This window comes from Myzus persicae, unplaced genomic scaffold (assembly GCF_001856785.1).
Source record: "Myzus persicae strain clone G006 unplaced genomic scaffold, MPER_G0061.0, whole genome shotgun sequence".
NCBI classification, from domain to species: Eukaryota; Metazoa; Arthropoda; class Insecta; order Hemiptera; family Aphididae; genus Myzus; species Myzus persicae.
In genome coordinates, this window is record NW_019103986.1 from 120,288 (window position 1) to 192,376 (window position 72,089).

Genomic DNA, 72,089 nt, shown 5'->3' on the forward strand with positions numbered 1-72,089 from the left:
GTCGGATCTGAACTCCTGGATTTGTAGACCAATAAAAAAAGTCAACAGACACATACAACATTTGGTATTATGTTGTGTGAAATTTGATGTACCAAGATTGAATCCGAGGGGGGGGGATATATATTCTAACAAATATATTAATGTTCAATGACATTTTAAATTGGGGTAAACATACACTTGGTTATTCTCCCCAACCCCTGAAGAAATTTCTAGCTACGCCCTTGTGATCACAGGTAGGTGATATGTTGATATGTCCAGTATAATCATTGTAATTTATTATATAGGTGCCTCAATTAACACGTTCTCGGTCAACTACTGCTATAGCAGTATAATTTATTAAAATTATTAAATTAATGTGATTGGTCCTACTGGTAGCAGTAATTTAAAAAACGTATGAAACCAGGTATTACAGCTCATACAGTACTATTTTTAATGGTTTTTAAACGAAACAATAGATAAGACTGACCCATTACGTTTTATACTCATATTATATTTGGGCACGTAACAATATCACACAATAATATTATTTCAAACATGAGATGTCCTATTTTTATACTTTCTGGTGGAATTATATAGGATATAATTTACTATATACAATATACATATTACCTATTGGCTATGGTTAACATTGTATGACATTTTTACTTTATACAATTATAACTTATAAGTAGATATACTTAATGTCTTAGATAAACATTTTAGTATTCAAAAAATTGATTACTATAGGCAATAATCGAAATAATACATTTTTCTGAAGACACAACACATACTTTTAAGTTGTATTATTTTAACATAACGATTACAAATTGATGATAAACAATATGATGTGACAAAGTCACAATTTTCAGAAATTTTAATTGTAGTTAGAATAATATTTACCATATTAAAAATTAAAGTATGGAGAATGTTTGTTTCTATTTTCGTAATAAAAATTACACATTATCAACTTAGAAATTTTTCATATTTCTTATAATTTTTTTAATTATTTTATTTAATACACTATTTAATAAAATGAGCGATGAATGTTTAAAGCTCATAGTTGATTGTTTTTTAATAATATTTTTACTAGAAAAATATTATTTTAGGTTGACATATATTTCATCAATTGCACATAATTTTCCTTCATTCACTTATAGGAACCCACGATTAAAATAAAATTACTCACGATTTTTAAAGCACCTTCTTACTAAAAAAAAACAATAATATATTAAATTGAAACAAGTCTGAAAAAAGGGGTTAAGGATTATTATTGTTAAAATTAGCTAATGTGATATACAATAATATAATAAGACGCGGTGGCAAGAGAGAAGGTAGCTAGGGGTAATAATTAATAATATTAAAAAATTATTAAATAGTAATTACTAAAATTCATTAAGTTTTATTTTTAAATTTAGTTTCTAAACGGAGCGATGAATGTATTAGTTTTACGATGATATGTGATTTATTATTTCTTAAATGTTATGTGCATACACTTTGTATAGTAGGTAAGGAAATGCATTGATATTCCATTTCGAGTTTAGTTTCTGGTAAAATTATCAGTAATTTTTAAATAGACAGAAAAAATAAAAATAAGACAAGGAGAAAATGGAAATTCATTCGCTAAACAATTTTTCGACAAAATAAAAATATTTATTCATTGTAATTCAAAAATAAATAACTGTAGAGACTTGACAATAAGTGATAACAATTCATTAAGAGATGCATTATAACTTTTTATGCTATTTATACACATTTTAAATAATTAATTTTTTTAGTTTATTTTTGATATATAATAAGTATATTAAATAATATATAATACATAAATGTATTACCATAGTATGACAAACATTTTGTTTGTGTGTAAAAAAGCTTGACAATTTAATTCTAGATTTCTCGTAATATATGAACTATACAAAATTTGAAAATACTTAATTTTTTATATGCATTTAAAGTTCACATTCTTACAAAATAAGACTTGTTTTTACATAATGAACACACCGTCTCTGCGTAGAATCGTTTGTCATTGAATTCAAATTTAATACACCCATTACAGTGACCTACTAGCTATTCAATGAGGAGGTATACTCGACAGTCGACACCTACTAACTACATGGTATTTTCCAGATTTTTTATTTTAATTGATTGGCAAGGGGATTTCGTGATCAATGTATTAAATCATTACTTTACAACAGCGTTTCAAACAATTTTCTTCCACCAGACCCCATAGAGTATAGTAAAAATGATTGAGAACCACGAAATAAAAATAACCTAACTTAACAATAATAATTCACGGACCTCCTTAGGTATACAATGTATACTATATCCATGCTAACCCCTAGGGTAGGTGGACCACAGTTTGGGAAACGCTGCTTTCCTACATTATCAGCTTACGTATATCGATTTTTTTTAGATAAGTGTTGTATGTTCACTTGTTACTATAATATCGTTTTTTTCGGACGGTCCCGCGTCCGTTTCGGTAAAAAATTTAATATTTACGGTACTGTCGTAAATAAACGGTATCTGTTTAATTGTAGTACCTAGTATACTAACTTCTTCGAATGAATTCGATTAGTCATCTCGGCGTGATTCATTATGGCTTTAATTAATAAGAATTATTTGTTCCGACTTCGAGGTGGCGTATTACAACACGATAGTTGATAATGAACTTCAATTGGTCGTTAACCGTGTGCTGGATGTGCGATGATGGCCAATATATTATTGTGTTTAATAGATAACTATTATAGGGGACGTACACATTTTGTTGTGACACAAACTTAACATTTGTAAAGGTCGCTGGTCATTAAATACTGAGGACATATGATTAAGTACCTACATCTAAGGGTTATGATTAAATTGTAATGTGCGTGTAAAATACGATTTTTCTGAGAAGAATCAAAATCTGGCTTTGGCATAGTTACATACGATCATACGAATACAGATGTCCCGACGATTGAATTTGAGCCTAGGTTTTATTTAAATAATAAATCGTCGACGGTTTTTAGTATTCAAAATGTGCATTGATCCAAGTACACTTATTATGATAACGTTACTCCAATATCTATCAAGATCAAGATAATATACTTACTTTAATTAAAAATAAAATATATATGTCATATGTGTGTATAGAAATAAAATTGTTCTTTAACTTTTGCTCTATGCTGCATAGTGCTATATTATGTGGATATAAAAAATAAAAATTGATCTTGTATTTTTATGTAATACAATCAGTCTCTACATTTATTTGTCCAACAAAATATGAGGGGAACATGATATACTACGGCCATAAATTCTTCATTATTTGACTTATATACACATAAAATGTAAATGTTACCCCACAATAGGTAAACTATGGAACGCATATAAGTTGCTAGTAAATTATAAAAAAATTTATTATAGGATACCTTCCCAAAAGCCGTCCGTCGAATGTCAATTATACGATACGACCTAAATATATGTACCTTTTTATATTTAGTAGTAGACTAATAGATCATAATTTATTTAATAGTAGCTATATAAAAAAAATATTGATTATAATTTATGGGTTTTTTATTTTTTGTACAGATATAATTATGCATTTACCATTTAATGTGTTATATTATATTATTGACTTGATTGGCGGTCACAAATGAATGTCTAGACTAAGTGTTACATAATATGATATTGGTAATTTCTTTATAAACTTTTTCGTCCAGAATCGATAACTGTCGATAATCATAAATTACTTACAGAAGCTATTTACAATTAGACAAGTTAGAAACCAGATTTCGAGCTGATGACGAAGGAAATAATTCGAAAAAAAGGATACTTAATATTTATTATTGTCTTATTTGTATGATAAATTGTTTTGTTCTTGAAAAAAAAGTTAGTTTCAATTCATATGATAATTATTTTATGACATGGATTATTCGTTTTTTTCAGGCTTTGGTAAAAATCTAAGGTATTCTTTCTAGAAACATGGATATAATTTCGAAACAAGTCAATTACTGACTAAATTTGAACAAATGTACAGGTAATAGGTACATACACCTACTCTGATGTCAACTAGTTCTAGTAGCTAGGAAAGTAGAGAAATGTCTATAAATGATTTTATAATTTAATATACATGAAATAGGTAGCCAGGTGTTCAGGTATGTGCGTAGGATTATTGTGTTCAGTTTTGATATACTGGAAATAAAACAGAATACAATTACTTAATAGTTGTAGTAAGTTTAGTTGCCTATTTGTAAATTAATTAAAAATAATAGCACTCCCGTTACAAGCACACAAAATATAATATATGAAGGTTAAATAAGACAGAATTATGATGGATTTACAGTTTACGAACCTGTAATTTATATTCCCTAAAATCTACCTAACTAAATCGTTGAACTAATCAAACATTTTATTTTATTCCACTATACATAAATACATAATATTATTTATTAACATATTTTATTTCAATTTATTTTTAGAAATAAACTGCAATAAATATATCTATTATAGTTAAAATAATATATTGTGCACTGTAGGTTACGGAATGCTGAACATATTATACGTATTAGAAAATTGTATTGTTTTTTTTGTTTTGTTATTTTAGAACGTAATAATAATATGTTGATTTATTTTTAATTTTTTTATGCCCACGCGGGTCATAGCGTATTCGTATAGAAAACATATTATTATATTGTAACATATTACATCAATTAAAGTAAAGTGATTATAAAAATACAGTCTTCCAATTCCTGTCACCATATTAATAACTATATATATAATATACGATGTTAGTATTTTAAATAATAATTTTGATTAGGTACCTTAATAGTTAATTTTACTTTTAATCGAGTTAACCATGTTTATATTTGTATTATTTATTATGTACGCTTTGGAATACTCTGTTCACATTTTCAAATAAAATAATGTCGGTTTTTTCATTTTATTTTTATTCAGTTTATCGGTTTCAGAGAGATTTCTATATTTGTGGTGTTAAGACTTTAAGAGTCGTATCAGCTACTGCATATATTTTCAATTGTATTCGTCAATGTGTGTACGCCTTACACAACTCATTCCTCATCTGTACAAACATCAATTTATTTTTATTTTTTATTTCCAACAAAACGTTTCATCTTACTTAAATTATCGCACAATATAGGTAATAGGTATAGATATTAGATGGTCCTTTTAAATGTCACGAAAAACTACTTAGGAGTGCAGAGCTCACATGTGTTCGAAGTAGTGCATCATACGTAACACGGCGATCTTCACTGGTTTTATTATAATATGTATATTATATGGGAATCGTCACACAGGTGACCGATTTGGTAGGTAATTACCATTTTGAATGGAACCACCTTTGTGAAGCAGTTAAGAAAACAAATGCGTATGATATATTATTATTTATTTATTCTTATGCGGCGTCGTCGTGGGTCGTTGAATAATTTTAGTACGATATTTTAAGTTTCGTGTCGTAGGACGGATTATGCACTGATATTTTTGATATAACGTCACATTTTTCGTCATAGGTAATGATAAGAATAATATGAATAATGCCTATGGGCTATGACCGATAAAATTAATTTCTAGTGCGTACGCCTCTCATTCAATTAATTATCTGATAGTTTGTTAAATTATTTATTTCATGTATATGTATACTGTAAAGTGTATATAACGTACTAGAATATATATAATTCTATATAATAGTAACAGTAAACTTTCATTATTATCTATACAAACTACCTATATGTTGTGTTTAATATACATAAATAAAACTGTAGGTATAGGTAATACGAAAATAAAATAACTTTATGTTGTTTTTTAATGTGAATAAGAAAATGTTTATCATTTCACTTGGCCATTTTTTGCATGACGGAGATGATACGTCATGACAATATTGTAATGTATGCTATATTATACAACGTGCGAATATTTTTATTATGTTTTAGAATAAATAATATTATGGAGTGGTGTAGTGACAGTCTTGAGGGAGGAGGAGGTGATCACTGATCAAGCAACAAAAAATAATACTTAAATTATACAGGTAATAAAAATATTGTCCAATTTAAAAAAAAATGTTCTATTGGTGTAAAAAGACATGGTAAATCAAATATATTCCTATTGTTTAGAAATATTGAAATATGCACCCATGAACTGAAAAAATTGCACCACAATGATATAATAGTTGAAGAACTTTAGGTAATATAATAAATAATAATATATATAATATTATAATCTACATAATATTTGAACTTTGAAGGCGTCAACATTTGATGTTTTTTTTAAAAAGTTTTGACACATTTTACACTGTTCATTGGCAACCCAGCGTTAGAAGTAAATAATAATCGATAATCATAGATAGAACACAATATACAGGATAATATTGTCATATTATCCTGTATATTGTATACCGTGTTAGTAAACGGTGGTCATATGGCTCAGAGTTATAATTATTATGATTATATAGCCGCTACATGCCGGTATCTGCAGTCATCAAAATGAAAATATTTGGTCAACACGTGGCTAATAATCGTTGCTCAGTTTTCAAATAATCGAATGTTAGGATACTATCGTTGAATTATTATACTTGATACATTTATAAACTGCGTAATTATATTCTGAATTCAGTACAACGTAAATAATATATTATAATATTCCATGTTAAAGACGCTCGACTTGCACAAGGTCAATGGTCACATACACCGACATATAAAAATACGAAATCCATTCAGCAATCAGCAGTGATTACAAATTACAATATCTACTGCGTCTATAGGTAATCGTAATGATAACAATTTCAATTCCACTTGCAGTTCATATATTTATATGTAGGTTTATAAAGTCATAAGAAATAAAAATGATTTAGGCGAACAAATATAGCATATGGCGGGGGAAAACGTGCCTATTTTCACGCCCCCTTCTATTTTGAAAATTTTAATTTACAACCATGCTGATCGTTTGCACACTGGATTATTTGTGAGGGAATAAGCTTGAAATCTCATTGTTGGACTCAAGTCTTAAACCACGCTTCGTCGCTGTGGCGTGATCCGACTAGAAATCTGCAACCGGCAGCAGACCAGTCGACCATCAGTCTACCATCTACCACTTCAAAGAAATTGCTGGAACTACAAGAGTATAGGTACAAGTCCGACGTCGGTATGGTCGAATATGAAAACAAAATGTACGAAAATTATGATAACCACAATAATGTTATTAAACTTGCAATAACATAACGACAACTGTACGATACGACCATCCGTCGCGGGTCGCTAAGTTCTATCTGGACCGGTAGGCGGGGCATGGTTAAGTCTAAACGGACGCGGTATCGGGAGGCGATTCGCCAGTCACGGCCGCGTCAGTGATCCGACGACGATCGGAGCCGGTGTTTAGCGTCAACCGCGGGGAACACTTTCTGCGTTTTATGATATTAAATTAATAATATTATCATCGTTTTCTAGCCGGTCGCGCCGTCGGTTCTGCCTTGAAAACACAGTCCGAACCAGTCGGCACACGACTGTTGTCATAATACATAACTTCTCTCGTAAAACAATATTATTATCGTTAACGCGCGACCGTTCGCTGACGGTCGACTGATGAGTAAATCGCCGGCGACGAACAGCTCGCGATAACCACTCTGTTTCGCGCACAAGGTAGTAGTAACAATAACATTACCGTATACCAATAGATAATATTATAATATAACATTGTGTGTGTTAAAATAATATCAACGTAGGTATACTACAGTATTAATTATGTGATCTTCGATGGTGACCCAGATATGTTTTCGAAATTGATTCGTGTTTTTCGGTGTGGACGTGTGGCTAATATATCTATATATAGTATTTTGTAGATAGTAAAATTTTACTAGAAGGTAGCTAGATAATATTATAATAATTATATGTATTAAAGGAGTGGTGACATTTTATAGTTTGTGCAATTAATGTAACCGTGCATAGGTTATTGATTAAACAATTTGATACTTTTTTAAGTTACTGTCTGTATGTAATGGCCATTGGGTATAACATGCTTGATAATGAATCTTACGTAGTACCTATATAATATTAGATTAGGATTATCATATTTTATTTAGGAGTGACTGCGTGTTATTTAAGATCTGTTCGTCAACAATTTTAATTTTTATAAATTTACATTGTTTTGGACGATAATTTAGTATTTAATTATAATACATTGTGTTTACTTTGTAGTTTCAGTTTCCGACCCTGAACAATTCATATTATGTGACCTTATTATCTCTCTCGAGTATACCTACAGTTTACTAAATCTATTTTCAAGATTATCTCCTTGACCGTGTACATATTGTACACTCGGTTGTACATCGTATTATTTCCGTGTCGGTATAAAATGTGACCTAATCACAAATTGTTTATTTCACACGACACGACTTTTGACTATTAATTAAGTTGTTTTATGTACCTATTCAATAATATTTATATAACCGGTTTATCGTGATGAACAGAGGTACACTTGCATACCTTCTAGTTATTGCAGTGAACAATATATTATTAGTTTATTACAATATTACCTACCTATATACTTAGTACTCGTACCTATGTATTATAGATTAATTTTATTAACCGTGTAACGTGCAATACTTGAAAATTTAAGATTACTCTAGTGTTTTTACTTTTTTAAAACATTTTAATGTTTAGTTTTTTTTAATCTCGACATAATTTGTCAAGTTTTCAAAAATTAACTATATTATGTAATACTCTACTGTTAATTATTCTACAATGATCGTAAGTATAATTATACTGTACCGATACATTTAGCATATCATACATAGGTATAACTTAATTTAGATAACTGTATACAAAATAATTATAAAATCCCTTATATAAAACGACCTAACTGTCTGCAGAGTTTTTAATAAAAAAAAACTGTTTTTTTTCTTTCGAATCGTTGCTAATAATTAATATATTGAATACTACTGTACTAGTATACAACACGTACATCTGATTATGAATGTTGTATTAGTTTTTGAATTAAAAAGATTAAATGTATAGAAATATTTTCACTAGAATAATGTTTATCCGGTTATTATAAAATAATTCCATTGTAAGCGTGTATATTTTTAACAAAAACTGACGTAGGTACCTTATATAAAACGAAACTAAACGGGTATCGTGTATGCTTAATTATTGTGTTCTTCGACTTTTCAAGAAGAATTAACTCAAAACAAGTAGGTAGGCATGTACTTTACATACAAATATTGTAATACACACGTTTGACTCGAACAGTACGTTTTCGTTTCACACCTGTATATGCAGTTTGTATTGTTACCCAAGACTTATCATAACTAGAATAATTAGTTTATATGAGTAGGTACCTACCATCTGTCTACTTCGATTTAAATATTAATATTTTAATTAAATTAATTGAATAATTCTCGATGGCGGCATATAATTAAAGAAGTTTTGGTTAAATGGTTTTTTTTTACTGTGTATGTGGTTTTTTTTATGTAGATTTTTAACAATACAAGTTTAAGACCATATTTAAATGCTCTTCTTGAACTTGAATCACATGATACTGGTTTTTAAAGCGATTTTTTTGGATTATAGCTTGATAATATCTCGGATAATTTTTCTAGAAATAAAAAAAGTGAATATTTTATTAAGTTTTCAAGTGCCAGCCTTCCTGTAACAAACACATATACCTATAGTTATAATGACTTATTGAATTATAATTTGTTTTTTTTTATTCGAAATTCGACCCTACAACTGGAAAATGTTCAATTGCATTAAATCCATAATAGCTATAGGTTAGGTTAGGATAAACTGGCCCTATATACTGATATAACCATCATCCGACTAGGGGGAGAGGGAACTTATCTGTGCGGCGTAAGATACTTCTTTACGACCACAGTCAGCGACGCCTCTCGGTATCCGGAAACGATTGCGTTTTAGAACCGGAATAGAGAAATCCATTGCTTTACTCGTAGTCTATTGATGGCGAAGGCGTTGCGCCCGTTTATCCGCCGCTAAATTTGACTCGGATTTCGCGTGTGTCAAACGTTTTACGGATTACGTCACTATTGTGCCTGTACAAGCGTATATTATACTCTTACGGTCTTGCAAATTAATGATCGTATTCAACCGGACAGCGGTTATATACTAGTATGTGAGTGTGTGTGTGTGTGTGTGTGTGTGTGTGTGTATTATATTATTTAGGTATATATATATACTGAGTGAAAAAAACAAACAAAACTAGGTAAATCCACTAAGGCGCTGTTTGTTATTCCGCGGCAGCCGCCCGCTCGAAAAGCCTATAGACATACACGTCGAATAAATTACGTTCGTAAAAATAACAATAAATGTCTTATGTCCGACAGTATACACCTATTGTATGACCGTGAATTTAAATGTACGCGCCCATATACACACTCGCACACACGACTCACACGACCGGGGTCTAGTTTATAATAATATACGTTATATGTGTAAAATGTGTTTAATTGGATATACGTCATGTACATAATATAAAATGTATAGGTTACAGCTTATAGGTTGTTGGTAAACGCAAACAGCAATATAGTTTAATATACTCGCATTCTTGTGGACACACGTGCATATAGTCGTTGCAGGCGATAACAAATAACAATATTATCAATAGTCGTTCGAAGTACATGGCAAAACTGCAGCTTATGCACTCGTAGAGGTTCACGAATCACGATATGAGGAGATTATAAGTATAATAAGTAGGTATATTTTAATCCATGATAATAATATGGTATAACATGTACCATAAAAAATACGGCATGTATATGATATATATATTTATAAGTAAAAAAACAAAATTGATTCTTGTTTCGGAAATATCTATAAAATTTATTTCTCCAAAGTTTTTTTTTTTTTGGTGGGGGGGGGTCTCCCCATCTTCAAAGTTATCCTAGTCATGCCCAAATGCATATTTGGCATAAACATCTGTTTACATGATAACGCATATATATATAGTTCAGGGGACGTGAATCGATGGTTTATATAATATTTGTCAAAAGTACGAAAGAATTAGTTAATTTTTTTGATGAGTGCTAAGTTCAACCCAGTTTTGATTAACTATTGATTTTTATAAGAATAAATTGTGCTAAATGTAGTGGTAGTGAGACCATGAATTCGCAATCTGATAAAAATGCTTATAATGCATGCATAGAAAAAAGTCAAAAAAAGTTAACATAGGAATAATATATCCTTTTAAATGCGCCATAATTTCTTTCAAAATCATTTTGAATCGCAGAATACAAAAAAGACCAGCAGTAGAATTTAGACACTTGTATCTATACCACTCCGAAATATCATAAATTATTATGGCCAAAATAGATGTGACATTTTTATATTTGGGAGAACCGTCTTCAGAGGTAGATCGAATGATATTATCTTTTGTGCTGGATTAGCCACACTTTCTTTTTGTCATTTTTCTTGAAAAATACCATACTAGTCCTTTTAAAAAATAATACGTGGCTTAGTGTAATTCTGAGTATAGGCTTATAATTCATTTTATTGCTCCATTAGGCGTTTTAAAAATAAAAATATACATCACTGTGTTGTAAAACCAATTGCTGCTCTTTCGCTCTGTTCAAACCCTATAAATTAGTGAGTTTCTTATCAACTAGATACCTACATAGGAAACGATGAATAACACGTTATTTTTGAATTTTTTGTATTGATCAAAATTTAACGATTTAAATATTATACATGCATTATTATAATATATGTAATAACTAAATTATAAAAATATTCAAAAAGGTTAAGTAATATCAAATGGAGTTGCGTTATAAAATTAATATAAACTCCCTAAACATTGGTGTGGGTTAAATTAATAATAACATTGATAATGTTAAGTAATGATTAAAATTAATTGCAGCTTGAGAATTTTCTTGGTTAGGTTATTTTCACAGTGGACGGCACAAAAACCTATTTTTTATATAAAACACCGTTCATTTATTTGAACGCATATTACACACGTTAATGCAATAATACGTAACATGTAAAAATACTTATTATTATTTCGATTAAAATTTAATTTTAGTATTTTAAATAATATCATTATATTATTCATTTTTAATTCATATTAATATTTTTACATAATATCATATTTATTTTGAATAATATGCATATACATCTAATACATATTTCTGTATTGACTGTTCAAAAATAAAAAGGGGGACTAGAGTTGCAGTTGCACTCAGCTGCATTCAGCCCCCCTAAATAAATCCCTAGTAACAGTATAGTTTGTATGGAGTAATAACGCTATGTAACTATAGTTATAACTTATAACTACCTATATGTCTATAAATATATACGAAGCGAAACTCAGGCGAAAGTTAAATAATGATACGCATATACCCAGGGAAAAGTAGTTAACCCATCGGTCGAACCATCGCAGTCATTTTTTGAACATGTCAAAATTGTCGATCCATAAAATTCTATGAATCAAATATTATTATATCACATTTCTGTATAATATACAGTTGAAATATCGATAAATTAGCAACGACCAGCACGACAATAACCATGTGAATTGTGCATTATAATACAAACACGTACAATATATACATTGTACCTACCAATTTGAGTATACGACTATCGGACTATAACCAACATATATTCATCAAGTCCTTCTTTGAACTGATGGTGATTATGGTTCATGTGCAGCGTGGACTGAGAAGAGTGAAGACGTAAACCTTTATCGTTAGAGGTATTCGCATTCCGTATTTTTATGACAAACTGTCCACTTTGTTATAAATATTAAAAAATATTTTGTTATTATATTATATTCGTATACAACAATTATACTGCACATTGGAAATTAAACGAATAATTAACGACACTATGACCACGTCTTATATTATATAATGCAACAGCATATTGATCAGAATACTTAAGAATTTATTATTTACTTTTAACCGAGTTTACCTAACCTAACCGCGCTTTTAACTAAAACGCAATGAAGTTTATGATTATCTATGCTATATATTTTCGGGGTTTTTTTTTATCCTAATTATAATATTTCACTGGTGTGCAGAATATTGTTTTGCGTTTGACGTTCAGCCGTAACAAAGATTTTTATTATAATTACGTTTCACCATTTCGAATACGATTTATGTTTTTACTAAATGTTTCAATCTCTAGAGTTTCGTTGGCCATAGGCGAAGTAGAAGAGCGGAGCTCAGTTTAATATTTTTAAAATTCAGACTTAAATAAAAAAAATTAAGTAAAATGCATAATTAATTGATTAAAATAGGTACAAAATCAATAAAAGCACACGTTGGTTATCGATGGATGATAACTTACTCATTTGATTGATGCCCGATCTTAAATTTTTTTCTAAAAATATTCCAATTACTTCTAGTTATTATTTAGATTAGTATGTACAAAATTAGAAAAGGCAATTAATGCACCAGTGACCAGTTGTAGACTTCCCATATCCAAACCACAGTTGATTGTTTGAAGAAAAAAAAATAATTTATTAAGTCAAGTCTAATAATCTTTTCTTTAAATACTATTCAAACTTGTTGGGAATACACTACAGAGGTCTGTAATTATTGCGTTGTTTTTTATGCAAAGGCTTAGTAGATTTCTTAACACATTAAGGGAAGAACCCAGTAAATTTACCTACTAGATATAGTATAGATGATAGATTAAAAAGAGACTGAGTGAGGTAATGAATTATTACTTATTAGCGTTAGTCATTTTAAACACTTTATTCATTATTGGATAAATTAAGTTCATAAAAAGTTGTCGACTCTTTGATTATTTATAAAATGCTATAATTTCTTCAGGTGAACAGGAATATAAAAATATTAAATTAAGAACTGAAAAAATAACTTTCATTTAAATTTTTGTAATATTTACACAAAATCCAGTTCCAATTATTTTACCAATCAGAAATACTTTTCCCTAGGTACATTATAAAAATAATAACTTAATTCATTGGCGATCTCCTTTTCAACATACAAGATGATAGAATCATAATTTTCAACACAATTTATATTCCAATCGTTAATAATTTTTTTTCTGATAGTAGCTATATTAATTATTAAACTTAGTTAAGCTATAACTATTATATTCTTATGTCGTCATGCCGAGTAAATCAAACAAGATAAAACATCAATAAATGCTTCCAATGAATCAACATTCAAACTAATTTTATAATAATGGGTGAATTTGCACTTTGATTTTTGGAATAATATATTATTATTATTATGTTTTGTTAAGTTATTTTACTGTCTTATACATATGTGTTGTCCTATGGTAGATAAGATTCATTTTATTTTTTTCATCGGCCTCATTATTTTGTGAATGATAATTTATATATTTATATGAATATAATATATTGAAGGTTCGCTTAATACACACGCTTTACACATGAAATATTTTTTTTTAGAATTTCTAAATTGTAATATTAAAAAAAATAAAAATTTTAAAATTAATGATAATAATATAATAATACGCGTAACTTTTATTGTTGAGGGTAATAAGTTATTACTAATAACTAAGTAATTTGTTTTCTTTTCAACGAGTTCCTATTAATATTTTTTTTCATAATAGTTAATATTATATTTTCCTAAAAGTAAAAATGAATAGTTTATATTGAGGAATATTTTATAATCAAACAGAGATAAATAATAGGAGTGCACTAAATTCCAAAATAAATACTTCAAATTTTTCACAAAAAAATACTTAATAAACTCATTAAATTTTTATAGGAATGCACATATTGTTGTACTTAGGTATACCTACTACATAAGTTAGGTTCTTGGTATATTTTCAGTTTAATTTAAACATTTTTAACACTTTTATGCATACTGTATTAATGCGGTCATGATGGTTCAAATGGTTCCTTCAGTTTGGATCAAAATTAACGCCTTTAAAAGTAATAAATCGGTACCTATATACATCATACATGCTATAATATATACATACTTATACTAACTCGCCTGCATAGGTTGTCGATATCAGTTTGTTTGAGATTTAGATTTTTTTTTCAAAGCCATCTAACCTTTTTTAATGTACCTACCTACGCGGCTGAGTTTCAAAAATAATTCTTAGTTCACAACGTGCTCATGCACTTTTAAGCGTGTAGGTATATAATAAGCATTTGTATAATATACATATATAGGACACATAGGTAGATGTTAGTCGTAGGTACATGAATTATAAATGAACTAATTAGTTCGCATTAGAGTATTAGATGATTACGACACGCCATATTCGATATGTATCGTTTAACCTGCAAAATTTGGCCAATTGTAACAGTCTTACTGACGTGGTTTTTAGCGTAGCTACGTATAATATTATGTGTTCGCTTAACGAGTCTCGTATAGTGTATAGTTGGTTTTGGTTACCAACCTCTAACCTAAACTATCTACAATATGTACATAGACCCATAGAAAATATTATGGTAATAACGTGCATTTGATGATTTTATAATATTTATCGAACAATTACTTTGTATTTAGTTGAATAATCATATAGTTACATCTCCTCCCCCGTCCATATAATATTAACAATACTAAAATACCTATAACTGCAGTAGTGCATATAATACATGGTTTCAGAACAAATTTCTATTTATTCAACATTGTTTTAGTGCGATAAGGTAGGTATACCCACCACAAGTGTAGCCCAATTCAATTTATTACAAAAATAACGTGTTAAGTAATATTTATAATTTAAATTAAAATAATTATTGTTGTAATATATGTCGCATTTGGTCCTGGGAGACTGGCATATTGCAAAATCTACGATATAATTATACGCATGTCATGTTTTGCATAGTATACATATTTTATGGTTTGTCATAGTTAAAGTTATTTTATATTAATAAAAATTGATACGATTAATCGAAACCAGATGTAAATTGTAAAAACAATTACCCTCTGCGTCAATAGTAAAGTTTCGAGTACTTTAAAATTATTTTTGTCATCCGTAAAATACATATTATATCGTTATAAAGAGAACGGCAAACTCGCTGTCTATGCATTTTCATTGAGTAGGTTTTCACTGTAATGGATGAATTACATTTAAATTGTATGTTAAATATTTATACTTACACACAAAAAACTATTTTAAGCGGAGAAGTGTGGTTCTATTTCTAAGGATACCATATAATTTATTTAATTACTGCAAGTCATTTTATTTTTTAATTGGTATTTTGAAATATGTCATAACATAAAATTTGTCATGACACATTTTTAACAAAAACATCACATTTTATATTATAACATAACAATATTATACAATAGTATAATAACAATTTTCCCCAATAGATTTCAATTATATTATTGTTATTCAAAAAATTTCACTGTTAGGACTTAAGTAGGTAGCTACATGATTACTTTCTGCTAAGTTTTACGCGTTGGGGATATTAAAGTGAATAATAATGATTATGCATAGTTAAATAATAAATGTCCTAATATAATATTTACTATTTTTATTTTTATAAATGCAATGTTTTTGGAAAAAATCATTCGACCTACCGTATTCCTAATAGTAAAAACAAACATAGTAAAATATACAAAAACCAAAATAGGGCAAATATTTGAAATTGTTTTTTAACGTTATTGTCAGTATACATAATATAGTTAAAGTCGTTATGTTAGTATATGGCCAGCCTGTCGCTGTATATTTCAAGTATCAATCAATCTTATAAACGTTAAAAATGTATCTTAAAACATTGTTAAAAAATAATTCATCTTTATTTTCGACTAGGCCATCATATTATGTAGGATTAATTTGAATTTTTTTTCACTTATGAATTTTTGCTTTCTGTAGTAATTATGGTGCAGCGGCAGCAAGTGTGTGGAAGTGATCGAAAGCAATCGCTAAACCAACGTGATCCGCTGTTTTCCGTTCGGATCTTTAACGTCGCCGTAGTGTAATGATGGCACGAGCGTACGTGACCGTATGGATTGTAGCATGGGCGGCAGCCTCCATCGTCGGTGCGAAGGTGATGAAATGCTGTCCCAGGGACATGATATTGGCGATTGACACGTTCTCGTGCACGGGCTTCGTCACCGACGACCAGAACCAGCGCGAGTCGTACGCTTTTTCGTCTTCGGACGACTCGGTCGCGACCACAGCACCAGAAGAAGTGGCGTTGTCCGTCTCTAATAGCAGCTCTATACCATGGTCGGTAATGATTTAAATACGTATACGAAATATTTTTATCACGTCTTGTGTGAATAGTAAACATTGAATTAAGTGGATTTTCAATTTTTAACACGAAGATTTTGTGTCGATTTTTGTGCTAAATAAACTAACCATTTTCCAGACCATCTATTCGTTTAATAGTTAACAATGTCGAGGTAAACAAGATGTAAAAAGGTGTAACTTAAAATTCTCACATAGGCCTCTCAATCTGCATCAGCAGCCGTATATATACCATAGTCAATAAAACTTAAATACGTATAAGAAATATTTTAATCTTGTGTTGTGTACTTTGGTAAGCTGCAGTAATCATTAACGTTAGTGGATTTTAAGGGTCAGGTTTTGAAGTCAACAATTTTGGGGGAACAGAATGTTAAAAAATATGTTTCTTCCGTATTTCCGGATAGGTACTCGGTATTGCTGTATAATAATATTCGAATATTCTGTATTTCTAATTCACTTGACTATATTGAGAACTGAAATCTCACGTCCGATTTCTATGCCTCAACAGGTGGATACCGCCCTACATGGAGTTCCTGCAGGCATCAAATCTGTCGGAGCAGTTCGAACCGGACGGCGGGTCGTTTGACTCGGACGGCGACATGCCTTGCGAAATGGGCTCCCGGGAGATGACCGTCATCGACGACGACGTGGCCGTGCTGGACGACGGGCGTCTGGTCATGTTCGGACAGGAAAACCGGTCGGCCGGCGCGTACGAGCGTCTGACGTTCTCCAGCGCCGAGTACTGCATCGACCGCGTGTCACTGGTAGACGCCATCACGCCGAACAACAATCACAGCCACAAGACGACCACCTCGACCACTACCACGACCACGACCACGACCACGACCACGACCACGACCACGACCACCGCCGCTACGATGACGACGGCCAAGGACAACTCGTCGGCCCCCGCTGAAACGCCATCCAACTACACGTACGTGGCGCTGGTGTGCCGGCCGTGCTCGAGGATGACGTGCGTGCCGAAATGCTGTGGTAAGGGCCTCATGCTCGCGTTTCAGAAGCACAACAAGAGCGACGTCATCGGGTGCCGAAAAGTGCAGTCCGTGGACAACGCCACCGCCGCGATACACCTGCAACTTGCCGACGGCACAGAACTGCGGCGTGAGTGTCTCCCAAGTCGTTAGTCGTATACTATATCATTATAATATTGATTATTGGTGTGGTAGTGGTACAGTTTGAGTATTTTGGTGGTGGTGACTATATAATAACGACAATATTAGTATTATAATATTATAATACCTACATTCATTGTATACGTACGTAATATTATTTTTATTATACAAACGAAATACCTGAAAGGTTGTAAATAGCTGCTTTTGTCATGCATATATAAATAATATTATGTACCTATATTGTAGATATTTTAGTACGGTAGAACCATGTAAAATAAGGTTATATTTATTCTTCATGAGTAGAACCTATTGATTATCCCGCATCCGAACCTTCGTGGTACACGAACCCTCTGCTATTACGAATTATAAATTTAAAATTTTTGACGTACCGAACGACAATTATACGCGTTGTGGTGCTCGTCATGCAATAGTGTAGAACAGCGGTTCTCAAACTTTTTTTTTAGCGTACCACTCTTGTGTATAATTAATCTGTCGCGTACCACTTATGTCTATTTTCATGTGACCATGTTCTGTTTGAACACAATTTAAAATATTCATTTATGTACTCTCCGTTCTATCACTTTGTGGCCTTTCGAGTACCGTCATGTAGTCTTCCGCGTACCACTAGTGGTACGCGTACCATAGTTTGCTAACCACTGGTGTAGAATATATAATAACTTCATATTAATAATAATAATTATAATAAATATCGTATAATGTTATGCATGTTTTCTGGTGATATGTATGAATACATTTAACATTAAGCATATAATAATATAATAATATAATTAGTATATATTATATATATACAAATAAATAAAATAAAATATAATATATCAATATATGTATTAACATATTATAATATATTGTAATAAAAATGTCCAGTATCCTGGGTTTTCTTATTAGTTATTAGTTTTGAATGTTTTGATAACCGAGGATCTACTGTAGGTAGCTTGTAATAATTTGCATGAAAATAAAAATATGATGTAATCTGTACCACTGCAGGTAACCGATAACAGTGTTTGTAATTTGCACCAAAATTAGTATGTGTATTGTACATGTATTTGATTATCAAATGTTTATTTTATTATTATTCGGTATCCTCGTTGACCCACAGTGGTATAAAATAAAATGTTAGGAGGCCAATACTATTATGTTGTTTTTTTTTTACCAATAATTTATCTTTAAAATATTCTGATTTAAAAGAATTAATTTATTAATATACACTCTAACACTCGTTTCATAGACCTGTTTTTATAAAACATCTACATTACTTGATTTGTTTTACTAATTCAATTAATTTAGGTATCTAATATCTATTGTGTATAGGAAATTCTTATGTTTTTATATTCTGCTATTTTAATCATATTTTCACCTATAATTATGCAATTGTTATAATATTATATAATATGTATCTCATATATCATATTATTGTTACAAGGCATCTTTTAAATTAATACTGAGGTACCGTAAAACGGTGTAAATAGGTAAGTGAAATAATCACTTAGAATCTATGAACGGAATATTCTGTGTATTTAGCTTCTCATATATCAATACATTATACTACACTATTGAAAGAATATCGATTAGAATTTTAATGTAAATATCAAATATCAATTTCTATATCTTACTCCTCGAAATAGTGAAAATTACATTCCTCTTTTTTGGTGCAAATTACATAGTATGTTATATACCTCTATTGAGGGTTAATTTTGGTTCAAATTAACTACACCTTCTCCTGTACATGCCCAAAAGTCCTACACCACCCAAAACATCATTATGACACTTGACACATAAATATATTTAAACATGGTTTTTTTCCTGTAACTATTACAAATTTTATTTTAATGACATACATTATTATCTATACACTTGTAGATAAATTTTCAAAAAGTTGCATTTCGATGTATTGATTTGCCACTGAAATAATTATTGAGTGATACGGGACCCTTAGAACACACTGTAAACATAACATTTGGATAGTACTAAGTATAGGTACATAGTATATGCGGTCTACAAAATTTATATCATATTTATTCTACTCTCGCCCCCCCCCCCCCAAAATAAACATAAAAAAAACATAAAACTCGTGGACTGAGTTAGCAACAAGTCGCCTGCACCTTTAAATAAAAAAAATCAACTATTTTAGAATTTTTGATTGTTTAATAAGTTCTTGATAATTTGGACAAAATTAGATATTTAATCGAAGAATAACAATTTTAGTTATTTTGTTGTAATTTATGTTTAGTATTCATGGGTACTTGAAACTTTTAAAGTATATATTATTTTATTTTATTCTCAAAATAACATTTTAATTTGAGATATTTTCAGTAAAAATTAATTTAACCTCTTGTATTACATATAGTTAATAAATTACTTTAATAGTAACAATATCATAAAATATAGGTAATAATAAATAAAACCTTCTAAAAAGAGTTAAAATATTCTAAGTCTTTTATCATGTATAGAAATCGTATTGTGTATGGAAAATAATAATTTAAGTACCTTAGTATGGAAAGTTTCAATTTTCTACGATTAATATTTTTTTAATGCAACAAAATAATAAAAAATGTTTAAGGATAAATCGTTAATTTATATTTAAATATCCATTATTGTTCAAATATATACTTTATAGACATGTCAAACTCAAAGTATCAGGTGGGCCAAATATATTGAAAAATTTACTATTTGGGCTGCACATAAAAATTTAGAGAAAAAATAAATATTTTGTACAAATTTTTCAATTTTATTCTTTATGTTTACGAATACAGCAATTACAACTAAATAAAAAAATAAAAAAATAAATGAACATTAACATTTAAATAAAATATAAATCATACTAATTATTTATGAAAATATATTGGTGTTGTATAAACTATAAAAAAAACCTATTAATAATTCTTTTTAGACAATATTTGACATCTCTATTCTCCCACCAACTTTTAAATTTCGGGAGAAATATTATTTGACGAAGCTACTTTTAATACTTTTAACTATAATCTATATAGATATAATTATATAAATGTATATAAAACCATCAATAATCCTTATTCGATTATAGTTTATCAGAAGATAAGACAGTATAATAATGTATACCAAATAAACCATTCTCTAAGAATCTAAAATAGTCGTTATACGACATTAATATTTTTTTTTTTTGTCCATTAACATTGGTAGTCGCGGGCCACATAAAAATGAGCCGCGTGTTTGACATGCCTGCTTTAATTATTCATAAAAAATGTATTAGTCTAAGTATTTCTTAAATGTAATTTAGTATAGACACTGATAGTTTAAGTTCCTAATTATGAAATGTTAAAAATGTCTACGATTAATGGTTTTTAAATTGCAACAAAATACCTACAAAAATCGTTATATCTTATATTCGAATATCCAATGTCGTTAAAATTAGAACTCTAATCACTTACAAAAAATATAGGTACCTGTATGTATTGAGACTAAACATTTTTTAAATACCTGAAAAAAAAAACCTATGAAGAATCTTTTATTAAATTGCTTAGCGTTAAGTATTGACACGAAAAATGTTATGAATGTTTAACCACAGAGTAAAATTTGCATATTTTCGTAATTTTTATGAATATAAAAAAACCTTTAATTTCAAATGCGCTTAAAACAAATTGTTGTAGTCCATTAAAATATATAAGAAAGCGGATAAACTGTGAATTCGCAAAGCTAGCGGGACGAACTTGTAGGTTATCATTTACTATTATATATTCTAGGTAGAGAAAAAATGAAAAAAACTGTTATTATTATTATTACTATTATTATTGTTATTCATTACACTGTAGTGTTGAACATTATGCTGTTTTACTTATTATTTATTAACTTAGCGTAAGTGCTGTTTTGTGGTTGTTGAATTTATTAAATGTAACCGTAGTCATTTCCCAACATAATCAGACACCTGATTCTTACATTGTTTAATATTCTGCATGACTAAACTAAGAAATGGTCATCCTTCTATTAATTTGATTAGATGGTTTAAATGCAAAAATTATTGATCTTTAAACATTTTATGTACGGGTAAACATCAAATATGAAATAAACTAAAACTAAAAATCATTTCAATACAATATACAATAAAGTAAAATATCAATCATTCATAATGATTTAGAACTTTCATAATTTTAAATAAAAACCTAATCACCTAATAATAATATGTAAAATATTTATAATGTAATATATTGTTAGTATCGGCAGAGTTATAAATGAGTGTGTATTCAATCGAATCGAATAATTTATGTCATAATTTCATACATAAGACAAATAAATAATTTTAATATTAAATAAAATAATAATATTTGGGGAACATAGACATGATACTAGTTTAAAAAATGTGTAGACGATAACGGAATGTAAATAAGTATTAAGTACTCATACCATTTTTTTTTTTCTGAAGAAAATGAACTGGGGAGGTAAACGGCATAGGCAAAACTCCATTAAAAATATTGGGGCCGCTACTATTTTTCAAATGAACCTAAACCGTGGGGGATTCACACTTCACAATAATTGTTGGATTTTTGGTTGGCCCGCCCCTCCCCGATTTCTAGACTATAGTAATTAGTATTTATCTAATTTTTGAAGGAAAATGGTCCCACCCATGTACTCAACTCGTGTAACGCACTTATCTCGTCCACAGGTAAGGACCTCTACTTCTTCGGCCTGAAGCCACCGAATTGCGGTACCCGAGGCTGGTACCTGCTCGGAGCGGACACGAAAAAGGGTAACGCCGTCGCAATAAAACAAGAGAACGGGATCCCAAAAAAGCAGGCGGGCTATGGTCTGCTGCCAGACGGCCGCGTGCAGGTGGACGGCGGCCTGTTGCCCATCGAGCGTGAAGACTATTGCGTGGACGCGATGCAGGCCGAGCCGAAGACGTCGCCGCCCACGTACACGGGTGTGATGCTCGCCTGTCGACTGGCCGCCGGTGTCGCCGACGCAGTCGGCCCTCTCAAGTTCCGCGAGATACTGTACGGCGCCTACTTCGTGGTCGGCACGATTTTCCTGGCCGCCACGCTGCTCATATACGCCGTGCTGCCCGAACTTCGCGTCACCGTCCACTCGGGCAACCTGATGGCGCACACTGTCTGCCTGTTCGTGTCATACGCCACGCTGGCCGCCACTACGCTCGTCCGCCAAGTGTTCAATCATTGCGCATGCGTCATTGCCGGTAAATTGTGGTTGTCGTTACTTATAATATGCAGGGCTTATTCTTATTTCGGGTTCGGAAAAACGCTCGAATATGTTTACAATTAAACTCTTCGAAAAATGTTCAGACACACTTAAACGAGTAGTAAAAAACCTCGACCTATTACAATAAAAAATCATAATTTTATGAAAAAAAATTATTTCATTTATTTATTTGATTTATAAACAAAACTTAATCAAATCCTAATACTTATTTGTTATTTAAAAATGTTATGATGGTAGATTTTGTTTTTGATAAGACAAAAAAAACATTAGCCGTCAGAGATGCCTGGTAGATGTGAAACATAAAACATATTTTATGTAGAAAATATGCATGAAAATTGAAAAGTTGCAGGTTATTAAAGGAAACACAACATGACATAATTAAAAACAAAATATTCAGATTTTTTAAGAAAAAATATAATTTATTTTGAAGGCTTGATAATGTTTTGCTTCTGTGGTCACGTCAACAGCCGGTCTCACCTACTGCATTAGATGTTTCACATCAAAAAATTGGTACCTTTTTACATAAAATCTACGAACAACTTACATCAAAGCCTTAAAAATGTCTTAGCATTATTTAAAAACATTGTGAAACAAACTTTGAAATCTGTTATCTCTATAGGCTATAACACTGAACGCTTGTAATTGTAAATGGAATTGTAATGTATTGTGTTAAAGTCTCTTTGAAACGTCTATGGCTGAACAAATGTATGTATAGGTGGCTCATACTTTCATACTTCTGTGGTGACAGACTGTCGGCATAGATTTCGTATTTTGTTATACTGCAGGTATACTTGTTTTAATCATAAATCTTTTTGGCGCTGGTGCCCAAAGACAGAATTTTAAAACGGGCCCTCCTTTGTGCTTTGTGTGTGTGTGTGTGTGTGTGTGTGTGTGTGTGTGTGTGCTACTGTAGATCTGCTGTAAATCTATACTGTGTTAGGTATTTTATTTAGGAAATGTTTATGATAATGTATTTATTTTAAGTTATAATTGTACTTAATTTGTTTCAAACATTATTGAGTATGTATTATTTATTATTATAATAGAACTTTTTGGTTTCTTAACAAACGTTTAGAACACATATTATATCCTCATTATATATTATGCCCGCCCGTCCAATATAGTTACCAGCAGTTTAATACAGTACACAATAATACATTTAGGTATGCAATGTGCAATTTATGTACAGTAACTACTAACTACGGACAGTAAATAAATACCTTAATATCAACAATCTTAACTATATGCATTGGTAACTAACGGACGGCTGGACGGACGGAGACAATAGAGATAAGGTGCTTTAAACGAATTGAAGATTAAACTTTCAGAATTTTAGTAGAACAGTTTGGTCGAAATAAACTAAGCAATCTTTGAGAATCCAAAATAATGAAATAAATGTTGAAAAATTCCGAAAAGCAAGTAATATTATTATCGGTAGTCCGAAAAAAAGTCCACGGAAAAAAACCACCGAAAAAAGACCAGAAAAATGTAAAATATAAATGTGAATACATGTACCTATATTCTACTCCTAATTAGTAATTAATAATTCATAAATTATGATTGCTGATATAGGTAATTTTATATACTCATTAATAAGAAACATTTTTTTTACCTATTTTACTTTATTTATTCAACGAAACATTTCAAATATAAATAATTTTTCTGCCCTTTTTTCAGCAATTCATTATAATCACATTTCATTTTAATGTATAAGTACAATTATTATTATTATTACTATTATTATAACCCTCGGTATCGTGGCATACTTTTTGTTTTAAATCTATAATATATATTTATATTATATTCTTAGGATTTAAGACAATTTTAATACATTTTTAACATAATATTAACAGTCCATCTTACATTTAACGTACAACATATCAAAAACTGTTTTGAGTGAGATAGAACCCTGAACCACCCAGGCTGTAGTCCAAACCAATCAATCAAATTTTCACACTATACAGAGGAAAACATTTACTGTTCAACATCGTATTTATTTTTTCGATATCACAAATATGAAAAAAATTATTCAAGTTTGAAATAATGTATTTTTAAACAGCAAGAACTTTTTTTTTGTATTTATGATGCCGAAAAAATAAAAACAATGTTGCACAGTAAATGTTCTCTTATGTTTAGTGTGAAAATTTGGTTGTTTAGCATGGATTACAGCTTGAGTGGTTTTATCCCGTGAAAAACCATTTATGGTATATGTTGTACGTTTGTAAGACAGAGACAACTCATGTTAGTGTGGCGTCCCCTTAATTGTATTTTTAGCATATAATTTATGAAATAATTCTTATAAATTATTTATATTTAATCAAATTTAACGTGCCCGACAATCTCCAGCATAATGATAGGTTATGGGAATTTTTTTTGATAGCTTGGAGATTTTTTTTCCAATTACTGTGCTTAACATATGTTTTTGTACACACATAATTTTTTTTAAATACAAATCCGTACAATACATTATGATATTAACTCTCAACTTTGTGAAAATATGAAATTCGTAGCATGTTAAATATATTTATCATACCTATTGTATGCAAATAATTAAAAACAATGATAGAGGTTACTACTCTACTATTGAAATTAATAATATTAAACCTATAGGCGTAATTAATAACATTTAGACAGGTTCCGTGGATAGGTATCTAGTCATTTGTGCATCTCAGTATCTGATCATTGTAGCACTTAACAATCATAATTCAAAAAAGCGGGTAAGTGGATGTCGTTCTGCTGTACAGTGGGTTACAGCTTACAAGTGGGTCACTGTAATGGATGGTGTTAATACAAAATCATTGCATACGAAAAACGATTTAGAGCGAAGACGGTCTGTTCGCCTATAATATTACTCAGTCATGTAGTATATTTTATAATATAATTGTGATTAAAGTAATTTATTTTAGTATAAGGCATTAGTACTACAGTATAGGTTATATTAATTTTTGCCAAAACAATTACATTTGAAAAGTAATTGTGTGTATAAAATAAAATAGTATACTTTAAAAGTTTTAAGTACCCACAAATAATAATTAATATTTTTAAACTACAACAAAATAATTTAAATCATTATTTTTGGTTATTTAATAAGTAATTTCGTTCAAATTTGAACTCAAAAAAACTATCAAAAAAACTGTGTAGATATTTGTAAATTTTCAATTTGATAAATTTTGTCAAAATTCGAATTTTAAAGTTCAAACGCTCATAAAAATTTACTTTAATTTAGGTACCAGTCGACTTTTTTTGATAAAGGTGACAAACTACTTATGATAAATTTTGTATTTCTAATAATTTTTTATAAATTTCTAACTTAAAATAATTTTGCAAATTGTCGTGCTCTTTACGTATTTTGTAAAATTTCGAATTTAAACGCTTATAAAAAGTGGATTACGCTCAAATTTTTTTTAGTTTCCATTAACAACAATTTAGAGGAATCTTGTATTACTATTTTAAGTTTTTTGACCTAGAGCAAATTTATTTGTTGACATTTTTTCAATTATCTATTTGTTTACGTGAATACAAAAAGATATAGACAAAGAAATAAAAAAAATAGATATCAGAATTTAATGTCTAACAATGAAAACTAAGAAAAAAATTTTCGCCCAACGTGGGGCTCGAACCCACGACCCCGAGATTAAGAGTCTCGTGCTCTACCGACTGAGCTAGCCGGGCCGATGGAAGGATTTCCAGATTTTATGCTTCTATGCTAATGACCCATTTAATATGTATCTTAATATTTCACACTCACTGCTTGGATTTTTGTACATTTTACATTTTTACATTTTTTTTTTTAATCGTGTTAATTGATAAACTATAACGAGCAATGAGCATAGTATTTAGTGTATAGCTTTGTAGGTCTATGAGTATTAGAAGTAACTTAAATTTCTTTAAGACTTTTAATAGTAACTTTAACAAAAACATCAATTCTAATTTTTAACAATGTATCTAAATCTAATGTAAACAATAAATTATTATGCTATAACTTATAAGTATTTACCTAATAAATTATTTTAAGTGAGAAGTGTGTATAATGTATATAATATTATACATTTATACACGTATAGCAGTGACTCGCAACAAAGATTTTCAATTGTTTATTAGTTTATTACTTTCTAGCGTAGGTATTAGGTACTTTTGTATATTTGGGGCAGGTTGTTATTCGTCTAACTTCTCTGAACAACGTTATAATATTGATTTTTTTAATTAAATATTACATTTACTTTTATTTCCCGAAGAATAGGTGCTTATAAGTTATAGGTCGTTGGTTAATTTCTTTTAAACAACAAATAAATACGCACGATTGCATGAACATTATGATAGGTATTCAGAATAATATACCTACCTAATAATTAGATAGGTACCAGACACAGACACCAGTTACCACCTTTACTATATATTTTGAATAGGTGGGTAGGTACATAATTGTATCATATTTAAATATTTTTATTTTATTTTGAAAAAGGTCCTTATCATGTAAAAAACTGTAAATTGTAATTATTATTAGGTAAGTTATTAATTTAATCTATTTTAAAAGTTATCTCCTAAATACTAAATTTATATTTTGTAACAATAATAACTTAATAGTTAATTGAGAATTTAAAATGTGTTAAAGATGAACACATAATTCAATTAAAACATGAATCTGTGGTGAAATAACTAAAACTACCAAATCATAATTGATTTACAGGATATAATTTGTGAAGTCATATGGAAGTGGGAAGTGTAAAATCATGACGTCGAAGAATAATTTTAGTTTTATAAGTAGAGTGAAAATAAACATGTACCTAATAATGTTTGTATCAAAACGATGATATTTTATGAACCTTGAAACCAATAGGAGATATGAAAAATTAAATTTAGCATGATTAAATAAGTAATAATGCATAGTAAATAATATGTTTAAAATGTGTAATCGAAGTGCAATGTGATATAAAATATTATAACGTATTATTAATTTTCGGAATATGTTTCTGTTTATTGTCGATGTCGCTCATAATTTATTTTAATTCACGACATTGAATATTAGTTTTATTTCCAATATTTTTTTAAGCTTAAAGGGTTACTGGTTTGTTATATCCTCACTCTGGTGTGTGAAAACTCTTTAGCCCTGCCAATCGGGTTTGTTATCTTGCCGTCACCAATAATAAGTATGTTAAGTAACCTATTAGGTATATAATATACCTAACAATAATTAAGTATATCGGAAAAGTACCAAAAAGAAAATTGATTTAAATCAATACATTTTATTATGAAACTCGGCATAAGTGATAAGTGGGTAAATTTGTATTTACCGTTAATTATTAATGACATATTATACCTACTGAGTACTGGTATCCACTTTTGTTTGAACAATTGAAAATTAAAAAATATGACTTTATTTATTCGCCTATTTCCTATTTCATTCCTATTGATTATTGTGATATTAAGTATTTAATATATTTAAGCTTATAATATAACTTATTTGCATAAATTAAATAATGCGCAACTAATGATTGATACGCGCGTCATGTTTTTATTCTAAAAATAATAATAATAATTGTTTATTTAAATACGTTTGTCTAATGTCTAATCATCTAATGTATGTAATTAATTTTCTTAAATTTACGTTTTATAAGTTAATAAAATATATTATAGTATCTAGAAGCTTAATTTTACTATTAACATATTCATCAACACATTTTGTCTCGAAATAATTAATTTTAAAAGTAATAGGTATTTAACCACAAATGAAAAACTAGTTTTCAATAGAGAATTTGATTGGCTTATATTAATTTATATGTATACAATGTATAGCGTATACTTTACATAGGTACTAATTTATCGTTTTTCTTATGAAATACTTGAGCCACTGCATAGTGTCATATTATTATGCATAAAAATGCTGTCGAATACAATATTAATGTTTCGTAAAATTGCTACATTTTTTTTTGTTTAGGTTTCGTCATACAATTTTCATTCCTTGCAGCATTTTTCTGGCTAAACGTCATGTGTGCAGACATCGCATGGACATTTAGGTCAGTATAACATTTATATCAATTATACGAAAATGTAAATAAAGTTTATTTTTTAATAAATTATACATAAATGTACGTTTTATTACAGTGGATTCAGACTACTTTTGTCCTCAAATAAAATTGAAAACGAGAAGAAAAAATATGTTATTTATTCAGCTTATGCGTGGGGCTGTAGCATTGGAATTACAATTTTAACAGCTATCGCGGAATTCACCAAATTATTTGGCGATAGTAGTTATAAACCAAATTTTGGCAATTATGATTGCTGGTTTTCTAGTACGTAATATGTATAACTCTATTGAGTATCTATATAAAAAGATTAAGTGCCCAGCAAAATGCGATTCGATGTGATAAAAACAATAATTCGATCGAAAGGCGTGCACTGCTTTTGTTTAATACTGTTAACCAAGTGTTTATTAATGTTTTTGTTTTTAATTATTCATTTTTGTTTTTCAGATAAGTTGTCAGTCGGTGTATTCTTTTATTTACCAATTGGGTTACTCCTATCGACCAATTTTATACTGTTCTTGTTCACTGCTTTTAGAATTGTGTTCATCCGAAGGGGTACGTCAAAAGTATTGAATCGTCAAAATAACCACAATGATATGAGGTAAATAAGTTTGAAATCTTGTTATTTTTTATATTTAAAACATCAGTGCCTGTTGCAGTGGGGCGAAGAAGATCTAACTAAAAATAGTCCTATTTAATTTTTCTTAAAACCGATAGGAAGAACGCGGATTTTTATTTTTATTGCTTATTAAATTACGAGTATAGCTTTACGTATACTCACGTCTGACATAAATCATAGTGTTATTATTATTTATAGGTGTATTAATTACATACGATTTGTACATAGAAAAAAAATAGCCAATATTACGTCTTTTTTTCAATTGTGAAATAATACCTAACGATTTAATATATTCCTCTATTTTATTATTGTAATTGCTTGATTCAATTTGCATTCCGGCATGCGGTTGGACCAATATAAATTGTTTTATTGCTCAACACATGATTTACACATAAATTATAGGGTAGACAACCAAAAAGTCCGTGGTTTAAAAGTCCGACGCTATGTGATGGACAACTAACGTTCCAATTAGTACTAATATTAATACAAATTGTAATTAAATGTAATTATCAGATAAAATAAAATTAACAAAATAATATAATCTTATAGTTGTTACCAATATAGGAAATATCATAACTAGTAAGTGATACCTCTATAGCTGAGTATAAGTAAAACTAATTTTTTGGGGTTCTGAACACTGCTCGAATTGCAATAATCAAAATATACTATTATACTTTTATCTTAATTATCTGGTACATATAGATATAGAGATATCTATAGTCTATAGGTATTAGGAAGGTTTGCATATAGCTGTCATTTTTGTCAGTACTCATTAATTCAATATAGTTCGTTGGTTATATAAATAATAGGTACCAGCCGAAGTTCAATTGTTTTTACTAAGAGAAATTTGTCATAATATTAGGACGAGGCCTAAACAAAAATGATATACATTTTTTTACATCAAATTATTTTTTAGGACGATAGTAAATTAGACTGAGAAATTATTATTTATTATGTATTATGTTTATTGTTTTTGTACGAATAGTTGATTCAATTTTTTTTTATATGATATTGATTTAGTAACTATAATCATTGCATTTTTTTAAAACTATTTATTTTAATTATTCTTATAATATATATGTGTATAGAAACAGGACTTTTAGGCTTCAGACTTTTCTATTTCGGACTTAATTCCTAGGACTTTTTTCATCTCGATTTAAATTACACATGTCTAATATGATGATATATTTTATGTTAATATGTATCTACTTTAGACAATTATACAATTATTTATTCTTAACACATTTTGTTCACTGTTTTTTAATAACACATTTTACTACAACTGGAAATTACATAAAACGACTCCACGTCTTACATCATGTTACTTTATTAATATTCGATTTAAAACTATACATCTAGAACATTTGTGAAGTAAATAGGTAAAAACCTGAATGGTACACAAATTTTGGAATAAAAATCTCCAGGCGAACAACTCCGGAAAAAAAATTCCCAGACTACTTACAATATTACCCAAACAAACACATGCAAATTATTGAACTTTGTATCAAGTTTGTGAGTGGCAAAATAAATATTCCAAATCTTTTGAATTTGGTAAGCCACAATATTAGGAGAAAATCTAATAATCAATAGTGGGTTAACAATTGTTTGATAATTATTTTATTATTTGTATTCTTTAACATATTATTGGACGTAAGTAAACGATCATTTGAAATGATAATATTATGTTTTTAAATTTAACTGTGAGTAACTACCTAAATTAATTGACTATTATTTGATAGTTATTTTGTTATTATTATTTGACGTATTCGAAATATTTTTTTTTCTTTGATTACCTACCTTCATTAACTATTCTTTGATAATTATTTTAATTTTAATTTCATAATATTTTAAATATTTCTTTTGTCTATATAAAGTAAAACTTGTAAAAACCCTTCCTAATAATATTTTATTTCCATTATAGTCAAAACATTATAAGAAACGTAGGTTTGTAATATTTAAATTTTCAATCCTTAGCTATAAAAATTGAATATTTTCTAAATTGTAAGTATATATTACTACACTATAAGTATATATTATTGTAACTAAATATTAATAATGTTGGTAATTACACTAAGTTATTAAAATTAAAAAATATATTTGTTCAATAATTGGCACGTTTTAATTACCGCGATACAGACGTCACACATCTTTTTTAATAATATTTTGGTATAAGGAACTATGTGTATATAGGTACCAATTGGAAATTTCGATCACCATTTAAAAAGCAAAACTCAAAATCAAAAATGTACATGCATTTTACTCAATTACATTACATTGATTCAAACACAATTTTTACCCAATTCTATAATAAAATCTTGTACGATGTAAAATAGAATTCCTACAACTTTACGTTCTAACATTTTACTACATGTATATTTCAAATTATGTCGGTCACGTGTTGGACCTCGTGTGGTACTTATAGAATTCAGCTTAAAGGTTGTACATCGACGTGTGCGGTATGCTGGCCGCAGGGAGTCTGGTATTCTTAACAATGTGCTGGGTAAACTATAGGAGGGTTCGCACGCCACACACTTTTTGTGTAAAATGTACATCAAGCCGAAGGTCAGGTTCTTGGAATCCAATTATAAAATATAAACCCATGAAAATATACCGATAAGAGGGTGAATAGCGATTACAACTATATATATATTACAATACCTATAATAATGCACTAAAGAAATTCCACTCAAAGCAATATAATATTATTCCAAAAACAAGATACATTGGGACCAGTTCTATAACGCTTTCGACCGCTATAACAATATATTATCGACCCTTGTCATACCGAGTCGTTTCCGCCCGCCAGAGTGTCACCATTCAAGACGTATCTTTGACCCATCAATACGTTAAAATATATTTATTCACAGGCAGTTCAAAGAAACTAACATAATACTCACAAAAGAAACATATTATCAAAACGAAGGAATGATGTTCAGAAAAGGTCCCATGCATTTGAGTGAACAGCAGTAAATAAGGTTATCGTATATCAAATGTAAAAGTGATTTCTAAAAACATTCCTATTCTTCCATTATGGCTTACTACATAATTTATTATTTCCTTATGTAGAAGATTAAAAATATGCACCTGAAAATAACAATACCTATTTTACTTGTTTGTTATCGCCCCGCCATCGGATGACCGTCTTGGCGTCTTTCTCTACTTACCCATTGACCCCTTGCACTCGCCCCTGCTCATTTTTAATTACTAATATCATGTCTATGGCTTACTATATTTTGAATAGTATAAAATGTTTCTTTTTGCCTTTTTTGAGCTTATCAGTAATCATAGTAAAAATTATAATCAACAGTTATGTAATAACGAAAATACAAATTATCAACAATTATATACTTAGTATCTAAGTCTAGCCGTCTAGGATATTTTGCGCCGTAAAAATATAGAATCTCCAGATTTTAGAAACACACTGCTGTATATTCGCCGTCGAGTCTGAGAGGGTTTTTCACGGTGTTACTAGTTCTCCCATACGGCGTAGCCTGTGTAAAATTTATTTTTTTTTATAAATATATTTGTTAAAAAGTGTGTACTTATACCATGTATGTACTAATTATACTAGTAATATAATATGTAATAAAATAACGGCGAAAGTCTCCAGTAAAAACGTTCCTGGAAAAGTACCTGTTAATAAAATTATATGAAGAACGAAATTATACATTAATTGTTAATTGATAATTGTTATTTTTATTTGTGAGTACATTATTTAATATTTCATATGTTACTGGTGTATAGGTTAATTTTAAAAGTTACATTGACAAAATTACATATACATTTAATCTGATTTCAGCCTTATATTATGCCCTATAATTGCTATATTAGTTGAGAATAAATAAACACTCAATTTTCCTCTAGTAAAGCCAACGGAAATAAAAGTCCATGCGAGTGCCATGGCATTTTACTTTTTTGTATTAATCAAATATTTCGTTAACTATAGTTCGAAAAAAACATTATACAATTATAGTACATAATATAGATAACAGGTAATTATCATAAATAATAATAATAACTAATGGCCTAGAAGCCGATGTTAGTAAGATCAATAATAAAAAAAAACAGTAAGACCGTTTTTGTACAATGTATGGATTGTCCATTCCCCCTGTATTAAATTTGAGCAACGAAATAATATTATAGGTACTACCACATGTTTTGTATTGACTTATTTCATTATTATTTTTATTGTTGTGTAATTTTTGTATACACGTGGTATATACCTACAATGGCTAAAACTGATGTTTCTTGACTGTAGGCTCTAAATAGCATTAACTACCTAATAACTTAATATAAAACAAATAATAACTAATAACACAATATAATATGCATACATGTGTTCATATTTATATTTAATTTTTTTTCGGTGGACTTTTTCCGTCGGCTTTTTTCCATGATTCCACTAAAATGGCTTAATTGTATTATATTTTAATTAATATTATGTCACTAAAATGTAAATTTACTGTTATGTTTTTTATATGATTTTAATAACGGGCCCGTTTTTTCGTCAACCTTTTTAACTACCTACCGGGCTACAACACGCAACACGACTGACCACTAAACACATTTTTTATGACACGATTGAACAAATTTGTCGTCGTATTCAAGGATATTCAATTATACATAATAACTCTGCAATGTTGTCATGTTCAATTTTGAACTATATTATACAAAAAGTATGGTAAGAGTTAAAAAATAACATGATTTCATAGTCAATAATAGACAAATTTCATAGATCTACTAATTCATCTATTTGATAATAATTATAGAAAATAGTAATATATAAATAATAAAGTTTGAACTTGATAATAATAATAATAAATTTAATTTATATATCTTAATATCTGTTTCGTGTATAGTAGATAATTCGTATTCTTAGAATTTGAATATTGGTTACTGAAAGACCACCATAACAGGCTCAGACTTCAACGGATCTAAGACTTCCCCCTCCCCCAAGACTTTTCGCTCCCGAGTCCCGATATACCTAATGGATGTTTCCCCATAAACGAGACAAATTTTCCCCGGACAAAAAAAAAAAATATTAAACAATATTAATAATATACAATGAAAAAAAATTTGCACAATTAAATTAATATATAAATATAAATCAATAATACGTCATAATAACACTTTTGCTATTTGCCTAATGCCAATGTAAATCCACTAATATGAATATTAAAATTATTTAATATTATACAAATTATAAATATGATATAATTAAAAAATACAAATCAAAAAGCCTTAATAATATTTTTTATTTTGGTACCAAATGTAACTCACGGAAATTAAAAAATTTTAAATATCATAATTTTAAGAACTTTCACATAACTTGTTTAACCTGTCGTCTTTAACTAAATTATAACGAAAAGCACTTACTCTATAATTTAAAATAATTATTGATGCACTTGAGTTGCTCATCTGTAGAACCTAAGTAAATACGGCTTGAATGAAAATATTCAATAGATGCCGATATGATGATTGTACATTATATTTTACATGTATATTTCGGGTAAAACAAAAGAACCTATTTTCCAACCTATTTGTATGTGTAATTCTTCGTTTCCAAGCGGTTTTTAATAAAAAATAATAAACTATAATTCTAAGTACAATTGAAAAAGAATTTGATAACCTTAATATTTTGGTGGTGTATTTTAAATAGTATTGTATACTAAATACTTATAAAACAAGTAATTATCTTAATATTAACAATCGTTATTAAATATTTTAATACAGACAATATAACTATGTACTAATAGTAACTAAGAACAATATTATACTTAATGGCTTATGAATAAATAAATATCTTAATATCAACAGTTGTAATTGTAATTAACGGATGGATGAAAATAAGGTGTTCTAAAGTTATGGTTATTCAAATAAGTAAAAATATAACTTTAAGCAAACATATAATAAACATTTTGTAAATAAAATATCTAACATAGAGATCTACACGCACACAAAGAGGTCCTGTTTCAAAATCCTGTCTTTAGGTACCGACGCCATAAATATGTATATGATAAAAACTCGTATACCTGTACAACAAAACACGAAACCCACCCTTGGGTCGCCGACAGTCTGCCGCCACAAAAGACAAATATTATATTTCACCTGCCTAAATATTATAGGTACATTTGTATTTATTCTATCGTGGACGTTTCAAAGACATTAACACAATACATTAAAAATCCATTTAAAATTACACGAGTTCGGTATTATGGGGGTATAGATTTGATAGGTTATCGTAATTTATGTAAAAGTGATTTCAAAACTATTTTGAACCGTCTAGTCCATTGTGGTTTAGTATTTTTTTTATCTGCAGATCTTATTGTAGGGTAGACGGAAAAAATAAAAAAATAAACCTTGAAAATAAAAACCGTCATCAAAATACTATGCACCGATCGAGTGCATTATTTTGTGTGCGCGCGCGCGCGCGCGTGTGTGTGTGTGTCGTGTGTCGTGTACTGTAGATCGATAAGCAATGGTTGGAAGTAGGTAGTGATATGGGATTCATGTGTAATGTGTATGTGTATGAGTGTGCTTATAAACAATGAAAGAGTAATAATTAAACAATAAATAAATGAATTTAAATCTGGTAAATGGTAAAAAATATGACAGTTAATAAAAATAAATATATTACTATAGGGACTGGATGTTGGTGCTCTAAAAAACCTATTCAAATTAACTAAAAAATACATTTATACAAAAGAAAAAATTTCCTAGAAAATCGTTTATTATATTAATGACTTAAATACTTAAATTTTACTTATCCCTGTTTTAATTTAGGAAACAATTAAAAATTGTATTTAAGGTATTTTTCGTAATAATATGTTAGTAAAATTAAAATATTCATAACTGTATATTTTGAAGAGTTAAACAAATATAAAATTATAGTAATGAACTCGTAGAAATTCTCTTAATTGTTAAAAAAAAGTAAAATTAAAAATTACAGTTATCTGTACAGATTGACGGATGTTTTTGAAACTCATTTTAATCTAGGAAATCATCTTCTATGATATTAAAAAAATATGTAAAAGTCATCGACATCCGGTCCTCTAAGTTTTATGAAATACCTAGTTTAATCTTCAGCAACACAAAAATATAATTTACAATACTAGGTTACAATTGGTATTAATGTATAATAATACGAAATATAATACGAAATATAATTACATTAATTACATATTATGATAAATATCAATTGATCTAAAGAATATAAATTAAACTGTAGCACTTATGGCTTTATAGAAATTGTTCTACTTTATAAGGGCACATATCTTCATATTTAGCTATAATAATGTAACAGTTATGGAAATATAATAAATAAAATGGCATTGCTTGACCAACGATATATAATACTTGAATAATATGCGTCTTCTCTGTTCCTACATTAATATTATAATTAAACAATAATAATTTTATCTATTGTAGCGTGAATCTGGCAAAGAGGTGAATATAGTAGATCAATGGTCAGACACAATTACTGGAATCATAGAAAAATAAGAGTGAATCAAAGTTAGAGATTCAAAAATAAGAGGTCAGTTTTCCTCCTCGCATTCCAAATAGATGGCGTAAAATATGTTGTTAAGTGTGTGCGTGTCCGGTGACCGGGTGAAAAATATAGGTCGCTGGACGCTGGTCTTATTTGCCTCACTGCGCGTAGAGTGGTGATGTGTGAATGACAACCTCATTAAATTGGTGATTTAATTTTACTCCAGAATGGCTCAGCGTGCATAGTTGACGAACAATAATTATTCTCACTAATTATTATGACGTAGTTCTATTCACGAAGACTACAGACAGTATTATTTCACTAGCTGCTATCACCTATACATTAATTATATTATATTATACATGTAATTATATTGTAATCATAATATCTTTGTATTTTATATTTAAGTGAAATGAAAGCTAAATTGTTTGTAGATTTTCCACTCGTATGTCGGTTTTGGCCGGTTGACACTACTAGTAGGGTGAACTTTTCCACTCCGGGAAATGGTGTCCGAAAAGCTCCCTAGGCCCCACCCCCCTCAAACGGCGTGGTTTGTTGATTTGTCATCATCGTGTCGTGTTCGCAGGTTGTCGCTGTACTTAAAGCTGTTCTGCCTGATGGGCGTGACCTTCGTTTTCGAAGTGATCTCGTGGGCGGTCGAGGCACCCGCTTACTACTGGTACGCAACGGACGCGATCAACTCACTGCGCGGCGTGTTCGTGTTCTTCATATTCTGCTGGAAGCGTTCGGTGCTCAACCTGCTCCTGGCCCGGGCGCCCGAGCCGGCCCGCGAGCGGTTCGTCCGGGCGTTCGGCGTCCGCGAGCCGCACCGGTACCCGAGCTTCTCGTCGTCGTGCCAGCCCAACAACTTCGGCGCCGCCGTCCACACCAGCACGCGGACGCACAGCAGCGCAACGGCGTCGGCGCAGGCGGCCAACGGATTGCAGCTGTCGCAGTTCGGCAGTTCGGCGTCGTTCGCGGCGCGCAGGAACTCGTCGGGGCGACAGTGACGACGCGACTCGTCGACCAACTAAGATAATAATATACAGAGGGATCGTCGCGAAACGATTGGCGGGCGTGCGGGGTGGTGTTTCTCTCGAAATGTGTACAGCGCATAGATAATGCACACGTGGATAGTACACGAATCGCGTTTACATAAGTCAGAACGAAGAGCATACTATAATAATATTCTCATATAGCTCCGTCTTCTGCACATGATCGTTCACTAGTTTCAATAGTGTGCAGTTAGTTTTGATGTTAGGTCCATTCGCTCTGAGATCAAAACTAATAGCACACCATTGAAACCAGTGAACGAAAAGTTTGGTAGTCATACGTGTGTAAGACGGCGGCAACACATGCGACGTGCTCTTAGGGTGGGTTTCCACTAAACACTTGTGCCGTGTACTCGAAAAAAGTTCAGCTATGTCCTACAACACAGTAACATGGTTAATCGGGTGGTAACTTAACCAACTAATCATAGCAAAGAATTTACGCGAAAGTCTATGATGAAACCCACTTTTATATACTAGTTACCATAAAGCGGTTACATGAAATTGAGGTTGTGGTATTATGTATTAATAAACAACACTACTGTTAATAATAATATGTGGAATGTCAACTTTATGACAAATTATATTAATTATAGTCATTACAATGATAGGTTAGTAAAAGTTAAAAAAAGTTATAATATTGAAATTAACTTAATACAAAATCTGACAGACAGTGGATTGATAAAATGTTTATTTTATCATAAACGACACCCTTGTAATATAACCATTATGGTAACTAGTATATTTTTCGAACCCGGATCAAGTGAGTTGGGTATTGCACGAACGTTTTTATGAAAATATGAAGTGTGTCGATAAAATTATTTACATACTTACCGATAATAATATAATTACATTTTTTTTTAAACCTTTAGAATGACAAAATAAAAATAACATACATTGTAGGGCGTTGTCGTTTTGAAGATTGTCGCTAAGGCATATCACAAATTATGCATATATTTATTGTGTCCCGAAATATTTAAGTCCAACGTCTGGGTGCATGTATATAATATTTAAATAGTCCAACGGTGCACAACGACTTGGCGTTTTACACAATTATCGAATCGTTACCAGGCATACTTTTCAAGGCCAAAAGCTGCAAAAACGTTATTCTTTTTACAAATAATTTTTTCTATATATGAACAATAACTAATAAGTGATAAAAACAATTGCAATTCCTAGTTTATTATACATAAATAAACATTTCTTTTTTGGTTTGTTCACGTCCTTTAGTGAATCGGTTATAGCACTATAGCACTGGCCACCACTGCGTGTATATTTATTATAAAAATGTCTTATCCAAGTAAATCTTATCTATGATAGGTTGGCAGACTTACAGTATTTTTTTTTTTTGCCTTTCTTTGCAACACTATACAGTGCTCCCGCTATCGGTCTGTTGCACCGGATAAGATATCATATTATAATATGTAGATAAATACTTACCGTGTAGCCAAAAGGTGAAATCCGCCCATAAGACCATCACGGTACATACTTTTAAGAAAACTTATCAATCCTCATGTCGAGCCCTCTATATCTGAGTTCATGGCCTCCGTTATAAGGATCACCGATGACGGTTTTGTGGGGAGGGGGTACGCCCTACAGCAGAGTCTGCTGTGAACGTGTATAATAAGGGTCGCAAGACAGGTCTACACTCCACACCCCTCCACCACCGCTCATCCCGTACGAAATTTACGGTAATATACGGCTTGCAACCATTATTCCACAATATATAATAATATAACATATTTTATTTCATCAGATAATCCGACCTTAGACGCTGATTATATTCTATAGGCGTACACTCCACTCTAATCGTTTATATATATTTATCGTTATATGAAATGAAAATCTGGTGTTACTTATTTTTTTCTGTGGAATGCGGTATTTTTTATTTTAAGCCGATTCACGTGTGTACTTGACCACCCGTCGTTTGGTCCGTCTGTCCACCCTCCTCTCCACACCCTCTGTATCGGACCCTCACCGACTGTCGCCAGAACCATCACACAATGCACCCGGCTGGCGGCGGGACACTAACATAAAATGTATACTATCTACTGCGTATTATATTATAGGTTATTATAGGTTATATTATATGGTTTTCCAACATTTGTTTGTCCCTTCGATTTATTGTTATTTTTTTCTCAAAGGTTTTAACATATTTTCCGACACGATGCGGCCGGCCCCGAGGGGTTTTCGTCCGACCCAACCAATTTTGAATGTCTGCACATGGTTAATATATCATGTGCCGGTACGACCCATTTAGACACTTTATATGACCTGTGTATATATATATATTTTTTTCTTATTATATGGTTTTATAAATTGATTTTATGTATTTCTCGGCCTCGAAGGTTTTCATATTTTCTATAACGCTTTTAAAACACGATTTCTGAACATTATTATAATGACCACCCCCCGTGGGACCGTAAATATTTTACTCTTGACAACGGTACGATATATTATTCTAAGGTGTACCGTGTATGGATCGTCTGTATTGTATGTTCTTGGAACGACACTTGTCAAAGAATTATCTTTTTCATCCGTGTCCTAAAAGCACGTATTTTAAACACCCCCAATGTACTATAATTTATATTGGGATCTTGTATAGCTACCCTCCGAGAGACCGTAAACTGCACACGTGTTGCTCCACCATATATATTTAACACTTGACACCTTTTTCAGAATTATTATGATTTTTTTTCCATTTTAAAAATATAATTATAATTCTACCATATGTCTTGTGGCATAAACTAGGTTTTAAAACTAAATAGATGAATTATGTGAAGCATATTGCGGTGATCTCCAATATTTCTTTCAAATGTTTCTTTTTTGTAAGTCCGCTTTTCAAATGACTACCTAGACAAAGGGAAATCATACATCGGTGTTTTCACAAACGGGCAATCGAAATTTCAAATTTACACATTCAAATTCTTCACGTCATTCATTTTTATCTCGTAAAAAAATACAAATATTGCGGTGAGTAAAATTCAAATTATGGTGAAGTTTTGTGTACAACGGAACCACAAGAGAAGGTATCCAATTGATACCTAAGCATATTGTACTATAAACTTATATCTAAAACTATATTAAATTGCAGCGAGCAGACTATTATAAAAAGAATATTTAAAAGTTTATAAAAGAATTTATGTGTATGATAGTATACAATCAAATAACGAGTTTAACACGTCAAGAATATCGTTGTCTGTATACATCTAACGATTCATTATCATTTATCGTGTCTATATTATAATATTATGTTACGGTCGTTCCTGAAAAACGCAGTAAAATAAAATAACTCTGGATCGTAACTAATGGAAAACATGTGTACATGATCTGGCTTTAGGATAATGAAAGGAAGCTCATTAATTCGTTTTTTCCTATTACCACGTTTGATTATACATTTAAGAGACTCGTCATGTATAGTGAGACCATCGTTATTGGAGAACTTTTTTATCAGATATAATTATAATAATTTTTTTTCTCGGAATATCAGATTATAAGCCACATATATAATATAATATACAATCGAGAGGAGAGATGCTTAGTTTTGTCTGCACGCTCGTGACCTTTCGCGGCCACGAAAATAGTCTTATTATCTATTATCATTTATATATATAATACAAATATAATAGAGACTACAATATTATAAATATCAGACAACTACTTCTGATACTATGTTGGATTATAATATTATAATTTATTGAACCATCGATCAAATTTATAATATCATTAATACTATTTTTTGTATAATTATTTTAATCATTGTAATCATTATAATACCGTGCTATATTGTATCATTTTATATTATACACATAAAATATGTTGTATTATATATTTTAGTCGCTGTCTAGTCTTTCCCACTTATCATCAGCCATCACGTTCACCAATTAAACATATAATGTTGATCTCGGGTAGGTACATTGATTTTTTTGACTTTCAACAAATAATGAGACTATACTATTACTATTATTATTATTATTATTATTATTTTACTATAGCTGTTATTATTATAACGTGGTTCTATTTTTCTTATTATTAAAACCGTTGTAGGTAAACATTATAATATAGGCAGAATCGCGTTTGAAACGGTTTTGCTAATTGGAAAATCGTTTTTTGTTGTACCTACGTTTTTTTTCAAATTTGTAATTATATATTATATTACATAGTGTACCTATATATTATATATATTATATTAAACATATTGCTATACTTAACGAGTCTATCATTTAAGCTGTTAGAATAATAATACAATTGTTCACTTTATCCATACTTACGTTTCCTTTAATTTTAATTATAGGTAGCTTTCAAGTTCAAATTATCACAAGAGAATATATTATCTAGTCACCATTTAAGACCAATTCGTATGTACAAATAAATAATTATTGTAGTTTTACGTGGTTCGAAAAAACTGTAAACCAATTTTTAAACGATATTACATAACTACTTTTATTTAATTCTGAACTTGGATATTAATATACACCATAGGTATTATACATAAATACCTAATTCACACCAGGTGACATAAACAATAGTATACAATAGTAATTATATGCTTTGAATAAACATGTATATATACATTTATTTACTGTAATAATATTTATTATATACGTTATTATATTATATTATTATAACAACTAATAAGTTTAAACGTTATTCTATGCTGCTGATAATTACATATTAATTGATAAAGTTTGTAAGCCATTTAAATTATATTATAATGTTATTAGTATTTTTTTGTTAGCTTATAATTATGTACTAGTATACATTTTAGATTAATTTTATACATTACCCATGTGATTATTATATTATTATATTAATTATGATTTTCGCAATTATTTATTCTATAAAATATTATGTACCAAAACATGTTCAAATTATGTATTTGTAAAAAAATAATATTTTATAACCGTTATTTATTTAAATATATATAGTCCAGGAAATCAAAATATTTCGTCAAACATAGATTAGTCCAAAATTGAAATTCAATAATATTACAAGTAAATCTTTGTTCATATTATTTCAGTTTTATAGTTTAAGTATATAGTATATGGCTACCTATTACCTAATATTTAAAAAAAAAATAATTCTTATACAATAATAATTATTGTATGTACATGTATATATATTATATATATGTATGATTATTGTTTAGTTTCAATTATTATAAGTCACGTAATTGATTTTTAATAATATTTTATTCTATATCAACTTGTTGTATAATGTTAGTATTGGAATGTTATTCCCATTTAAATCAAATGTATTGTGTAGGTATATTGAAAGATTTTACTCATTATGAATGGAAATAACTAAAAATTAATAAGTACTACGTCTTCATACCTAACCAGATTATGAACATTCCCAATGGATGTTTATTTTGCCAAAAATGAACAACCAACGTTTGCGATTTTTTTTTAACAGGACTGTATATTAAATGCAATGAAAACCTGTAAATTATGTACTTTTGCAATAAAAGATAAGAAAAATTAAAAATTCCGAATTTGTGAAGTTATTCAAAATAAACTTAAGACCCAGTATCAAACTAGATAGTTATTTCACATGATAACATATACTCAGCATGTAAATACCTAGTGGTCAATATGTAATATATCGACTATAATGTGTAAGTCTATCAGCACTCAGAAGTGGTCGCGGTATCACCTATTTAATAATGCAAAACTACGTGTGGGACACTACAAAAATTTGTGTGAACTTATACATAGTATGATACAAAAAAATGGTAACATAAATTGCTTGGTAATAAATTTAGTATAATAGTAGTAGAAATTAGAAAGTAAAACAATATAGGTTGTTATAGATAAATCAAATATTGTACCTAATGATAATGCATTTATATATGTACTCTGTAGTTTATTTTATAATAACTCACTACCTACTATAAAATAAATTAAACATTCATGGATCATATATAAAATAATTTGTATAAAACATTAATTTGATGGTCCATCTTTAGAAACACTAATAATCTTAGAAGTTAAGGTGTACGTATATATATAAAAATAATAATAATACACATGCACCTACTATCATACAATATTAGATCTTATGGCTCAACACTTATATAGAATTGCGTCATACCGAACCAATTAAATTAAATGAGAAGATAAAATATAAATTTGAATAATGGACAGCTATAATATTATATTACAAAATGATAAAATGTGTCGGAACATATAATCCGGAATACGATAATATTCTGAATTTTATTTATCTGGAACTGTATTTTCTCGAAAACGTATTCTGTTTAAAAAGTTATTTTTCAAAAACGTTTTCGTTTGTAAATTAAACGGTTGGTACTTATTATTTCGTAACCGTATTTAGTTGAACTGTATTTTGTCGGAAAAGTAGGTAAACCAAGTTGTTGGGATAAGGTTGGGAAAATAGAATAAATATAAGACAAAATGTTAATAAATAATAATAAGTAAATAATTAATTACCAATATTTTTAACAATACCAACATTAGAACAGTATTGTTGAGAGCCCTAAGTCTGATAAAATGGGAAGGAAAATATTGGTTGTAAATTGGTCGTATTATACGACTCGTATACATTTTAGCATAAAAATATCCGGAACGCAATATACGTATACCCAACAAATACTCGGGACTCAATTTACATCAAAAAGGTACGCATTTTAGATTCACCCGATTATATAACTGTGTAGGTAGGTATTTACTCTACAATGAAACTATAAAAGTAATAGAATTTTTCAGTGATCAATTCTAATAGGAAGTCCATAGTACAATTATGCAACTAGATCGGCCACGTTGCAGATTCTGTCAAGTTAAAATTATATAATAGCTATCTATGCATAATACACTATTGATCGAAACCAGTTTTGTTTATATGTGCAAATTCAGTGGCCGGTAAAACATGAAATATAAACTGGCCACAGGCAGGCACGCTTGTCATACTGAACGCATTTCTTATATTGAATTTAAATAATTGATATTGTTGATTTTCGACAAGGTACTTTGTTATTCATCGTTATAATTACAGAAACTGTATTACGCATTTACGTAGGAAATTGGTTTTCCGAGTTTACATCGATAACTTGCACACACGTGAAGCTACGTAAAAAACAACACATTTATTTTATAATATTATTTTTTTTACACAGTTAATACTTAATATAATGTCTAGGTATGTATCAGTCTTACAAGTTTGTGCATACTAATTTGAGAGTGTATATTATGTATGTAGTTGAAATGGAAGGAGTTTATTATAATTATTAAATTCTCTAACTATTTTCCATTTTAATTAGTACATGCGATGATTATTATTATCATAATATTAAGCATTCATAGTGGAGTTTATCTTAAATAATTAAAATACAAATTTCTCTCAAACTAATGTAATAATAAAATGTAGACTGATAAAAATATTTTTAATAAAACATTTAAAACTCTAATTAAAAAATATTCAATAGAATAACGACATCAATAACATTCACTTAATAATAGTAGTACACGGTATTAGTACATTCATTTTAATATGTAGGCCTGTGGCTTATCAAAATTTGACCTTCTAGTTAGGATAAATGTAATTATATACAACTATATGAACTATCCTCTAACGGTTAGCCGATTCACTACCAGTACTAACAACGCACAATAAAATGTTTCATGAACATGTTGAGAACAATAATTTATATAATAATAATTACGTTGTACAGAGATTCCCAAACTGCTGGTCAAGGAAAGTATTGAAATATCTAATATATTGTATTCTTTAAAATGTAAGATATTTATTATTAGATTACTTATGTAACGGAAATGGTGGCTATGTTACATTTAGACAACTCACTGTGGGCTCTAAGATCTTTTAAATGTAAGAACCTATATCTACTAATATATAGTAATTTAATATTATTGACTTATCCAAGTAACGATAACCCTTTAAATCAACAAAATAAATATTATTTTAGGGATACTGTATTATTAAAAAATAATACTTATTTCTACTATTACTATATTTATTATAATGTAATTATTGGGACCTTGTATAAACGGAAAATATTCAGAATCTTATATAAACTTTTAAAAAAAATTGGCCAAATCGGTCTAGTCGTCTAGGACATAAAAAATAAATTATATGTTTAATGTATTTTGTACGATATATAGTATTTACGTGTGACGATATTGTAATTCATTATTACTTTGGTTTAAATGCATTTTAAGTCTCATGTGATTGTTAAATTGTTTTATCATAATTTGCGAGGATTACGAATGTACCAATAGTGTGTCACTATTACGTTGCCGCATTTAATGTTGTAGTAAGTACACTACTTGGTAGTTGGTTTTTGTAAGTATATTAATTTTTTTCCATAAAATAGTCTATTGCTTTCATATTATTATTATTATTATTTCATATTATTATCATATTATTAGTTATTAATGGTGTCTGGCGATTTCGGGTGACGAATGTACGCCCATAATTAGCACAGGTTATTTTAACAGCACCGTGAGGACCGGATGTAAATTCCTATTTGGTAGTTTGCTAGTTAAATAATATTTGTCATAATAGGAATCAGAGTCCACTTTTAGGTCAATCTATTATATTATTATTTAGGTAGGTAACCACTCTACAATGAAATTATATCATTGGTATTGGCATTTGGTAATTTCGCAACTTGAACGACCAAGTTATCGATCTGGTCAAGTTTTTGCCATATACCTACTTATGCATTAACTGTTAATCTAAACCAGTTTTGCACATGTGTAAATTCGGTGGCCGGTACAACATGACATTATACGCGCACACTGTAACCCTGAACGCATTTCTAATATTGAATTGAAATAACTGATATTTTGGATTTTTGATTTTTGACTAGGTATATTGTTATTTATCATAAAAATTACAGAAACTGTATTACGCATTCACGTAGGAAATTGGTTTTCCAAGTATACACAATACATTTCCACAAGTGAAATACATTCCTTCTACGGAGATAAATTTATTTGGATTTTGGATTTATTAATTATATTTAATAGTGTACCTTAATATTTACAATATTAAAATGGATAAAAAGTAAAACAAATGCACAGTTTTAAATATAATTATGTAGGTTAAATGAATTATAACCATATTATAATGTCGAGGGATTTTTTCATAAGACATTAATATGAAAAATTTCAAAATGTTCATAGATTCTGATTTTTGAAAATTCTTACAACAAAACATTTTCATGAAAATTTACTTCTCAATGTGTACAACCTATGTACTTTTAACTATTTTTTATATCCTCTTATTGTTCAATATGACGAAGTGCAAGCGCCTAAACAGACAATGCTTATACAAATAGCCATAATTGTACAGTACACGGTATAATACACCCGCACATGAACCCGACAATAGGAACAAAATATAATCGTTTGGAAATCATTTCTCTTTCTGATCATGTCAAACAGCTACGAGTTGTATTTTAAAAATAGGTATTTATTATAGGATAATATTATTATGTGAACTGACTTTCAATGTACTGCCACAGTTTTTTGTGGTATGGTTAATAATGAATGGTATCATCCATATAGGAGCTGAACCACGAACTTAGGAATATTAACTAAAAAAAAATCCATTCTTGAATAATTATATTTTTACACTGCTAAGATAATTTCCATGTGTATGTCTGAGTCTAACATGTGTGTACATACTACTTCTCGAGTATTTATTAGGTACTTATAAATTCAATACGTAGTTAATATAGAAACAGTTCATTATCAGTAAACGATTCTCAAACTTTTTACCATTTTATTTGATACATACAATGGTTATTACTAGCATATTAAGCTGATGTAGTGGAGTTTATCTCAAATCATTTAAATACAAATTTCTCTCAAACTAATGTAATAAAACATTTAGATTGATAATAACATTTTTAATGAAACTTTTATAACTCTCTAATTAAAAAATATTGTTGAAAATAATGACATGAATATCATTTACTTGATAATAGTTATACGTGATTATGTTAGTATATTGAAATCATTTTAATCTGTGGGCCTATGGCATGTGATAATTTAACACAGTAGTTCGACCAAATGTAATTATAATATAGAACTATGAACTATATTCTCTAACGGTTAGCCAATTCGCTTACAGTACAACGTATAGTAAAATATTCGTGGTTCCAAAAATGAAAAGTATTGAAATTTATATTTATTTTTTAAAATGTAAATTTTAATATTAGATAACTGTTGTTCGAGAACCTTTTATATTTAGATAATTCAGTGAGGGGGTTTTTAGAGCATTTTAAATGTATATTATACCACATATATCTAATTAATAATAATAGTTATATAATATTATGTACCTAATCAATTAATAGCAACCATATAAATAAAAATATATTCTTTTTTCGTAATCAAAAAAAAAAAATGTATTTATGAACACTTTTTAATTTTTTTGTTATGAAATAATACTTATTTCTACTATTACTTTATTCAGAAATAAAAACATTGGAAACCTTTTTTATAAACAAAAAAATTCCCATTTAAAAAGACCCATCAAGTTCTTCCCAAATGTTGCAATTTTTCATAAAAAACTTATTCGCAATATTCCAAACATTTAACAAAACAATTAGACTGATGGTCTAGTCATTTTTGGTTAGTATATAAAAAAGAAAATATATATTTCACGTATAAATCTGAGTATATTATATGATGATTCGTGTTACTATATTGTACATTAATTATTATTTATTACTTTGATTTGAATGCAGTTTAAGTCTCATGTGCTCTATCATTGTCTTCGAGGATTACGAATGTACTAATGACGTGTCACTATAACTTCGCCGTACTTCGTGTTATAGGTACACTTTTCGGTACTAGTGGTATACTGGTATATCTCTTATTTTTTACCACAAAAAAGTCTATTGCTTTCATATTATTATTAATTAGTTAATAATGGTGTCTGGCGATTTCGGGTGACGAATAAACGCCTATAATGATGATTACCACAGGTCATTTTAACAGCACCGTGAGAACTGTTTGTTAAATTCCTATACTGTAACAGTAGTTTGCTAGTTAAATAATATTTGTCATTATGGGAATCAGAGTCCACTTCAATATTTCATTCGATTTTATTACTATTTAGGTAGATACTTTCTCTACAACGAAACTAAACTTTTGGTATTTAAATTGTTCAGTGATAAATTCAGAACCAACAGAAAGTTCATAGTTTAATTTTGCAACTTGCACGGTCACGTTATAATTATATAACTACCTATGTATAATGCATGTACTATTGATCAAAACCAGTTTTGTTTATGTGCAAATTCGGTGGCCGGTACAACATGAAGTTAAACCGGTGAACCGGTATCCTGAATACATTTCTAATATTGAATTAAAATAATTGATATTGTTGATTTTTGACTAGATATTCGTTGTATACGTTACCAAAACCAACGCATTGGCATCGAAAATTGGTTTTCTAAGTTCACTTTCACGTTCCACACAAGTGAAGCAAAATATTATATATTTATACCGCACACAATCCTGAAATAAAATGTCATACTTCACTTTAATTTTAATCTGTTAAGTTGCTAAGGGACTTGTACAGTTCTATACCTCCGGGCCACACGTAGATCTACCAATTAACCAATTGATATATTTATTGACCACGAATAAAAATTTTTTATTTTATTGTGTCTAGATCAGAGCAACGAAAAAGTTATTACCCTTATTATCTATATAATATATATAAAAGAATAGACCTTTTTTATGTATCAATTTTCTGCTAAACTATTTAACATTTTTCCAATTTTTTCACAGAGTTGTTCAAATTACTTTCCTAAGTTCATCGCCATCCCGCCTCCGAATTTTTACTTTTATTTGTCTGTGGGGGGTGGGGAGGAGTTAAATCGATTTATTTAACTATATAAACATGAAATCTACTTTTTTTATAACAACTAACTCAGAAACTACTCATCCGATTATTTCATTTTTTTTCTATGATACAGTACACCACGCGGAATGGTGTAAGTTTATTTCAACCCCTTTTAGGTGGCAAAAGAGTATAGAACATGTTTTGTTTAAGACGCTAATGCCCAAGCGGCAAGCTTACAACAATATCCCACAATAGTACAGTGTTGCAAATATATTTAGCCCTTGCTGTCTACAAGATCAAGTTTTGTGACATCTCAGGATAGACCTAAACGTTCGATGGTCACCTGACCACTTCACCTATAACATTGATCGAAACATTTTTTATTTTTACGTGGATGTTGAGTGGTCGTAGAATACGACGCCCCGGTACACCAACTATGCATTTCTAAAATGCTCTAAAACTTAAAATAATTAATATTTATATCAACATTTTGTCCATTTAGTTATTTATTATTAAATCATAAAAAAAAGTATAACGCATTTTTGAAGAAAGTGTGACTCATCAAATAGTTGTCGATTAATTTCACATTCATACTACTAATTCCTTTTAAATGCTGTCTGCGGTCGATTATAATACGGGCTACGCCCATAGTTTTTACTTTAGACGGAGCCGTCTTATTTAGTTTAGATTTGACAACACATGAAAATATTTTTGTAAATTTTTATCGAGTTATTTGCTAATTAAATAAGTAATTAAATAGTTTGTGAATCATGTTTATAATTATTATTGTAAGTAAAATAACGACAATTTGTCTGCAATTACGGCAATGCTGTCAATTTTTGAACATTTAGTGGTTGAACGTGGTGACATATAGAATGTGGTGCCTAACATAAACATAGGCAGAAAGTTTTTGTTGCTAGGTTGATTGAGCAGACGTAGTAAGTTTTTCAAGGCTGCAACCGCCTGCAAAAGGTATTTTCGTAATTTTTTGATATTTTTAAAATTAATAATCTGTTTAAACGGTCTATAATCACATATTTTTTAGTGTAGGTCACAATTTGGCACGTGATAATGACACGTCAATATATTATATTGGCGATAATGGAATGAATGATGTACTTATAAAATGCAATCGGTGATAATTAATATTAAGGACGCCGTATTTTGTCTTACCAAGTACTCACCTAAATGTACCAGCAATTCAAATTGTGTGTAAAATATTATAGGGTTTTCACCTTTAACGTTTAAAGGTAAGACATTTTGTGTGTTGTCTCGTTGGAATCTTACGATGTTTAAGTGTTTAACTGAGTCATAAATACCTGTGTAAAATATTAATATTTAATAATGCTCATCATAAATCCCTTAAAAAATAATTTATCATTAGAAAACAGTAAATGGTTTTCCTCTTAAGGTTAATCATTGGTAAATATTCATTAATCTATTTAATCTAACAATACAAAAAATAGAAAAATACATAAGTAGGTAGGTACTATAGGTACGTTTTGAAATTTTGATTTTATTATTTAAACATAATATTTTATGTTTATTATATTGAATAAAAAACTGATAGTAGGTCTGCAGATAGTTACCCCAGACATATTTACTTACTATATGTATTAGGTTGGTTGACAGTTTTCGTGAAATAATAAAGGTATTCTTATAATATTATGTACATTAAGGGTATAAATAAGGGTGGCAAAATGCTTTGTCACAAATTATCGCAAATTATTTATGATTGTGAGTCATAAATAATGAGTCATAATACTGCAATGCCTAAATGTGGAGCAGTCATATATATTATTTGATAAAATTCGACAGATTATTATACTTGGCCTAAAATACCATAATTTGAAAACTACGAATACAATACTATAACAATACCAAAATCACTATTTACTTTCTTTGAACAAAAACCTTCAAATGTTCGAGTTATTAAACAAATTATTTTTATCACCTTAAATTTATTGATTCGAACAGCACGAATATAATACATCGATTATAGCAATATAAAAATTAGTATTTAATATCCGTCACACAAATTCTATATGCATTCGAGTAATGGGTACCTAAATGAATATAACATTAGTTGTAAATAGCATTTGTGTGTGTCCAGATAGCGTAGGTAATTCTACGTAGGTATTATTCTCTCAGACAAAATGTTTTAGTAAAATAGTTATTGGACTTTGATGGATTTTGGTTTGTGTGGCTATATAAAATATTTAATAATATTTTATTATATAGTGTTTGTACCAACAATATGTATACTGTATACGGTTTGTGAACTATGTCTATGTGTCTGGAGATAGGCTTTAATAGATAAGAGTTGTATTAATTAAACATCGGAATCGTACAACTCATTATTGACCTTTCGCTTTATTGATTATAACACGTGTTTCCGCTAGAGGATTATAAATTGTCTTCTTAAAAATATATATCAGTAATTAATACTAACAATCTAACATGTTATACATATTATATATGGGATGTATAGATAAGAATATTATTCAATTCTTACTTTTTAATTTATTAAATGTCTGCATATTTACAATGGTTTTCATCATAATAGTAAAGTTGATACACAGTTATACAAATAAGTTAATTATTAATTTACTTATAATTTTAAAGTACAAAGAAAAATATATTTTATAATAATTATTCAAGTGTCTACAATCAAATACTAAATATATATGACAATATGGGACAAACAATGATAATTTTAAACGACATAGACCCCTGAAATATTACAATGAATATTTCAATCATAGACGACTTAGAGAGCGTTACATTCTCGAGGGGCATACATGTGTCGCGATTTTTGACACTAGTTGTTCCGTATTGTCATACGCATTACTATAGTTTTTGGAAAAAACGATATTATGTTTTCCTGTATTAATAATGATCACTAAAGCGTCATTATATGAGTTCGCAATAGTTCACGATTCTCGTTGCCGTACTTAAAAATTGTTTATTTTTCACACATATTTCTATAATATAGAGTACAAAAGATATCATTGTCATTTGTTCTAAATATAATTTAATGTTGACAAATAATTAATAAAACACTCTTTGTATGCATTTGTTAATTGCAGTTTAACACGAATGGATGATTGAATAATAATATAATATGAATTTATTCGGTAAATGTTTGAGTGAATGTCAAATCATAAGTGATAAAATTAATTCGTCAATCATTATACAGCAGTGCTATACATTTTTTATAAATCGAAGATAAGTGCGTATCGACACATTTACTACGTAGGTACTTTGTATTATTTCTACTTCATGTATAAAATTGTTGGATTCAACCTTATCGTGGTAACTGGTAAGGTTCATACTCGAACTACCAAACAAGCTATCATTATAATTGTGTGACAAGTGACAACTCTATAGGTACATAGAATATTTAATGCAATATCCATGTAATATAAATTGTATAATTGCATTTTTTATAAATGTAATAAAGGCGATTATAGTTTATAGTTCATCCGTCATCATCAAGTACCAACCAACTTATTGAAATTATTCCTATAAAGAATTTTTAGGTATATATCATATAGGTGTACTATATTATGTATACATAAATGGTAAATAAAGGGTTGGGACCCTCGTAAAATAATTACGAAAAAAATATGACAGTCGTTTCAAATCAAATAAACCAATCGCTCAGACACATGTGCAAGGTATTCTTTAAACTATTCTCGATAGGTACCTACAGATTGTTTATTTTAATGCATTTGTAGTTTATACTTTTTATGGTTACAAGACAAAAAAAACCAGTCCCTTTACAATTTTCTCCGGGTGGAATAAAATGTATTTCTCGCTAACCGAACATAATATAATATAAATACAATGACATTCACATTATATATGCGTTGACCCGTCTTTGACATCTCGATTTTAGATAACCATATACTAACCAAAAAAAATAATGATTTATATTTTGTACACTTTACAATATGTACATATATATAACAATAATGAACACGGCGGGAAATAATCCAAAGAGAGTGTGGGTAGAGAGAGTGTGCGGGGTGGGAGAGATGTACGGTTCTAATGCATACATCGAATAGGGAACCAATAATGGGTGTGGCCTTGTTAGCCAATCGTCGAACGTTTAACTACCTATATTAATATATCCAAGGAGGGGATAGGAGAACTTAGGCGTTCTGCGATCGAGTAATGCTGAACGCGTTCAATCAATGTTTCGAAGTCTCCGGAGGCGGTTGCCACTCTTACGAGCTGTCTGGATGTCTCTTACGACGATGGAAACAATTTTCACATACCATAGATTGAATTTCTATAATTCAAAGGTCAATCTAAAGTAAGCATGTATCATTAAACTAATTTTAAATATTAGAACGCATCGAATTGTTTCATTTTTATAATTTTTTATTTTTAGTATCTTTTTATAAGTTAATATTTATTTAAAACTTAATTTTTAACAATTATTTCTTATTTCCGCTGAGCACTACAACATAAGTAATATTATTTTCAGACGGCCTGCAGTCCACTTTTCGTAGATTTCAAGGTCGGTTGCTGCCACTTCTGACTTGTCTTTCTGCGACGATTGAAACCATTTCACGCTCAATGTAATGTTCAACTTCAATCAAATATGTACAACTCCCAACTCAAATGTCTATTTAAAGACCTAAGGTACGCATGTCTTATTTACTTATTTTAAGTATTTGAACAAGTCAAATTATTTCAACATATAACTAGGTTTTTTATTTTTATAGTTCTATTATTAGTTTAAATTAACGAGGAACTTCGTTTTTAAGAATTATTTCTTATTGAATATTTTTAATGTTTCTTGTGATACTCAAATTCTTAAATATATAATTTTCCAAAAATTAAATTAGAAATTTTAAAATTAATATAAAAATATAGTCAAATTTTGTGAAAAAAATCTATTTAATCTCTTAAAAAATTTTAAATAAATAATAAATTATCAATAAGTTATTCGTAAATAGTTAAAATATTGACCGACAACTAATAACCAGCGTTTAAATCTCCGCTTTTGTATTTTAAATATAATAGGTAGATACAAGAGTAAAATTTATTTCTACATTATATTAAAATGTCTATTCTTTATTATAAAATATGTATTGAATATTCATGTACCTATGTAGAAAATATAAAAAAATAATTTTTAATCCATTTAGTTTTGTAAAAACGTGAAGTAAAAACTATTATTATTTTGTCTAAGGTGTTTGAGAACAATAATCTATGAGTGTGGGTATTGCACAAATAATTTAGTTTTTAATTACATTACATAAGTTATTTAAATTATCATTATATTTAGAAATAGGTGATTACGTTCATTTATACCTGCTTTAAAATTTCTTTTTTTTATTAGGGGGACCCCTTTGTAACATTGGTCATTGGATGTGGGGAGTTCTTTTTGTATAGGTTTTATGGGTTTTTATGTTGATAGGATTGTAACAAGTGTTTTGTGTATTTGTGGCAAAGATGTATTGCTAAAAACCCGGGTGGTCACCCATCCGGGAGCTAGTTATGTCGGCCGGTACGTACACTCATATTATAGCGTTTCCGCAGATTGTGCGTACGACCGCGCCTCGCCAAGTCATTAAAATAACTTTAAAAATTATAATTAATATAATAAACTGAGTGTCAGTCCATAACTATTTGGTCCGCTGTATAGTACCATGCCACCAAGTCTTCAGGTTTTATACATTTTCTATGTCTAGATTGTTTTTTTTTTTAGTTTTTATGGCTTGATAACTTCTTTATATAATTACTAATCCAACTACAAACTACTAAATCATGAATACTAGAGGATTTTCTAATATTTGTGATTAGTATTCAGACATTAGCAAATTACTTTTAAAAAGTATAATAAAATTACGTTACTATTGTTACAGTATAAATATTTTTACTTAAATTATATTCACGTTACCCGTTATAAAAAACATTTCATCGTAAATAAATTTAATTCATATTTTTAATTTTTCTCGAATATCCTAGTCCTTAGTTTGTGTCATACATTTTAATTCATAACTTATTTTTATGAAGTAGAAAATAACACGTGACTTCATAGAAATCACTTTAACAATTTCGTTCATTTAAGAGGATGCTAGAAGGACATTTGTAGTTTCCGTTTTATAAATGAGTAACATAGAAAATTTTACACTCGGCATGTCATGTTTAGCTCCGTTAGTTTAAAAATTAGAGTAAATTGGCTTCACATAAAATTTAAAGGTAAGATTTTTATCTAGGACGTCCTATAAGTTGTTTATTATATTTTAATTTTAGAACGAGTTATGCGCAATTTAAAACTGTAAATATTGTTTGTACGTTTTGAAATACTTTTAACTCTTTTTAAAATTAAAATATAATAAAAATCCTTCGTGATGCTCTAGATAATTATCTTACCTTTTAATTATATAAGGAGTCAATTCACTTTAAGTTTTAAACTAACTGAGGTAAACGTGATCTGCTGAGTTTAAAATTATCCATGCTACTCAATTTTAAGACGGAGATAAATAACCTATGTCCGTGTAGCCGCAGGGTGACCAGACGTCCTGTTTAAAAAGGGATTGTCCCCTTTTCGGTCATCATTTCTCGTTGTCCCGACAAACTTCGAACGGGACGCTTTTTATCCCGTTTTTAGAAGATGGCCTATTTTAATTCCTTTATTTCCATATTATTATATTATGTTTATTAAAAAAATTGCGATGTATGAAACAAAATATAAAATAGTTTTACTCCTTTACATATTTAAAATTGGAAACCAAATTTATAAATAACAGATAACACTTTTCGAGGAACAAACGTCGAGTCTCAATGCCGGTGAACAGTAAAATTAACGATAAGCATGAGACATATTGTGTGGCATAATCATATGCCCTTCTACGTTCTATGTGATACAATATTATTTATTATTTTGTAGTCAGTAATATTAGATTATTATTAATATTAATTATTATTATTGTTCTATAAATTCTGTTCGTTATTACTCTCTACGGTTGTGTGCATATATGTGAATGCATAATATGGATAATGAAAGGGTTTTTTGGGGGGGGGGGAGGGGAGGGAGTAACAAATGTCCCGTTTTTTATTTTCTTAGTATGGGCACCCTTGACTGTAGCGTCTTTTTAAGGGACGTCATGCCCGCATGTGTTGTCATCGTCTTTCACACGTATACGGCATGGCAAATTTTAGGACACCAGATTCAATAATGTGGTGTTAGTTTTGATAATAGAATGAATTGACCTAAAATAAAATTTGAGGGCCCCGCACTAAGGCTTTTATTGATATAATTATTTTTAAGTAAGTTATGGCCTTTTTGAAACTGTACATTTTAAAATGATCATAAAGTAGGTACTTAAAAATAACTATGTTAATAAAAGGTTTCGCGAGACGCTAGATAATAATTATGACTTTAAATTGTATACTAGATCAATTCATTCTAAGATCAAAACTAACAGCACACTATTGAATCTGGTGAACGAAATTTTCTGTATCTTACTTATGGAAGACAGAAAAAATATAGACGGGTACGACGTCATCATCAATACAACATTAAAGTAATTACTGCAGCGTTGCTTCAAACGTGATTTCATTACGATAATTTGTTATTTGCCTTAAGTTATTACCCAATACTGTCAGAGATAAATCTTTGATTATGGTTTTCCGTGTAGTTTTATCTTTTGTATAAAATAATATTTTATATTAACATGTTTTCAGTTGTTAAATATTAAAAACATCGAAAAAGCGATAACTGATGAGAGATTTCGATATGTTCTAGTACTGGTGCATGCACAGAAGGGTCACAGTTCAGTTCTGAGTATAGACTATCATTAGGTTTTAAGCTATTACCGTTGTGTAATGTTAATTATCTATATTATTTTATTATTAAACCTTAGACCTTATACTACTAGACAAGCAATGATCGAGTGTATGGAAAGCGTAACAACATGGAGAGCTGTCGTTCGTTACTCGGGTTTACTTAATATATGTTTCTTAGTGAGGGGTTAGTGGGGTGAGATATAATATAGTTTATATATTTATAGATTATTGTATTGTGTAGTCAAGACAGCCCACATCACTGCGAAATATTTGAACGCCACTCGAAGTGCTGTTGTTATACTCGGTTCTTGTCTACATAGTAAAATATATAATATAAGGTTTGTGTTTCAAATGCTCTCTGCGTGGTCATAATTGTGGGAATGGTAAATGCTAGTGGGCAATGACGTGATATGAGTGGTAAATGTGCAAGTGGGCGTGAGCTACTATGAACCGGATCATGAGTGACTGTGGGAGGAGGGGGTGGGGAGGGTAAGCAATGTACGAATTACGGCCACTGCAAATGTTTGACTACACTGGGCAGCGCTCGTCAATTCGGTTCATATAGTCCGCGTTTGAGGTCCGTATCTGTTCGTTTACTCGTCAGTCGTCTTTTCTGTCACTTACGTTTTACTCGGTCCGTCGAATAGATTACTTGCGTACATGACTTTCGGTCTTTAATTAATTGAATGTAGGTTAGGTTAGGCTCGTGTCCTATGTTATCTTCATTGGTTCCTCATTGATTGATTCAGAAATAAAAGTAACTTTGAATTAAACTTAACTTCATTATTTTGATGTGAACAGAACTTGGTAATGAGTTAAAATATTAGTTAACTTGTCCAGTTTTTGCCTCTACTCGGTTCGTAATTTATTGCTAACCCGCTATACGTGTTATCGTTATCAATCCTGTAGATACAACAAGAATTCGTTAGGTTAGATATTTCCGTCCAGTTGCAGGTACGCTTGTATAATTTTTCATTCACCCTATAGCACATCGCTGCATGATTACTTATACTATTCGTTCACGACTTTATAACTTTGATTATCTGTTAGCAGGTAGCAGCATCAGTAATCTCCTACTCGTCCCGGTCACCGTGTGGACAGCTTAAGATAATTCATTCAATAGTGTGGGTAGGTAAGTACCTAAGTACCTGATATCTTATTATTAAATAATTAAAAAAATTCTTAAATTACTTATATAACTTACTCGTGAAATTGATTATTATTATCCTCAATATTAAGGCTTGCCTCGTGATTCACATAATTACCAACTGTATTATTTAGAGACATTTCCCAAGTGTTAAGTATTTTTTTATTTCAATAGCAATTATTATAATTAAAATTTTTTTTTAAATTTTGTATAATGGACTATCTTAATATACATTTGGGCACATAGTAAAGTGCCAAATATACTAAATAGTACATTTTATTTTTGGTGGCATCTACGACGCGCCCATATCGCAGGTTCTTATACTCTCAGACGATTTTTGACCCCGAGAGTAATATTATCCAAGGTTAAAAGAGTTAACCCAGTTCATTTTTACTGGGGGTATAATAAACCTAGGATACTTTTGACCCCCTTAATATTTTATGGGTTAAAATAAACTAGGATATTTATACCTAAGTTTTGATATATTAATTGTATTTTAGTTTTTTTTGTATTTTATATTAAATCGCTAGGTAATGTTACATTAGACTTTTATATTTTAATGATTTTAAGTTGAGATGTTTAATATTTTGCTCCAACCCCCCTTCCCCCCTCCCACAAAAAATGGTTCACAGGTTAACGGCAACGCCACTAGATCACTTACTACGCACACATTTACACGATCACATTCCACATGTATCATGTATGCAATTTGAAAATTGAGTATTTTGAACTCCTTAAAAACTATTCACTACCTATTACCTATTCACTATCTCTTTTAGAGGATTGTAAACGGACAATGTTTTGAACCAAAATTTACGAATACCTTGTCGATCATGCCGATGGACCTGATAACTCGAGAAGACTTCTGTAAACTGATTTTAATTCGCTAATATGTCTATTTAAGATCAATCAGGCCACTTTTTTGAAATTGTGTTCCTAAGCTACTTATCATTCTCTTTGAATATTTAAAATTTACAACATTTCAAATGTTGAATATTCAAAAATCAAATTAAATATTTAAAAATGTGACGTGATGGATCTCCAGTAGACCCATTAACAAGTTCAAATCAGTGTTCAGAAGCCTAATCGCGTTATCAGGTCCATCAACAGAATTGACAAAAAGTACGTACGACTGCTCATATTGCATCGTTTACCGTTTACGGGTACCACGCCCAGGTGGTGTCTTTCATGCACGTGCGGGAGCGCTCCGCTATTTCTTTTACACGCAGTTACACATACTAAATACTAATGACCACTTACAATGCACATGTTTACAAGACCAACATGCATAACATTTGAAAATTGTATATTTTAAACTCCTTAAAAACTGTCCGTTTGCGACCCCTTAATTGCTATGTTAGTATCCCTTACGTATATGAGCATATAAAATCAAATCATAACTGAATAGGTAAATGACATTAGTCATAAACGCACGGAGAATAGCACTGAAGTGGTTTCGAGATCTATTTGGTCTGGTTGTTTCATTTAATATTATAGGATTGGGATTTTTGATCAGTACATATTTGAGCGTTTTCAGAATTTTTAATATTTTACTAAAGGATGTACGTGCATGAAGTTGCCCTTCCCCCCTGACTTTTATATTTCATATATACATAATCGCTAAATATACTTTGTAATGAAACATAGCTCAATATTATGTTTTGTACTTATAAACATAATATAAAATAATATGCCAAATTGTCAATATTATCTTAAAGTAAGCACTTGTGAGTCCATAAATATATTATGGTATATAATATCGTACCAATGCACATAGTCAAAAGTATCAGTAAATAAATGAGGTTCATTTCCCTGGCACCCCCGATTTTGAATTTCGAAACCAAACCCGGGGCTTTCGATTGTTCTTCGTTTGTTCTTCGTTTGTAGGTACTTGTTCTCTATTACCGTTCCCGACTTATAGTCAATTTAAGGTGGGGGTGCCAAGGAAATCCCCCCCCCCCCCCCCCCCCAAAAAAAACACACACACACCCCGACTCAAAAAAGTTGTTCAAATTGCTCTTATGATAGTATATAATATTATAATTACAGAATACAATCCACAACGTTTTACGTTTGTTAGCAAATATTTAACATTGTTAGTCCATAGTAATGTTTTGTTAGAACATTTTTTAAGACCATTTGACCGAGTTCAATTTTGACTGGTTTTGGTTTTAACACAATTATACAGATTTCGGTCATTTTGGTTTTGACACAATTTAACCGAAACAAATTTTCTACGGTTCTGGCTGTTTTCGGTAACACTATAGTGAAAAAAAAAAATGAACAAACCCGAAATATATTAATAAATATTTAAATATAAAATATGTACCTATTGTATGTTCACTACTTAATATTATAGATTAACGTTCTTAATGTTTAATTAACTTAACTAACCAAATTTAATTTTTTCATTATCTTTAACACGTTGCGTCAAAATAATTTGCAAAAGGTGGGCAAGTTAATGAAAAAATTTAATTTAGTTAGTTAAGCTAATTAAACATTAAGAACGTTAATCTATAATATTAAATAGTAAACAAACAGTAGGTACATATTTTATATTTAAACATTTATTAATATATTTCGGTCAATATACAAAACAATTTAAACAAATTTGTTTATTTCAAAAGACGTTTTCTATTTTATCATTTTTTTTTTTTTTTTGCTATAGTGTTACCGAAAACGATCAGAACCGTAGAAAATTTGTTTCGGTTAAATTGTGTCAAACCAAAATAATCGAAATCTGTTTAATTGTGTTAAAACCAAAACCGGTCAAAATTGGACTCGGTCAAATTCTGATTTCAAATGTATTGAAATGGAATTTCAATGTTGTCGACGGTGTTTGGGTTGGCAAATAATAATAAAATATAGCCAATATAAGTACGTAAACGTGATTGACATCGAATATCCATAATCAACCAAATGGCTGTATCACAAATCCGTAGGTATGTTAAGTAAAAATAATAATAATAAACCTATTAACCTAACCTAGCATGGCCAACACATTTTCATACTATGCTCTACAACATAAATTAAGACGTTTAGTACATAATATGAAACATAGCATCTTAAATTGTATAGACAGGTAAATAGAAATAAATTGACCGCAAATGTCCTGGAACCAAATCTCATAATATGATAATATGTACCTTTTTCTATCCTTAATCCTGTAGGCACTAACATGTGTATTTTTTTTACCTACTATGCCTCCTGTAGGAACTTACATACGCCACATGATAGTATATGCAGAGTTATAAAAATCTAATTTAAATTACCAATACACTTTATACTTAAAAAATATTATGTATGCACTTTTTAAGCAGTATTCGAGTTTATCGATATTAAAATGTATTCTTCAATATAAATAATATTTATTGATTATATATTTTAAGTATGTGGCAACAATTTCAAATTTGTTTGATAAATTTACAATTGAAGACTGTTTTAAAGATTTAGCCTACAATTTGAGATTTTAAAAATTGCTGGCTATCTTTAAACAGTCTCTGTTGGTAGCAGATTCTCCATATGTATGAAGAAATAAATAAATAAATTGAATTAAAGATATGCATCATGTATTTTCAATTAATTATGTCTTTATAAACTATATTTATATTTTTTGAAAAATTGTAAAGCGTTAAATTATTTCAGTAATTTTAATTTGTTCAATTTATTCTTGATTGTAATTAATTTATTTGTTAATCTTCTAATACTAGGTTTATAAAAAAAAAAATAGTACAAAAATATTAGTAGAAATCAGGTGTGTCAAAAGCTTTGGAAAATATTAACTTACTTTTTGATATTATATTCTTGATGTGTGTAATATATTTTAAGTATTAGATATTCAGAACCAGAAATTGATCTTTGCAGGAAGTTTATTTTTTAATTGCTTGACAATATAAATAGAATACAATTAGAAATTAGAATTTAAACTTTCTGTGAATATTAATGACTTCATCTCATAGTTTATAATAATTTCATAATGTAAATTGTATGTTTAAGACACTAGTATAATTATTTCCATTATTCATACAATTGTATTAAATAGTTTTAATGAAATAATAATGTTACTTTCTCGTAAGATTTGATATAGCACAGAAAATGTATTAAACTGTTTGTATAAATGTACATGATGATAATTGCATAAACTGTAATGATCATATCAGTTTTTATATTAAGTACCTACTTATTCATAATATATATTTTATAATACATCTTAATATTATACAGTATATCATTTAACAACTGTACACATTAGTTACCTAAGACATACAAACAAAATCAACAGATATTTTTTGACTTTGACCTTTCTTAATATGTAAATGAGAAATTCTTAGAACTATAAAAATAAGTAGGGTGTTGAGCAATTTTAACCATGCAGTATGTTTGTTTACTATTTTGTATGCATTTACATAGAATAATACTATACATGGTTTCATTTATTTTATTTATAAATTAATTTTAAAAAACTTTAACATGAGTACCTCGTTGAATATGCTCAGTAATTAATGTAGCACACTATACTCTGGAAATACAATGAATAAATTATAAGCTATTATTAATGAGATATTTAAAACATTTTCAATTATATAACTTTTAAACTTTTCAAATTAGTCTTAAAATTATTATATTAGTGAATCTTTCAAACTATTCAAATCAATCCCATAGGTATTATAATAAGGAATTACATTTTGAAATATAAATTTTACCTACCTACAGTAGTTGTTGGTATTTTTTTCTCTATCCTCTATGTGAATAGAAAGAAGTCCATGACAAAATGTATTCAAGTTCCTTGTAAAATAATTAATTTTTAAAGTATTTTGGTATGCATCATGTATATTTTTGACTTTTTATTTTATCTTTGACCACCAAATCAAATTCGAAAATGACAAAAACTGTAAATATCAGTGCCTAGTAATAAACTTATAACCATGATGTACATAATTATGAATAATAGTATCTTATAAACTTAGATAACGCCTTTTATGAAAATAAGTTTAATTTTATATATTCTGATGTTTAGTCTTTTTGAAAATATAAAAAATCATAATACATATTCAGTATAATGTTCTAATGTATAAGCTATAATGCTCAATGGACTTTGTTCTAAAAATACTAGTTTCATCGTTTGTGTCTTCAATGATAATTTTAATTTTAATAAAATGCATAAAGGATCTATACGATGAAACAAGTGTTGATTTCTACAACTTAAAGAATAGTTTGATTTTATTAAGTGCTCAAAATATTCAAATATTCTCATTTGATATGTTGATAGGAAATGTACACTACTTTTAGTATATAATATTTTTTGGGTAGAATGTATTTTATTTGTATCTGTTTTTTTTTGTGCTTTCCCAGTTTTGATACATAATTTAATTGAATTAAATTACACAATGCCATAAAAACTTGTATGATACCTGTTTAATAAAGGAAAACAAATTTGTAGAATAAAACATTTAATCTCTCATTTATTTTTAGTATTGTGTATGGTGTTCTGACCATTATAGGCCATTACGATTATTCCATCCTTTGTCATATTTTGGGATTGTACAGATATTCATGGTATCAAATATATTATGTTTATTAATAATATGTATTGCTGATATTGATTTATTGGTTTCAAATAATCCAGTCAATTTTTTACAGGGCAATAGATAACTAGGTACCCTATTATAATCGACAAAATATGGTGCTGAGTTTGAATAATTTTCTTTGAGTTTTTTAGTTTTCAGTGTTTGATAATATATGTGGAAGAACCTATAACCAAAAAGGAATAACTTTTATTTTGATTCACATATGCTCTACAGGCTTTTTGGAAATTATATCTTATAATAAAATTGATAAATTAACGAACAGCTTGCAGAGTATGTGTTGACTACTTTTATTCTCAAGTAATCAGGTCACTGCATGGACATTTCGACATTCAAATTTAGATGGATCGCGTTAGAAAATTTTTAAGTTATCATTCATAAACAACCATAAAAAATATTTTATGATTTTAATTTTTAATAGTTGTATTATAAAATTGTCATTTTTTGTAAAATAATAATGTATTAGTTTAAGAATATAAACCGTGATGATTAGTCTTTTCAAACTTATGGTTACTTTGAATTGTTATTTAGTGTAGTGTAATAATTTAGAAACTATATTGTATTGGACCTCTAGTGGACTTACTTTCTAATAAATACTTGTCTCATCATCTCTGATAATAATGCTTGTTCAAATTTTTAAGTTGCATTGTGATCAGAGATGATGAATCCAGTGTTTCATTGTTTTATTGCTGCAGCTTCTCAATATAAAAAAAATATGAAGATCTATTTGAATAGGTCATTAATCATTTACTTCAATTTCATTTTGATTTAAATTTATTTATGCTATAATTTTTGTGAAAACGTGGTATAATGAGTACAAATGAAAACACAAGTGAAATGTGCATCAGGTGGAAAAAGTGAAAATACAACACTTCGTAACTCCTAGCAACCCGTTTCGCATCATAAAAACTAAAAAAAATATAAGGAATTAGTAAGTTTTTTGTTTGATCTTTTATCTTCATATCTAAGCTTAAAAGTGAAAACAAATTCTTTATTTTATAATAATGCCTAAAAAAATGTGGAAAGGTAGTTGTATACTTTGAATTTAGAAATATAATATGTACAAAATAACAGTTTTTTTCATTAGTACAAAATATATTGGGCACTAATCTTTCCCATAAACTGCTTAACTACTTATCTTTAATATGCAATTTGTATAGTGTTAATTTAATATTTTTATGTATTTTGGCAGGCTGTAGTCACTTTTTGTGAACCAGAGCCCAGATTATGTTTTGTCATTCCACAGACCAGTAGTGAAATGGTAATTATTGTAACATACTCACAATTCTAAAACAAATGTAGTCTAGTTTGCATTTAAAATTATCATATACAAAAAGTTATTGGTTTATTTCTTTAAATTAATATTTGTTATTAATAAAAAAAATGTATTGTATCATTTTTAAAAATTTTTTTTAGTTGATGGTAATATTGAAAATTGTTGGATTACCTATGTTGGTCATTAAGGATCCACGAAACAAGATTTTCCAGAGTTAATTGATGATTTTCCAAGCATTAAGAATACTGAATTTCCAAATCCAAACTTTTTTTGATAAAAAGTTCACATAGTGTAAGTAATCTCAAAAATAAATCGGAAAACTATATAACAGTAAAATATTATGTTTCATAACCTATGTGTTAGATGGACCTGTGTTCTAACTAATGCCAGTTGCATCATCTTGAAAGGTTAGACAAAACGATCATCGATGGATATTTGTTCTAATGAATACCTGTTTAGTTAAATCTGGAGACAATGCTTTTTTACATTTTAAAGTTACATTGACTCTGGGTTTAACTAATCGGTATTTCATTGTTTGATTTCTGCAGCTCTTCGGTGTAACAAAATTATTCAATTTTGCAAACTTGAAGATCTATAAATGGGTCATTAATCTTAGCGGAATCATATTTATGCATTTATGAAAATAATTGATATAAATTTGATAAATAGGTTCTGTTAGTATTAATGATCTCAAACAACTAATTATTTTTAATTATTACTTTATAAATAATTGTGTGATATCATCCAAACTTTTTATTCTGTATTTATTGAATTATAACAATATTTAAATAATAACCGTTTTATTAAGATAGTCCTTAACGTTTTTACATAAAATATTGCTCATCTCATACAATATTGTTAAAACAGTTATAGTCATCCTTGTTTTAACAGTTTCCGTTTGTTACAATATGTGTGATTAAAAAATATGTAACTTTGAAAACTGTTAATATAAGTATTGAATACATTTTACCCAATTAGGCTCAAGAGTTTATTTCTGCATAAAAATATAAAATAGTAATATCTCGGTAGGGAACTTTTTGAATCATTATATCACACATAATATATGTTAAATGTAATAGCCAATGATTCAAATTTTTCAAATTGCATGCCATTGAATTTTTTGCTGTAAATTGAATTTTTTTTGATTATCTGTGTATATATTTCATTAAAATGACTTAAGTTTTAGTGTTTGAAATGTAATCTATTAAATCATGACTCTGTTTATTATCAGATTCTCAATTGTGTATCATTTTTTTTTTTTATTTCATGCTGCTTAGTATTTTTATATTTATACTAATTGTGTGCAAATACCATACAAGACATCGTATCGAGGAGCATTATTGAACATTACGTAAATATAAAAATACATAACAGACTTTGACGTCCATTTTTTTAACCCAGTGTGATGTCATCCAAAACCTAATAGGTGGGTCATATTAATTTATTATAATATCTAATTATTATTTTATTAAAAAAGTGCTCACTGTGTCACATTTAGTGATTTCCGCCATCATACAACATTGTTTATACTAATGTTATATTTATTCATTTTAATTTGAAATATTACATTTTAGATGCTGTGTGGAGCGATGAATGAATTGATTTCACAATATTTTGAGTGTGTTCTTTTTGTAAATGGAGATGTTTCAGAACACCTTATTGATATATGCAGACAATAAATCATACTCATGCTGAAATCCATAAAACTATTATGGTTAGCAGAATTTTATACAATTTTAATCATGAAGTTTAGACATTTCAACTAATTCCTTGAAATTGTCCACTTTAATTTAAACATGTTGTACTTTTGTTCTTCTAGACATCTTGAAAATTGGTAGCCTACAATAGGTTATGCTGATCAAATGCCACGTATGTCCATTGAAATAATCAATTATATCAGGATTCAGTAAACTTAGGTACTTAATATTTATTTTTGTTTATCGTACAATATTTTACTATTATATTTAAACTAATTATATGTTTATATTTTGCAGTGCATATATTCAAGAGGTGCGTCGGTTTGAATATGTAAAGCTTCAAAAATTCTACAGAAATTTGCTTTTGTCGACATCCACATTTGCATCATTGTGTGATTCTACCTGAAAGTTTATAGGTAAGTCATTATAATAACACATAAACAGAGGGGAGTAAAACATGTTTCTGGAATATCTAATCAAACTAGTAAACTGTATAGACAACTTCATTAATAATTATAAATTTCCCAATTGTATGCTTAAATGGCCTTAAAATAGTTCTTTACTTTAATTTTTCAATTTTTATTTAATCTATATTAGGACAATATTTTGAATAATGTCCACAGTTGTCTTAGTAGTTGAATTTCTTTTTTAACTTAAAAAATGGATGAGTTATAGCAATCGCAGTATTTAATGGTTAGTTATTATGTATTATTACTTTTTCCAACAAATCAATAAACATTGATATTTTTATTCGTACAATCTTAATTTATCTTTGAAATTGTTCGAATAGTGCCCCGATGTGCTGTAAACTACAATGTCCGCTTTTTAAAAATTCTTGATTGGTAGCAGACATAATTTGTTCCACGGTAACTCGCGTACCTACATACTGCAGCAGTGCAGCTATTCTATTTTTTAAATTAAGAAGGGATGTAAGTATATTGCCATACATATCACGGTTTTCAAGTGATTCATTGGTTAAGTTAGTTGATCAACTATAGAAAAAAGAGTATTGGATAGATCATACTTAACTAGGTACCTAATTAACTGTTTCGTTATTAGAAAAACTAAAATTTCATTTGTGTTGTACCTATTGTATTTCTCATCTTTCTTACCTGCCTACAAGTTTTGCATAGGTACAGTGGACAAATGACCTTTTTCACCTCAACTGCTGTAAACCTTGTACTTGCAATGTTTTTATGTATGATTGGACAAACTCTGCATTTTGCCTTTGATTCTATGGATGAGTTGAAATTCCACTTCGCTTGATCAGGTTCATTTGTTTTATTGTGGTACCTACTTATGATCTGTACTTTATACTTTTTTCCAACCATTTTTGTTGTGTACCCCATTGGTACACAGATTTGTTCTGTCCTTTTTTGTTGGATAAAAGTTATGTCTAGCCGTAAACTAAGACTTATAAAATACCTAATTTGGGAAATATATGAGTCAATAGGTACCTACTTAAGTTCCAATAAACCTAACAACTAACTTATCCGTCACGCTTCATTTTTAGTTCAAAATGCATAGGCAAAGAACTCATTAAAACATCTTAGTTTTAAACTTCAAAATGAAAATCGCGCACTCGCTCAGTCTTAAACTATACATTTTGAGTTGGAGTTGTGACAGTCTTCTTCTAAAGGATGAAATATTGATTTTATAATTTACTGCATATCTTTTTTATTTATATTTTATTATCCAACACATTTTTATTTATATACAGATTTATTTTAATCGTTTGTTTGTGTATTCTTGGGCGCTCGCCGAGGGGTGCCCATGGCATGCACTCCGCTTTTTTAGCAATATAATATAATATAAGTGATTCATTACTTGCAAAACAAACAAATAGTACCTATGTACAGTATTATCAAAGATTAATAATATGTATTGCTGATATTGATTTATTGGTTTCAAATAATCCAGCCAATTTTTTACGGGGCAATATAGATAACTAGGTACCCTATTATAATCGACAAAATATGGTGCTGAGTTTGAATAATTTTCTTTGAGTTTTTTAGTTTTCAGTGTTTGATAATATATGTGGAAGAACCTATAACCAAAAAGGAATAACTTTTATTTTGATTCACATATGCTCTACAGGCTTTTAGGAAATTATATCTTATAATAAAATTGATAAATTAACGAACAGCTTGCAGAGTATGTGTTGACTACTTTTATTCTCAAGTAATCAGGTCACTGCATGGACATTTCGACATTCAAATTTAGATGGATCGCGTTAGAAAATTTTTAAGTTATCAATCATAAACAACCATATAAAATATTTTATGATTTTCATTTTTAATAATTGTATTATAAAATTGTCATTTTTTTGTAAAATAATAATGTATTAGTTTAAGAATATAAACCGTGATGATTCATCTTTTTAAACTTATGGTTACCTTGAATTGTTATTTAGTGTAGTGTAATAATTTAGAAGCTATATTGTATTGGACCTCTAATGGACTTATTTTCTAATAAATACTTGTCTCATCATCTCTGATAAGTATGCAATATTTATTTTTGTTTGAATTATTTTACTTTATTAATATAATGTATTAATGTATGTCAATTGACTTATGCTCTAAATAATACTAGTTTGAGCATTTCTGTTTCTACGTATGTTTACATTTTCATTCAATGCGGAAGATTCAGAAATGTTGAATCAAATGTTGAATTCTGCAGATTCTCAATATATCAAAATTATTTAATTTTGTGAACTGGAAGATCTATTCAGAAGATGATTTGTATTCAAATCTTTTTTGCACATTATGCAGACTTGTAGTTTCATGCTTATACTAACTATGGTTAAATATTTTACAGATCATTGTACAGAGCCGCAATATTAAACAATATATAAATATACAAATACGTAATGGACATTTCTGATATCAACTTCAACATCACAGATTATCTCATCCATTATATATTATTATAGGTGAGTCATTTCTTAAAATAGTATTTGATAATTATTGATTTAAGGAAGTACACAATGCTTCACATACAGTGGCTGCCTCACTCATATAATATTTTTTATACAAAACATAAAATTTTAATTTATATATAATATGATAATATATTTATTTTAAATATTACATTTTAGATGTTGTACAAAGTAATGATTTTACAATATAGTGTTTTAGTTTTATATAAATATAGAAATACACAATATAAGCACTATAAGCAGTCCTGGAGATTTTTCACAACAAAAATAATTGATTTTTGTAGATGCTGTATTTTGGTGGTATATTAAATAATGAATAAATAACCACACAATGCAGCATTTATAAATATTAATATTATCTACTCAAAAATTGGTTTTTATTCTAAATCGAATCAATGGACTTTTTATGTTAACTTCAACCTAGTGGTGTAGTTATGGGGGGTGATGACGAGGACAGATTCTCCCTATAGCTTTTTTTATGTTTAATGCTTAACCTACAAAAATATAAAATTATTCATATTACGTTTAAATCTAATATATCCTTTATTGGTTTTCAAATTGTATCTAGTGGCTATTATTTTTTTACACGACATGACAAGTTCACACCATACAGTACACATAGATAATATCAGTGACATAATTGAGAATTAGCACTTGAGTGCGGTAAGAATATAGGTAGACAAAATTTAAGAATTAAAATAATGATTGATACATTTATACATAATACTCACAAATTCTAAATTTTGACATGCCTATCTATCATTTGTACCAATACTTGTTAGTTAACAATTTACTTGTAAATGATCTGTTTTATTCTTTATTAAAGAATTTAAATAAGTTAACAAAATAAATATTTAAACAATTAGAAATTTTCAACTATTTCTCATGTTAATTTGAGACATGTTCGTCTTTATTTATTATTTTGGTTTTTTAAAAAAAAAAATTAAGAAATGTATTCTTTGATTTTCCCTTTTCCGACAATGTTTTTTAGACCTAAGAATTTTCAATCACAATAAAAAAAAAATTATGATCATGATTCCCGAAAGTCAAAAATTAACAAGCTAACTCACATAAAGAAAACACAAACACAAATGTTAAAAGCATTACAAAACAATACTTATAAAATAACCATAGATATGTTCATGTTTTTATGAGTCA

At 29.0% G+C, this 72,089-nt stretch overlaps 1 protein-coding gene and 1 non-coding gene across 4 annotated transcripts; one reads left to right on the forward strand and one right to left on the reverse strand.

Annotated features, from left to right (window-relative positions):
• The first annotated feature begins 7,284 nt into the window (after positions 1–7,284).
• Positions 7,285–40,368, forward strand: LOC111037234 (probable G-protein coupled receptor Mth-like 3). Of its 3 annotated transcripts, none has more exons than XM_022319644.1 (8): positions 7,285–7,601; positions 16,740–17,096; positions 17,626–18,239; positions 22,905–23,435; positions 29,394–29,472; positions 29,561–29,748; positions 29,929–30,082; positions 38,176–40,368. In XM_022319644.1, exons 2-8 carry the CDS (start codon positions 16,846–16,848, stop codon positions 38,597–38,599), a joined length of 2,241 nt encoding a protein of 746 aa, XP_022175336.1. In that variant the 5' UTR covers positions 7,285–7,601; positions 16,740–16,845; the 3' UTR covers positions 38,600–40,368. The 3 variants fall into 3 exon arrangements, with proteins under 3 accessions (XP_022175336.1, XP_022175337.1, XP_022175338.1); XM_022319645.1 differs by having other exon boundaries at positions 7,285–7,598; XM_022319646.1 differs by lacking the exon at positions 7,285–7,601 and adding an exon at positions 8,600–8,705.
• Positions 27,058–27,130, reverse strand: Trnak-cuu. The gene has a single exon. It is a non-coding gene; the product is annotated as a tRNA-Lys (tRNA).
• Positions 40,369–72,089: the final 31,721 nt, after the last annotated feature.

Bases quoted from the DNA above. Each gene is read 5' to 3' on its own strand.
- LOC111037234 (XM_022319644.1), top strand. From the start codon at position 16,846: ATGATGGCACGAGCGTACGTGACCGTATGGATTGTAGCATGGGCGGCA. The intron at 17,097-17,625 runs GTCGGTAATGAT...ATGCCTCAACAG, and splicing joins AATAGCAGCTCTATACCATG to GTGGATACCGCCCTACATGG. The intron at 30,083-38,175 runs GTAAATAAGTTT...TCGTGTTCGCAG, and splicing joins AATAACCACAATGATATGAG to GTTGTCGCTGTACTTAAAGC.